The sequence below is a fragment of the Hevea brasiliensis genome, chromosome 2 (assembly GCF_030052815.1).
Source record: "Hevea brasiliensis isolate MT/VB/25A 57/8 chromosome 2, ASM3005281v1, whole genome shotgun sequence".
Taxonomy (NCBI): Eukaryota; Viridiplantae; Streptophyta; class Magnoliopsida; order Malpighiales; family Euphorbiaceae; genus Hevea; species Hevea brasiliensis.
The window spans coordinates 100,211,127-100,283,215 of NC_079494.1; the positions used below are offsets into that span (position 1 = coordinate 100,211,127).

The 72,089-nt window shown below is 31.0% G+C and overlaps 3 protein-coding genes across 11 annotated transcripts; 1 reads left to right on the plus strand and 2 right to left on the minus strand.

Moving 5' to 3' along the window:
* The first annotated feature begins 27,332 nt into the window (after positions 1–27,332).
* On the plus strand, positions 27,333–32,253 carry LOC110650593 (BTB/POZ and TAZ domain-containing protein 3). Of its 8 annotated transcripts, none has more exons than XM_021805631.2 (8): positions 27,333–27,497; positions 27,875–27,990; positions 28,505–28,858; positions 28,967–29,364; positions 29,700–29,830; positions 30,441–30,747; positions 31,551–31,864; positions 32,016–32,253. In XM_021805631.2, exons 4-8 carry the CDS (start codon positions 29,029–29,031, stop codon positions 32,119–32,121), a joined length of 1,194 nt encoding a protein of 397 aa, XP_021661323.2. In that variant the 5' UTR covers positions 27,333–27,497; positions 27,875–27,990; positions 28,505–28,858; positions 28,967–29,028; the 3' UTR covers positions 32,122–32,253. The 8 variants fall into 8 exon arrangements, with proteins under 8 accessions (XP_021661323.2, XP_021661322.2, XP_021661330.2 ...); XM_021805634.2 differs by lacking the exon at positions 28,505–28,858 and adding an exon at positions 27,689–27,739 and having other exon boundaries at positions 27,336–27,497; XM_058136375.1 differs by lacking the exon at positions 28,505–28,858 and adding an exon at positions 27,689–27,739 and having other exon boundaries at positions 27,336–27,497; positions 29,069–29,364.
* Positions 32,254–32,728: 475 nt separating this feature from the next.
* LOC110650595 (sm-like protein LSM36B) lies at positions 32,729–35,374 on the minus strand. 2 transcript variants are annotated; one of them, XM_021805639.2, is made up of 4 exons: positions 35,142–35,374; positions 34,374–34,499; positions 33,101–33,214; positions 32,729–33,005 (listed from the first exon to the last, which is right to left on the minus strand). In XM_021805639.2, exons 1-4 carry the CDS (start codon positions 35,335–35,337, stop codon positions 32,959–32,961), a joined length of 483 nt encoding a protein of 160 aa, XP_021661331.2. In that variant the 5' UTR covers positions 35,338–35,374; the 3' UTR covers positions 32,729–32,958. The 2 variants fall into 2 exon arrangements, with proteins under 2 accessions (XP_021661331.2, XP_057992371.1); XM_058136388.1 differs by having other exon boundaries at positions 34,374–34,519; positions 35,142–35,261.
* Positions 35,375–36,386: 1,012 nt separating this feature from the next.
* On the minus strand, positions 36,387–42,552 carry LOC110650596 (formin-like protein 2). The gene is made up of 4 exons (XM_021805640.2): positions 40,447–42,552; positions 40,118–40,320; positions 39,116–39,360; positions 36,387–37,477 (listed from the first exon to the last, which is right to left on the minus strand). Exons 1-4 carry the CDS (start codon positions 42,027–42,029, stop codon positions 36,659–36,661), a joined length of 2,850 nt encoding a protein of 949 aa, XP_021661332.2. The 5' UTR covers positions 42,030–42,552; the 3' UTR covers positions 36,387–36,658.
* Positions 42,553–72,089: the final 29,537 nt, after the last annotated feature.

A 72,089-nucleotide genomic window follows, 5' to 3' on the forward strand; every position in this document is an offset into this window, starting at 1 on the left:
CCTCAAGATAAATCCTGACCCTTCATGGGGAGCACCCGGTTCCTATAAATACCTGCATAAAAACTGTTCAAGAGAGGACGAAAAAAGGTGGTGACTATAGTGGAAGGACTCTGAAACTTAATTCAGTTCGTTACTCTGCTATTTTTAAGCTTTCATAAGAAAAACTTTAGAAACCAGTTTTCTGAAGTATTTTCTTGCAAAGGGATTTTTGAATACTGAAACTCTCCATTTTCAGTTCGTTCATTATCCTGTGACACTCTCACTTTCAGTTCTTTGTTATCTTTATTTCCACTCCCGTTGCTCAAGCTCAACTTCATTCAAACTCGGTTATTATTTTGACCGGACTGCATTTTAGCGAAGTATCCTTTATTTCAAGGTGAACCTTAGCCCTCAAGCTATCAGCCCGCAGTCCTATTACGTTTTGTGATTCCGTAGTTAGTTCAATAGATTCGGCTCCCTACAGGTGAGTGCTCATATCGCTGCTTTATCAAGTGCTCATTTTTATTTTACGTATTTCCTTTGTTTTTATGTTTGTAATTTTCACCATGTTTATATTGCATTAAAAAACGCGAAAAAGGTTATTCTCGAGTTTACTTCTTTGTTAATCAGTCCATTCTTTTTGTTAATCTTTGTTACTTCTAAATGCAAGTATTCTAATCCCGAGTAGCGTATAAGTAGTTGGATAAAATGTAGGTAACTGTATCTTAAGAGTTTCTTTAAAATAATAAAAGGTCTGAATAATAAGTCAGGAAAATAGTAAAGTTGAATCACTAGACTAACACAGAAGACGATTGAGTAAGATGTCATAAGGCGGAATAAAACCAAATCTCAGATAAGCAAATGGAACAGATCGGGTATCGCCTGTCAAAAGGTGCTGGTAAGGCAACCACATAGGAGGTCAGTAAAATTCAGTCTGGTATCCCCTGTCTAGTCACGAGGTACCAATGAGTTAAAAGAAGCCTTATTCAGATCCCCGGCACATTTGAATGCCAGAACCCTTAGCCTTAGGCTTTCACGATATGTAAGATTTCAAGAGGTCAGAAAAGTCCTTACCCGACTCCCATTCAAGTAAAAGAGATCGGAGGAGAGTTCTTATCCGATCCTCAATCCATAATTTTAATAAATATTTAAAAAAGATCGGAGGAGAGTTCTTATCCGATTCTCAATCCAAAAAAATTCTAATTTTAACTTAAAAGAGATCGGAGGAGGGTTCTTATCCGATTCTCAATCTAAAAAATTCCAATTTTAACCTAAAAGAGATCAGAGGAGAGTTCTTATCTGATCCTCAGTCCATAATTTTAACAAATATTTAAAAGAGATCGGAGGAGAGTTCTTATCCGATTCTCAATCCAAAAAATTCTAATTTTAACCTAAAAGAGATCGAAGGAGAGTTCTTATCCGATCTCCAATCGAAATTTTAATCTAAAAGAGATCGGAGGAGAGTTCTTATCCGATTCTCAAATCGAATTCTAACAAATATGCAAAATGACCCCTTAAACAAAACTGATACGCAACAGTAACTCACTAAGGGTCGACTCATTTATTTATGTATCTGGGTAACCCGAATTGGTGAAAAATCAAATATTTCCTTTTACCAAGAGGATTAACATCTCCGTTCGAACCTCCTAACTATCGATTCTAGTTTATAAAGAGCTTGAAGTTAAATCTGCTTACCCTCATTGAGGGACGAGGTGGGGTGCCTAACACCTTCTCCACCCGTTTACGGACGCCGAACCTAGAATCTCTGTTTTTAAAGTGGTTTCATTTTAATTTATTTTCATAAATGGTTTTCTTTAATTTCCCTCAAAATTAAAGTGGCGACTCCTCACTCTTTCCCACTTCGGTGAGTGTTCGTTCAGGCGACCGCAAAACCCCTTGCGACATATATAAAAGCACTAACATGACTTATCTTGTTTTAAGAATTTTTATGCAATCTTTTGTATTAATTAATTTAAAACTTAATGAGTGCTATTTTTTCATTTAGGCAATATATATATATATGGTCGGAAGTGGAGCAAAGCTCAACAGAGAACAAAGCCAACAGACACTGTGGATGCGAGACACCCGCAGCGTCATGGAGGGGCAGGGAAGGTTTTCTATATATATATATATATATATAACTGGTTGGTAAGGGTATATTTACTTAAAACATAGAGAGAGAGAGAGAGAGAGAGGGGGTAATTTTCCAAGAAAATTAAAAGACGTTTTGTATTCATGGTTCTGGCCCACGTGACAATCACAAATCTTCTGATCCAGATGCAAATTTAGCCCAAGCCTATGAAGATTGAAGCCTTTTGGGCCATGTAATCACAATTGGCAAAAGAAAAAAAATGGCCTCGATGGGAAAATGAAATGGCAGAGAAGACGCTGGCGGAAGCTCAAGAAAAGTTGTGATGAGAAAGTAGCTGCATTGTAATCACAATTGCGTAAATTTTGCATAAATTAAGTATTTTTAATGATTTTTCTAATGATTGCAATATTATATTTGTTGAAATTTATCTGTATTTTTAATAATAAAATAATGAGGATGAATTGTTCAAAATTGAGTAATTTATTATATGATTTTTAGTTTTGATTGCATCATAATTTAATTTTATATTTTAAAAATTAAATAATTTAACTTTTCACTTATATTTTTATCAAAATTAAAATTTTTTCCATTCAATATCACTATTATTTTAAGCATAAAAAAATAAATATACTTTTTATTCAATTAAAAAAAATTTGTTATTTGGTCACTAAATTTTTACCTATGTTATAACTTAATTCCTGTATTTTAGAAATTGAATAATTTAGTCTTTATATTTAATAATCACTGAAATTATTAGAATTTTTTTATTAACTTTTTTCTTATTAAATTTTTTTCTTGAAATCTTTTTATAGAATATAAAGAATTAATTTATTTGATAATAATTAATTTTAATTGAAGGAAAATATAAGGGAGAGACTAAATCGTTCAATTTCTAAAATTAGGGACTAAATCATAATATCGAACAAACTCCAAGAGTTAAATGATAAATTTTCCTTAATTAGATAAAAAATATATTTATTTTTTCACTTAAACTAATGATAATACTGAATAAAAAGATCTCTAATTTATATGAAAATGTAAATAAAATTAAATCATTCAATTTTCAAAATAAAGGAATCAAATTATAATATCGATCAAAATCTAAAAATCACATAATAAATTTCCCTTCAAAATTTTGTATGGCTACCATTAATTGTGAGTCATTTTCAATTCATTAAACAAATAAAAGTTTTAATTACGCACGTAAATCTCAATTTATACTTAAGTAATGAACATGAAATGGACTTATTTATATTAATATAGTGAGGTAGCCAGAAGTGTGCTGCCTTCCTCTCTTCTCTTTTACCTTTTTCTTTATTAAGAAAAATTTTTTTTGAGATTGTCGTTACCCGTTAATCATGTTTATAAGATATTTTATTTTATTTTATTTTTTCATTTTCTTTTATTTTTATAAATTTTTTATTTTTCTTTTTATTATCTTTTTTTAAATATATTAATTCGATACTATTAAAAAATAATTTAAAATTAAATTTAATAAATTTTAATTATAAAAATATTAAAATAATAAAATAATTTTTTTTAATTCTAAAAAGTGGTTTTAAGCCTTTAATCTCAACGTCGAATGAGCTCTACGTGATTCTCATTGAGTGGTTTACCTTCGTTGATGTGCTGGTTAATTGTTTTCCTTTGTCTTTTTTATTCTTTTCTCTGTTTTTTTTATTTATTTTGTAAAAAATGGGTGGATTATCATGTTATTCAGAAACTTTTGATGCAATTTCTTAAAGTTAATCTATTATATCAAATGATTTTAAACTTCTAAAACACTATAATACTAATTATAATAGGAATCTTCAATTTATAAAAAGGAAATTGACCAAAAAATATTAAATATTTACATTAATTCATATTTATATTCATAACTTTTAATATTGTATAAAATAGTCAAATTTTTAAGATTTGTTACCATTGTATCAAATGAAGTGAAATTGAATTTAAAAAGTTAATAGTAAATTATAAATTAACAAATAAAAGTTTTAGATACAATTGTAATTTAACATAAACATTTGGTATTTTTAATTCCTTGATTAAATTTTATTTTATATTTATTTTTAATTGAAACTTTATACTAAAAAATATTTTTATTAATTTCAATTAACGTAATTATCTTTTGAATCAAGTAAGATAAATTTATGCATCCGAATATAAAAATATAAAAATAAATTATACATTTTTACAAAGTAATTTTGAAAAGAATATATAATTAAAAAGAATATATCCTGCATAAATTGTAACATTTATTAAATAAAATGTGTATTTTATATATAGTTTACTATAATTAATATGTGTATTTTATTTAATGCATGCTATATTTCATGATAAATCGGACTTAAACTTTATAAATAACTCGCATATTTTATTTCTTTGTTTTAACAGATTTGTAATGTGAAGAACTTATATAAATTATATGAAATTTATATCTCTTAATACTATATATCATATATTTTGATCCATATGATAAATCGAATCTATATATAATTTTTTTTTTCAATTATTACTCACTAGTTCTTTGAAAAACTCATCAATGAGTTCAAATTCTAATTTAAGAGGGAAAAAACTCAATACAATAATATTCATAATTCTATACTTCTATTCAAGAGTAAAAAGAAACAAAAGGAAAAAAAAATCAATGCAAAAATTTTATGTATAAAACTAATTTATCATGAATTTTAGTATCCATTATATAAAATACATATGATAAAATAAATTATATATAAAATACACATTTTATTTAATGGATGCTATAATTTATGTGGGATATATTCTTTTTAATTATATATTCTTTTCAAAATTGCTTTGTGAAATTATAAAAGTTTATTTTTACACTTTATTTTCAAATATATAAATTTGTCTAACTTGATTTAAAAGATAATTATGTTAATTGAAATTAATAAAAATATTTTTTTAATATAAACTTTTAATTAAAAATAAATATAAAATATTTATTTATTTTTAAATATAAATTTTAACCAATATACTAAAAATGGTAAATTTATTTTAAATCACGATTATATCCAAAATTTTTATTTATTAATTAAATAAAATTTTAAGTACTACATCATAATTTACCATTAACTTTTCAAATTTAATATCACACCATTTGATACAATCATTATAAATCTTAAAGGTGTAATTATTTCATACAAAATTAAAAGTTATGAATATAAATGTGAATTGATATAAATATTTATTATTTTTTATTCAATTAGCCTATATAAAAATATACATTATTTTTGAAAAATTTTTATAACTAATTATAATTATAAGGTCGAGCAAGTTGCAATTACTAATGATATGATCTATTTTGAAATTATGATTAAATGTTGAAAAAAATTATAATATCACTAAGTTAATATTTATTAATTAATTTTTATTAATTTATATATATTAATAAATATATTTTAAAAATAAATATTCAGTTCAAATTGAATCAAATCCAAACCGTTAAAATTAAATTAACCATATTTACATATATTACGAATCAAAATGCTAAGAAAATTTAACTAAACTAAACCAGTGTAATTTTGTTCATCTCGAACAGATCGATTTGGGCTTTTAATTGGCTTTTTTGTTTGGATCTAATTTTTATCTTAATTTGTGTCCAATTTTAACTTTATTTCATGATTTTTTTACAGTGATTTGGACCTAATTTTCACCTAATAAGTTTGATTTCACTAAAAAAATTTTTATCCCAAAATCGAACTAAATTTAAATAACTGAAAAATTTTAAAAATTAAAATCAAACTTAATTAAATTATCAAATTAAATTAGTTTAATCAATTTATTCAATTTAAATCGAACAATGCTCACATTTAATGTGTTGCACGCCTCTCAATTACAAGAAAATATAATTCTATTTTTTTAATTTATTTATTATTTTTTACATTTATTATAATTTATTTTTATTTTTATTTTATTTCAAAAAATTTTATTTTCATCTAATAAAAATATAATTAAGATTTGTCACAATTGTATCAAATGGAATAAAATTGAATTTGAAAAGTTAATGATAAATTACAATATAGTGCCTAAAGTTTTATTTTATTAATAAATAAAAGTTTTAGATATAATTATGATTTAATATAAACATTTGATATTTTTAATCCCTTGATTAAATTTTATTTTATATTTATTTTTAATTGAAACTTTATATTAAAAAATAATTTTATTAATTTTAATTATTATAATTATCTTTTAAATCAAGTCAGATAAATCTATGCATCCCAATATAAACTGTAAAAAGAAATTATATATTTTTACAAAGTAATTTTGAAAAGGATATATAATTAAAAAATATATATCTTATATAAATTGTAGCATTTATTAAATAAATTGTGCATTTTATACATATTTTATTCTAATTAATATATGTATTTTGTTTAATGTATTCTACATTTCATGATAAATCGGATTTAAACTTTGTGAAGAATTCACATATTTTACTTATTTATTTTTACATATTTGTAATGTGAAGAACTTATATATATTATATGAAATTTATCTCTCTTAATATTATATATCATATATTTTGATCCATATGATAAATTGAGTCTATATAATTTTTTTTTAAAATTATTACTCACTAATTCTTTGAAAAACTCATCAATGAGTTTGAATTATAATTTAAGGGGGAAAAAAATCAATGCAATAATATTCATAGTTCTATACTTCTCTTCACGAGGAAAAAGAAAGAATAGAAGAAAAAATAAATGCAAAATATTTTGTATAAAACCGATTTATCATGAATTTTAGTATCCATTACATAAAATACATACGATAAAATAAATTAAATATAAAATACATATTTTATTTAATGGATGTTACAGTTTATGTGGTATATATTCCTTTTAATTATATATTCTTTTCAAAATTGCTTTGTAAAATTATAAAAAATTATTTTTACACTTTATATTCAAATTTATAAATTTGTCTAACTTGATTTAAAAGATAATTATGTTAATTGAAATTAATAAAAATATTTTTTTAATATAAAGTTTTAATTAAAAATAAATATAAAATATATATTTATTTTTAAATATAAAGTTTTAATTAAAAATAAATATAAAATATATATTTATTTTTAAATATAAAGTTTAACCAATGAACTAAAAATGTTAAACATTTATTTTAAATCATGATTAAATCCAAAATTTTTATTTGTTAATTAAATAAAACTTCAAGTACTATATTTTAATTTACCATTAACTTTTTAAATTCAATATCACTTTATTTGATACAATCATTATAAATTTTAAAGGTGTAATTATTTCATATAAAATTAGAAATTATTAATATAAATGTGAATTGACATAAATATTTAATATTTTTAATTCAATTAGCCTATATAAAAATATATATTGTTTTCAAAAAATTTTATAACTAGTTATAATTATAAGGTCGAGCAAATTGTAGTTACTAATGATATGATCTATTTTGAAATTATGATTAAAGGTTAATAAACGATTCTAATATTTAATATTTATTGATTAATTTTTATTAATTGATATATATATATATATATATATATATATATATATATATATATATATATATATTAATAAATATATTTTAGGGATGAATATTCAATTCAAACTTAATCAAATTCAAACTATTAAAATTAAATTAACCATATTTATATATATTATGAATCAAAATGCTAAGAAAATTTAACTAAACTAAATTAGTGTAATTTTATTCATCTCAAACCGATCGGTTTGGATTTTTAATTGGATTTTTTGTTTGGATCTAATTTTTATCTTATTTCATAAATTTTTATCTTAATTTGTGTCTGATTTTCACCTTATTTTATAATTTTTACAATGATTTGGACCTGATTTTCACTTAATAAGTTCAGTTTCACTGAAATTTTTTATCACAAAATCGAACTAAATTTAAATAACTGAAAAATTCTAAAAATTAAAATCAAACTTAATTAAATTATCAAATAAATGAAACTAAATTAACAAATTAAATCAGTTTAATCAATTTATTCGATTCGAATTGAACAGTGCTCACTTTTAATATGTTGCACCCTCTCCATTACAAGGAAAAACACTTCTATTTTTTTTAGTTTATTTATTATTTTTTACATTTATTATAATTTATTTTTATTTTTATTTTATCTCAAAAAAATTTTATTTTCATTCAATAAAAATATAACGAGCTAAATAATAATTAGTGAATTACATAACAAAAAAAAAAAGCTCTTTAATTTCTCGTGAATAGTATGATAATGGATAATAACCTGCCTTGTTCCCTCTTTCGAAATAGAAATTTGTTTTTCTATCAAAATTTGTATTCTCCCTAAATTTTTATACATATCTTTGTATTGGAAAGTTTCGACTTTGGAGACTTCATCAAAATCTGGCACTAATTAATTTGACACTCACAATACATCCATATAGTACATAACATTAATTTTTTTAATTAACTTTTAATTAATTAAAAATATATATACACACGTAAAATAAGAAAGACACATATTACTTAATAAAATTATAATATATTAATTATTATTACTCTATATTTAAAATTTAACTTAGCAAAATTTTTTTTATTAATTATAATCATATTAAAATTTAAAAATTTTAATTAAAAAATAAATAAATAATTTGAAACCAATTGTTTATAGTATTCTACACAAACTTGAAGTGAAGGCATCTAAAATGGACCCCATCAATGCAAGAGACCATGTCTTCCACGAGTCACGCCTTAGTTTTTCCATGCAAAAGTCTCCATTTTCTATTACTGAAACTCGTTAAAATGAATCTTATGCTTCTGCCTATTAAACCAAGACCTAACCCCATAATCCGTTATCTTCTCAAAAATTTATTTTCCTTCATTTTTCTCCCTCTTTCAACGACATTATGATAAAAACAGAGAGTTATTTTAAATTTTGTATATTATGATAAAATATTTAAATATTAAATTAAATTAAATATTAATAAATTTAAAAATAAATTATTAAAGGAGAAAATTTAATAATAATATATGGTAATAATATTAAAGTTAATAGAATTAAATAATATTGTTTTGGTACGAAAGAACTCCGTTGGCTCATCGTTTATAAAGACTGTAGAAGTAATTTGTGCGGGCAGCCGCCCCACACTTTCTATCTCCTTCTGTCAAGTCATCCACGTGTAACGTGTTGATTGCAGGGTCGTCTTTGGTTAGTAAACGGTCGTGTATAACGACGTGTGAAATGGACCCCACTTTGTTTCTCGTCTGAAACCTCCACCACCAACATCTGCCCACCTCGTCACGCACGCACCATCACTTCCTTTTTCTTTTCTTTTCCGTCTTTTTCCCGATGTTTATTTATCTTCTCATTACCATATCTCATCTCGTGAAGGAAAATTATTTTTAAGAAAAAAGGAAAAAAAAAATTTTGGACGGTCAAATTTTATATTTTTTTAATTTTTTATTATTAATTTTAGATTAAGGGCTTTTAACTTTTATTAAATTACATTAATGTTTTTCAATAATAATAAAATATATTATTTTTTAATATAATTAATTTTAATTAAAATTTAAATTTAAAACTTTTCATAATTTTTATAAATAAATTTAATATCATTAAACTAAATCTCATTGATTATTATGAAATTTACTATTAATTTCATATGAAATTAATTGAGAGTAGAAAAAGAATATGACTTAAGGGTTTAATAAAGAAAATAATTTAAAATAATAAAAAAATTAATGACTCAATAAATAAAATTTACAAAATTAAAAGACTTTAATTTTTTTTTTATATAACTGGCTTCAATTAAAATTTAAATTTAAGATTTTAACATTATAAATATGATTTCAATACTATTAATTTAATATTTATTAATATTTTAAATGATAAATTAAAATAAATTTATAAATACATTTTTTTTATTTTATAAGAAAACTTATTATAAGGTGCATATAATTGATTGAATTATCAAAGTATTTAGTTTAACTTATTAATCGATTAAATCTACTTATAAATAAAAATTATAAGTAAATTAATATTTGATTTAATTTATAAATTAAAAAAAATTATTAAGTATGGCACTACTTATTTATAATTTATTTACTTATTTTAAATTTATAATTTAATCAAATGAAAAATTATATTGTCATAGTAATTTTTTTAAAATATTAATATTTTTTCCATTTAAACAATCATAATACTCAATTGTATATCATTTTAGTGATTTTGATAAATTAAGTTTCTTTTAAATATTTTTTAATTAAATATTTAAATTATATAAAAGTTAATTTAAGTATTTTTACTAAATAATTAATTAATTATTTTTTAATTAACTTGTAAATTAAAAAATATATTTTAAATTAAAAATTTAAAAAAATAAATAATCAAGTCAAATAACAAATTTTATCAAAATTAAAAAAAAAAAAAGTTTGTATCATTATTTGTGAAGCTTGACGAAGCATGAAAAGATAGAATCATTTGTCATATATCCAAGAAAATATAAACATTCACCGACCCTCGCCGACCATAATTAAATCACTCCAAAAGCCTCGTAAGATTATAAGAAAAACAAACCTTTTTTTTTTAAGACAAATTATTGGAGAATTTTTATTATAATTATAGGATTTCTTATTTTATAAACATTTAAAATTGTTTTAATTGTAGATTTTGATCATGTTCGAGTTAATTGAAGATGAGAAAAACTAACTAAATTGGCATCATACGTCTATTCAAAATTTAAAAGAAAAGACGTAAAGAGTGAGATTGTAACATCCTAATTTTAGCTAGTTCGTACAGTCTACTGTTTTAGTGACCAATGTCGGTCTGGACAGCTCGAATGTTTGAAATTATAAATAGACTAGAGTGAGGAGTTATAAAGAAACTAAATAATGCTCATAAAAATCATGGAAAAATTTTTAGAAACTAAATACACTAAGGTTAAACGAGCCGAAACATCAGGGATGAGTAACCTGAAGGGGAAGTGACAGTGAAGGCCGTTAGCAATCCTAGACCCAGGGGAAAAATTATAAAATAATTATTGGGACTCTAGAGAATGGTCATTGAGGTTCTTTTGGCATTAGAATGCCAAGGAAATGCTTAGAAAAATTTTTCTATCGGTACATACAATTTTGGCTCGTTAAGCCAAACGGAGGGCATTTTGGTCATTTCGTCTTCAGAGATGATTTTTGGCCAACTTATCCAGTTAAATAAATAATTTATAAAACATAAAATATGAATAAATGTTGTTAAAAATTTAATTGAAATTAAATAGACAAGAAATAGAGAGAAAATGAAAGAAAATAGAATTATGATATCATCATGATGTCATTAAAATTCTCCCAACCAATCCAATGTTGACACATGGCATAAACTTATTTAAAAGAGACTAAATGGGCTGAAAAATGAAAAAAAATCAGAACTCTCTCCTTTCTTCTTCTCCTTGCCGTCACCCATTCCACCATAGCCACCATGAACAAGCTTTTCAAAGCTTGATTTCCCTAACTTTTACCCAACAAAACCCTAACCTAGCAACACAAAAAAGTGTTCTTACACCTTGGAGAGTCTTTTAGGAGTAAAAAGAAAAGAAAAAGAGGAACCCTAGCTGTAACACCCCTCACCCGACTACAGTGTAGCCGAGCAAAGTGTGCTACATTCGGTGCCGGAGCACCCTATCTTATCTTACTTTATTCCTTTCATATTTTGATCTCGATATATTTTAATATTGATTAATTTTTGACGGAGAAACCAGCGGAGTTTCCCCTATTTTATTACCAGTTGACGTATTTTACTATTTATCTGTTTGAAAGTTTCAATAATATTTTGCAAAAAAATCTCATCAATTATTTTCATAACCATCTCATAATTCACATCTCATTCATATATCTCAATTTCATATTCATTTCCATGCATTATCTATATATTTCAAATCTGTCTTCGAATCCATACAATCTCATTCATGCTCAAATCACATAAGTAAAATTTTCAAATTTCTTTAATTTACATAATTTCATAATTTACATGATATATAAATTAATTACATATGAAAAAGCTAATTTATTAGATTACATTACATTTCTATTAATTACCTGCTAATAATCTACATTATAATACAATATCTAGCATTTTATACTAAATACAAAATATGATCTATATGGGCCCTATCTACATGCATTGCTGAGGAGGTGACAACCTTGAATACTTGTGCACTTCACAGATCCGACTCCAAAAATCTTAGTCAAAGTATCTGCGCGAGGAAACAAATCCATCGCGCTAAGCATTGCTGCTTAGTGGTGCAATAATAGAACAAGAAAATAAAATATACAAATAAAGAAAGAACGAAGCATAATTTGAATATTTAAGAATCAATTTAATTCAATACAATGTGTCTAATATTAATTATCTTTTGTTCTCATTTGTTTCGCTTTGGAAGCTTTTAATTCCGAAATTCACAGTGATAATGTACAACATACAGAATTAATAAAAATACTCAGTTTATATTTATATGGTAATAGAAGGTACATTTAAAATATTTGGTTAAGTTATACCTATTTTTGCAACTCTTTTATCATTTTACTTAACAATTTTTATGTGGTTTGGATCATTTCATAATTGTAACTAATTCTTTTGAAGTCTTATTAACTCATTTGTTTGATTTCTAATATTTTTAATTACTAATAGTCTTAATTTATTTCAATAAATTACACTGCCCAAGTAACCTACGACAGGCTGACTAAACTGGATAACGGGTCGTTGGCACTGGACACCGCGGTGCCTCGGGCCGTCATACCATGGGACGCAGAACGTCAACCACGTATGCAGTCAGTATGGCTAAAAAGCCATGATAACACATAATCGGGCATAAAAGCCATGAATGATGGCATAAAGCCATGAATGATGGCATAAAGCCATGAATGCGGGCATAAAGCCATGAATACGGGCACAAAGCCATGAATACAGGCATAAAGCCTTTCGCAGTACTGCTAAAATAATACCCTATTGGCATGCCAAACTATCCAATCTGACACACATGTCTAGGCAATACAAGGGCACATAATATCATTAAATATTAATATATTGTGTTTTATGACTTCATTATTTCATGATAAATTTCAATTATAATTCATACATTCATTTGATCATTTATATGATCACAATTCACATTAATTATCCTTTTATACCATCGTACTTAAAATACTTCTCCTCTCTACAATAATGAGAACTAATGTCTCATTCATACATTAATATGGTTCATTTATTCATGTATTATGTTATTCATATTGATCACAATTCTAAACAATGGTTCACATGTACCATTGTATTCAAAACATTTTTCCTTTCTCATTTATACATTCAAGAATCTACTTATGTAATTACAAATTTTATATTTCAAGTTGAGTTACTAATATTTTATGAATTCCATTTGTGATGGGCATATAAGCCCTAACTATCTATTCACATCAATTAGGTGACTTATTTTTCATGTTTCAAGTAATCCATGAATATTTCATGGATTTCAAATTTATGGTCTTAATTTCTTTTTAACAATTTTGACTAGGATGCATAGCCCACATTTGTCATACAATTCTAAGCATTTAAGCTTAGAATTGGTTCTAAGTCTTCATCTTAATTTACTAATCATTTTGATTACTATTTACCTTACTAGTCAACCAAAATGTTGACTTTTTTATACTTAATGGATATATTAATTCTAATTACACCAAGATCCCACATTTTGAGTTTTACATTCGCTAGTATTAATTGCCAATTGCAATTTAAAGTCCCCTAGATGCATTTCTAATTTCAAATTTTGAATTTCAAGTTTTGGTGTCACTATTCACCTCATTGGTCAACAAAAATGTTGACTTTTGGATAGAAAATAGGTACATTGGTTTTAACACTCCCAATGCACCACATTTTACATTTAAAACTTGTTGGAATTGATTACCATTACCATTTCTAAGCTTAAAACAAGAGGGCAGAATTTTTAGTTTTTGAAGCCTAACTTTACTGTTCCATTAAGCACTGTTGCAGTGGGAATTTGAGGAAATGGTAAACATGAAAGTTGTTTCTTATTTTGTCTAGTTGAATTTCCTTTTTTGAATCACTCCATTTGGAGTTTTGTAGCCCCAGATATGGTCCAAAAACCATAGCTGGCCGGATTGGAAAAACTGCAGAATTACCAAATCTACAGTACCATGAACAGTGACTGTGACTGCCATTTGGGTTAGGTTTTGGTCATAATTTGGGGTAGGTTTCTTCATGAAAGTTGTTTGTCTAGGTCTTAACTTGTTGCTGTAAAAATTTCAGGTCAATTGACCATTTCTACAGTGAGTTATGGCCAAACTGTTCATTTGGTCATTCTGCAGAATTGGCTTGCAGGGTACCCGGATTGGGGCCAACTTTTGGTCCACTTGCTTTGGTCTTTTGTGCATGGTTTCTTCAGCAAAAATGTGCCATTATAAGTCTAGTTTCATGTCCAATTAGCCAAACACCAATTGAGCCTACACAGCCAAAGATATGATAGTCCAAACAGGCTGGACTCACAGCCTCCCTGCTGCTGTCACTAGGTAGCCTACCAAGACACTTTGTAACACTCTAATGCACTTCAAATTATGGTCAACTTACCTCAAATGGTCACTAATTGACCATTAGAATGTTCTTTAACAATTTCATGAGCAAACCCTAATTTTTGTTCAAGTCTCCAAGTTCTCAAAGTTCAATTTATACATTAAACTTACAATTTCAACTTAAATCATGTCCTTAAACATGAATTGAGTGAGAGAGAGAATAAATTGGGCACTAATCTCTTGTAGGGCAGAATTTTCTAAGCTTCAACTCCACTTTCTTTGCTTTTCTAGGCTGTCAAACACTTCCCCAAGTTGTATGGACAAGTTTTAATGAAAGGTGTCTAGGGTTTTATAGTGGAAATTTATGGGAAATGGAGGTAATGAAAGAAAATTTTCATGGAGGGAGGAAGAAGAGAGGGTCACATTTTGAGGAAGAAGAAGAAGAAGATGACCAGAATTTTTGGTCTTTCTTTGTCTCTTTTAAGTGATTTAAGAAAGCTTGTTGAATGGTGATTGGTTGGGAGAAAGTAAATGACATCATCATATGTCATAAATGGGCATTTTTCTCATTTTCTATTCTTTTCTTCTCTACTTATTTTCAATTTTATTTTTTAGCAATATTTATTCATATTTTGAATCATAATAATTATTTACTTAACTGGACAAGTCGGCCAAAAATCACCTCTGAAGGCGAAATGACCAAAATGCCCTCCGTTTGGCTTAACGGGTCAAAATTGTCTGTACCGATTGAAAAATTTTTCTAAATATTTTCTTGGCATTCTAATGCCATAGGAACCTCAATAACCCTTCTCTGGAGTCTCAAAAATTATTTTATGAATTTTTTCCCGGGTCTAGGGCTCCTAGTTGCGAGAACCGCAACTTACCTCTGGTTACCCATCGCTTGGGCACCGGCTCATTTGACTTAATTGTATTTTATTTCAAAAATTTTTACTAAATTTTTCTTATTAATATTTGAGTTAATTTTGGTTCCTCACTTTAGTTTAAATATTTTTCCGGACGTTCTAGTTATTCGGACCGACACCGGTCACCGGAACAGTAGAATGTACGGAGTTGCTACCGGGAGGGTGTTACACTAGCAAGTGGGAAATCTCACTCCATTAAAAGTTTGTGACCTAACCTTGGTTTTCACTTCAAATTCATGTTTAAGGACTATGAATGAGTGCAAATAACAAAGAAATTGATGAAATACCATTTGTATGCCATCCCTAAATTTCTGCAGCCTTGGTTGGGGCATGCTTGTGATGAATTTTATGGAGCTAACATGCTATTATGGCTGCCCTTAATATGCATCTTGTAAGTGGATTGAATAAATGCAATGATAATGCATGATTTGTAATGTTTGAGTTAGGGTTTGGGGTGAAAAATAAGACTTTAATCATGCGGTGATGAAAGTAGGTTTTAATGGTCAATTAGTGACCATTTGGTTCTGTTTAAATAAAAAATAAAGTGAATTGTATAGTGGGATTGGAGTTTAGTGTGGCTGCCCTTGGTGACCTGCAGGACTGGGCATGAGTCTAGCAGGTTTGGGCTGTAATAACTGGAGTTGTAGAGGTTCAATTGGTACAATGCTAATTGGGCATGAAAATAGACACATAATGGCACAACTTTTGTAAAGAAACCATGCCCAGAAAACCAAACCAAGTTAACCTAAAGATTACCCTAATCTGGGTGACCTGTATTCTACCTGGGCAAAATGACCAAAGGAACAATGTTCAGTCATTTGGTCATAACTCAGTGTAGAAAGGTCCAATTGACTTGAAATTTTACCAGCAATAAGCTGAGATATAGACCTATAACTTTCATGAAGAAATCTAACCCAAATTCTGACCATAACATATTCAAAAAGTGACCTGAAGTCACTGCTCCTAATATTATAGATTTGATCAGTCCAGAAATTCTAGAAAAATCATAATCCGGCTAGTTGTAGTTCTTGGGCCATAACTTGAGCTACAAAACTCCAAATGGAGTGATTCAAAAAAGGAAATGCAACTAGACAAAATAAGGAACAACTTTCATGTTGATCATTTTGCCAAATTCGCACTGCAAAAATAACTAATAGAACAGTAAAGACAAAGCATGAAAATTGAAAATTATGTCCAATTAATATTAAGTTTAGAAATGGTATTGGCAATCAATACCAACAATTTTAGAATGTAAAATGTGGTATGTTGGGAGTATTAAAACAATGTACCTATTGTCTATGTAAAAGTCAACATTTTGGTTGACTAATGAATTGAATAGTAACACTAAAAATTGAATTTCAAAGAATTACATAAATTAAAAGTGTTAAATGCCCTAGTAGGCCTAATGTGATTGGTTTGGATAGGTTGGTATGCCGATAGGGTTCTGTTAGCAGTATTGCATATGGCTTCATGCCATTCTGTGTTTCATGGCTTCCCATGCCATTCTGTGTTTTATGGCTTTCTATGCCATTCTGTGACATAATAGCCTTTGGCTATGTTATTTGAGTTGTTACACTCGGGTTTTAACCCTGATAATTATTACAGCTTATTAGCTGTTCTGTTGCACATCGGGAGACACAATGTGACCGATGGTGTGATGGTCTGAGGGACTTAGTACCCAGTGCCAGTTTACACATTTATCCAGTCTAGTCAACTAGTATGGGTTACTCGGGCAATGATAATAAACCTTACAAAATTTTAAATGAATAATACTGTAAATAATATCAGAAATTAAGTCTATCCAAAAATGAAATCATACATTCTGTATATTTATTTTATTTTATTTTATTTTATATTGTCACCACTAAGCAAAATTGCGTAGCGCGTCGCTTTTGCCATGCGCAGGTACTGGAGACCTAGCTGGGGAGCCCAACAGACATCAGACCAGGTGAACCTTCAGACCTGCATTCGGAGTCCAGAGTCACCTCACATCTGCAGTGCATATGGTAGGACATTAGGACTTTGGGTTAGCATTTTGTATTTTGTTTTTTGTATTAGTTTTGGATTGTAACTATAAACTCTTGAAATTATTTGATGGTGTAAATATATGAAATTTCATGTTATTAAAATTTTCTGTATAATGTATGTTGATAAATGAAATATTGAGAAATATTTATGAACGAGTTTCAAGTGATGAAGTGAACAGAAAAATTTCTGAAAATAGTGTTGTGATTTGAGATTGAGTTGAGATATGTGTGTATAATGGAGTTTGGATTTGAAAATTATTTTGGAAGTATTTTTAAAACAGGTTCAGAATAACTGTTTTTCCAAATTATAGCCGGCACTTTATCGGATTTTCTATAAAAATTGCGAAAAAATTCAGATTTATCAAAAATTATAAATAAATGAATTAAAATGGGTAAATTGTAATTGAAATATGAATTGGTGCTCCGGCACACTGAATGGCATATCTTGTTCGGCTACACTGTAGACGGGTAAGGGGTGTCACAGAGATCCATTTATATAGTTAGATTTTTGTTTTTACAATACAAAAGAAAGCAACTACACCAAAAACTAATTGTAATGTAAAAAGAAAATTTCTGACTCACTCATCCTCTATTAATAAATACTGTATTTTAGTAAATTAGGATAATTTTGATTTATTTTTCTTCACTTTTAATATATTGAGAATGAAAATATCTCAAATTTGAATCTTTTTATTTATTTATTATGAAATAATTTATTTTTTATAATAAAAATAAAAAAATAACCTCCTGCAGTGTAATCTATTGATTATTATCAATCCATTAATGTGCATTGAATCCAAATAATAATAATAATAATAATAATAATAATAATAATAATAATAATAATAATATAATTTGTGTTTCACTTTGGGTATTGTTGTCTTTTGCCTTGTACAATTCTTTCCCTCACTCTGTGCCTCCTTCCCTTTTCTCCTTTTGCAATAGCAATTTCTCAGGGTAAATTGTATTGACATTCTTCAATTTAAGTGATTATCTCGTTTAGAAAAAGCTTGAGAAATCAAGTGAATTCGTATTAAACGTGAAACAATAAGGATAAAAAAAGTCATTTTATATATAAAAATTAAGTCATTTTACTAAAATATTCTTTAGACTTTTTTTATAGGAGAATATAGAAATTTAAATTTTAAATTTTAAATTATGTATGTTATATTTATTATAGTTACAAATTTCAATACAAATTAAATGTTTCATTTACTTTCTCTCTCTCCTCTTTGATCAACGATTTTTTTTTAATTAGGCTTACACATTTAGAAAAAAAAATTATTTATGTAAATTAAAAAAAACTTAAAAATAAAATAAAAATAAAAATAGATAATATATTTTTATTTATTTATTTTTATTTTAATGTGTAAATTAATATTAAAAAATTACAACATATATTACTTTATTATAATTAAACAAATTATCAATCTGAATTTAAATTGATTAAATTAACTCAATTAAACTAACAATATTAACCGATTAAATTGATTCGATTAATGTATATATAATAATAATTAATTAATTAATATTATAATTTCAAATGAATTCAATTGACTTAATTAAAAAAAAGGTATTTCATATAAATAAATTATATATTTTTACTCAATTGAATCAATTAAAGGATTAATTCACTCAAATATATAATCAATATAATATGTCACATATTTAATTGATTCAATTGACTGAAATATATATTCAATTGAATCATTTAAATGATAATTGTTATAGTTGATCTAAATAAATATGAATAATGTGACATGTCGTATACTCAATTGATTCAATTAACTAAAACATGTATTCAATTGAATTATTTAAATAATAATTGTCACAATTGACTTAAAATATTTATGGTCAATTAATTTAATTAATTCAATTGACTCAAAATATATATGGTCAATTGACATAATGTGACATGTTATATAATCAATTGATTCAATTTACTCAATTAAGAGCTAATAATAATCGTCACAATTGATTCAAAATATATATGATCAGTTGATTCAATTGACTCAAATTATATATGATTAATTGACATAATGTGACATGTTACATAATCAATTGATTCAATTTACTCAATTAAGGGCTCAATTGATAAAAATATATGATCAATGTAACATATCACATACTCAATTGATTCAATTAACTAAAATATATGATCAATATGATATATCACATATTCAATTGATTCAATTAATAAAAATATACATTTTATTGAATCATTTAAATGATAATTATCATAATTAATCTAAAATATATATGATTAATGTGATATTGTACAAAATTAATTGATTCAATTTACTTAATTAAATGTTCAATTGGCTAAAGTATATGATCAATGTGATATATCATATACTCAAAATGATTCAATTGATTTAAATATATATTCAATTGAATCAGTTAAATGGCAATTTTCATATTCGGCTCAAATATATATGATCAATATAATATGTCACATACTCAAATTGATTCAATTGAGTCAAATATATATTCAATTAAATTATAATTTTTGCAATTAACTAAAATATATGATTAATGTGACATGCAATATTCTCAAATTAATTCAATTGACTCAAATATATATATTTAATTGAATCAATTAAATTATATTTTCACAATTGACTTAAATATATATGATTAATATGACATTGTATGTAATCGATTGACTCAATTAAAAGCTTAATGACTAAAATATATAATCAATATGATAAGCTAAATACTCAAATTGATTTAGTTGACTCAAATATATATTAAATTGAATCAATTAAATTATAATTTTTGCAATTTAATGTAACATATCATATGCTCAATTTATTTAATTGATTAAAGCATATATTTAATTGAATTTATACAGATTCATCATATTTACTCAAAACAAACAAGCATATTAATTTATCTGTCACTGTCTAATTCAATTTCGTATCATAGATCAAATTTAAATTAATTTTAAATTAAATAATAATTAATTAATTTAAATTAAATTAAAATCATTTTTGTTTAAAAATCAAATAATTAAATTTAATTAAAGTCATAAATTAAAATTAAAAGTGAGATGAATAATTTGATTTAATTAAAATTAATCCTAATATTAATTGGCCACTTTTTTTTTAACTAAACTAGCCAGATTAAAAGGCAAAAAATTTGACATATTATACCTTATACGTTTTATGTAAAATACATAATTTTTGTCAATTAATACAAAGTTGAGAAAAAAAATAAAAAGCCTTCAAACGATAAATATTAGCTAAGAGAAAATTATTTCATCACAAATATTGGCTAAAGGAAAAAGTACATATGGATTGTCCTCTTTACAGCTTTAATAAAGTAAAATTAAAATAAATTTTCAAAATTAAAATTTAAATATTAAGCATATGTTATTAAAATTCAAATAATTATATACGTTTTCTTCAATGTGTATAGAGAAAATAAGTATAGAGAAGAAGTTTAATTTTTTTTTTCTTGAAAATGAAAGCATAATTTATTATTATTTACTAAAAAAGATGATATAGTTAGAGGAAAAATATTAAAAGAGGAAAGAGTAAAGAGTAAAGAATGGATGAAAATTTTATCTCCAAAAATATAAAGGGTAAATAAGATATTTTATGTTACTGAAAATCCTTTGATTCAAATTAATTATGGATTCACTTGATCCCTCAATTATGATCTATCTTATTTAAGTTACTTAATTTTAATTTATTAAAATAATATTAAAAAAATTCTCAATTTTCTTTTATTTGTTTTAGAAAAATTCCTTTTAACTTATAATATCAGATTTTTAAATTTATTTATTTCTAGCTAATTAACACTGAATTAATATTTAATTAAAGTATATTTGTGAATTATTATTTATTATTTTATATAAAATAAAATATTGATAAAATATCATATATTAATAAAATATTATTTTAAAATTTAAAATCTATTATTATATTACTATTTTTTCACATTGTTATAAATAAAATTTAAATTATTAATAAATAACATATATAATTAATAATTTTATTAATAAATTTAGTTCAAATAAGATAATTTTATTAATAATAATTATTAATTAATTTAATTATAAAAATTAAAAAAGAAAAAGGATAAAAGGGTAATTTTATGGCTTTCTAGTTGTTTGAATACGGAAAATTCTTATCTATGACAAAAGCATTACGGTAAACTAATGGATAAATATTAAATATGGATGAGTAGAAGTGATAAACACATTGGATCAGGAAGATTTAGATGATTTTGAATTGTGGATGATTTGAATTTATTTTTTTTTTCTCAGATAAATCAAATCAAATTGTTTTCAATTGTGAGTTAATTTGAATTATTTATTGAGTTATTAAATAAAATAATTTTGCTTAACCTGAGTTTGTTCAATAATTAAAAGCACATTACTAACTTGACAAATATTAAATTTGAGTTTTCACTTCTTCAGGTTAGAAATTATTTTTATTAAAAAAAAATATTAAATTTTATTATTTTAATTTTATAAGTTAAGATTTAAATATATTAGGTTAAACTAAATGTATTAGCTTCAGGTTATATCACATAGATCATTAAATTGATTCTCAATTAAATCATTCGAATTTGAGTATTTTAAGTCTCAATCTAATTTTCTTTATACTTGCTTAAGCTTTCTATCGGACCTTTTTCTTTTTTAACACATAACAACGAAAATTTCATTGACGACTTTTGATGTAGCTGAGACCATGTCAGCAAAAGTAAAGCAAGGAAATAAAATCCCTCAAGTTTGTTGCACTTTCCCTTATCTTTATTTTATTATCATAAAATATTTCGACTTAAAATTTTCTATATTTTAATCTTATTATAACTCTAATTAATTTAATATATGACAGTATCACATTATAAAATAAAAAGATTTAATCTATTTGATATTACTATTAAAACTTTTATTCAAAAAAAAATATTTTCTTAAATATATTAATTACAAAGTATTAAAATTTAATTTAAAAACGAATATGACATGTTTTAGCATAAGCACTCCAAAATGATAAAATAATTTTTTTCAATAATATCTAAAACAGTTTTTTTTTCCTAAAGAATACTTTTTGGCCTTTGAAACTCAATGCCAAATATGTTTAAAAACTTTTTCGGGTGTAAAAAAATATGGGGTAAATATGTTGGATGGGTTTTCTAATTTTAAAGTTGAATTTTTTTTTAATGGAATTATTTTTTATACTAAATATAACTTATTTATGTATTTGGATATAAAATTACAGAATTTCAATTACTTTGGGTATTTTGAATGGTATGATAATTCAATGCCTAATCAAACAAGGAATAAAATTTTTGAATTTTTTAGTAGGATTAATAGATATGAGGTAAAAGTTATAGGAGAGAGACTAATATGAATTTCATATGTGACATTTTAGTTTCTTTTTCTTTTACAATGAGACACTGCGTCATATCAGATTAGTCGGAAAATATGATGAGATTCTGGTATAAGGGACTTTTGTGCAACTCTTTTTAGGGTTAAAGGACTTTTATGTAATGCATTTTAAGTTAAGAGAGTTTATAATAATAAAATGAAGATGAGTGATGAAATCAACTCCAAAATTAAGGGATAGCTAGGAAAAATTATTCAAAAAATATGAGGATAGTTTTTTTTTTAATTATTATTAATAAAATTTACATTTGTCCCTAAATTTTTTGAGATACTCAATAAGTCCATTTTTAATTTTGGCCCAACAAATTTATACCTTTTTATTTAAATAGACAATTTTTTATAAAAAAAAAATAATTTTTTTAGTAAAATATTAATTTTTTTATTTTTAAATATTAAATTATTTATTATTCTAATCAAAAGAAAAAGAAAAAGAAAAAGAAAGATATTAACACATGTAACTCAAATCCAAAACTTTCTCCAAAACAAAAATACAGAAATTCAAAAAGACAAGAACAAATAAAAATTTCAGAACACGGAAATTCAAATCCAGACAAAGATCAGACATAAAATAGTGAATCCAATAGACCAACGATGCAAATCACGCCGCTAAAGATGCTGCTAAAGGTAAAGAAGGCATGGATGGGAAGGCACGAACAAAGAAGTGATGATGCAACCAAAATTTGTGATCTCGACGAGCATGGTACCATTGTTGAGCTCAATGATTTGTGCGTTATGAGTTTCGTCTACCATGGATTGAGAAACACAGAGAGAGAGAGAGTCCATGTGTTATTAGCATGAACTTCTCTCTATGCTTACATTCTCATCGGTTATCTTCTTGAAAAGAATAGATGGATGAATAAGTCAATTACAACCCCTTTTAATAAGAGTTACTCTGGTTATTATACATACGGTTAGTTTCTAAATTGATACTAAAATTCAATTTATTGATGTGATTGTGAAGTTGTCCATTGAATATTTTTTATTTGGGATTTCAAAAAAAGAACAGAAGTTAATAATAATTGATTTTTTAATTTCTAGCGTTATTTAAAAAGAGAGGAAAAGTGTAAAAAATAAAATAAAGAAAAATATATAAATTAATAAATTTAAAATGTAAAATAAATAAAATCATCCTTGATTTTTATTAAAATAAATTTAATGACACTCTCAATTAGTCTAATTTATTTATCCATCTCATTTTCCAACTCTTTATTCTTCACACTTTCTCCCGTTGGGCTGTTCCCAAACAGGGTGTTATTGGAACTTGGATGCTTTGATTGAAAATACAATAAATTGTTATTTGATTTTAGAAATTGTGTAAAAATCAAAAATTCCTCTTCATCTTTTAAACTTGGCCATTTTATTTATCATTTAATGTTTTTCATGATAATCAAGAAAGTAATTAAATTATTTAAATTATAATAAAATATTATTTAATTTAACTAAATTATTATTTTATCTCACATAATTAGAGAAAAAAAAATAATAAAATGAATTTTAAAAAATTATAAAAATAGTTACTCATCCATCCCATTTCAATAGCCTTTTAAGATTTTTCATAAGGATTAAAGAAATTATTAGATAACATCATTTGTACATAAAAAAATATTAATAATAAATTAAAGTACCATTATAATATTATTAAAATGTAGAAAGTTATCGAGAAGAGAGAAATATATTAAAAATAATAATAAACAAGGATAAAGTTAAAAAGAAAAATGAATACTTTCTTGATTTTTTAAAATAATAAATAAAGAGGGATAAAATTTTTTTCTAAATCATCTATTATAATGGGACGAAGATGATATTATATCTAATACAAAAAAAAATAAATTTAGAAAAATTAATTAATATTTTTTAATCTTTTTAAAATGAATGACAAATAAAGTAGACGAAAATAATATCCATTACGGAGAGAGCGATCCATCACAATCTAATAATCTGAAGTACCATTGGTGGAAATTAATTTAATTTCCAAGAACTAGAATTTGGTGAATCACTCGCAATTGATGTTTTGGGTGTGATGGTGATTTGAGCTTGGAAGCTTAAATTATGTGATTTGTGAAGTTTTGTTTTATTTTCTTTTCTGCATAAAGGCAAATAATATTACGTGTTGAGCCTTATCCCCATTGTATGAGCAAGAGGCCACGACAATGCTCATGGATGGCAAGTTGAAAACCATGATATAAGCAATGCCCAACTTCTTCTACTATCACTACTTTAATTAATTATTTTAATAAATAATTCATAAATATATTCATTATAATGTATATTTCCTTTCTCTATAAAAATAAACTTATTTCTATTTTTACATAATTTTAAAAAAATTATAGTTAATATAATAAATTTTATTTAATTTTTTTAATATATTCTTTTTTTCATATTATTTCATTAAAAATTAAATAACTCAATGTTATTAAATTAAAGGATTGGATGATGCTATTATAAGTTTGAACTCATATGAGAATGAAATTAAGAACTGCTAGATTAAATATTTACATCTAAATTCATATACTCTTTATATATAATTTAATTAATTTTGTATATATTTTAATATAAATATTTAATCAAATAATTATTAAGCTCGTTTTTATAAGAATTTAAATTTATATTAAATGTATCTTAATAAATTTTATTTTACACTGCATATTGAATAGAGGCATATTAATAAACTATTATTTTACGTTTTTCTAATAGGTGCAAATATGTAACGATTAAAGTTTATTTAATGCACTTTATTTCTATAGAGAATCACAATTTTAATTATAAATTGTATGAAAATTTGTGTTAATTGAGTGCAAATGTGATTAATTATTAAAATAATATATTTTTAAAATCTATTTACAACGATAGTACGAAACTATTTATTAAAATGATGTTAGCTTGAAAAAATTGTCAATTAAAACAGCAATTTCAAGAGAATGCATTTGATAAAGAAATCGCAAATTGAAAAAGCAATTTCATGTATGTCGGATGTATCATTATCAAATACATTATTTAAATAGATTTAGTCAACTATATTATTTATATATTAAATTATTTAAATTATTTTATATTTATTTATAATTATATTATCATAAAATAATTTTATTGACTTACTATAAATATTTTTCTTATTAATACAATTGTGGAATCATTTTCAAATTTTTAGTTTCAAAACCCTTATCCTTTTTTCCAACCCCTTTTATTTTCTTGTACTGATCAACTTATAATCATCCACATGCAATAATGTGGATGCTTTGCTTGAATAAATTCCCTTCTCACCTAATTATCTAATTAGGAGTGGGATGATAAGATGAGTTTTATAAAATTATATAAATAATTATTATTTTTAACAAAGAAAAAGGCAAAGTTGGAAAAAATTAATTAATACTTCTTAATTTTCACAAAATAAAAAGTAATTATGAGCAAATAACTTTATAGATAAAATTGAATAGATGAAGCATAAAAAAAAAAAAGAAAGTAAGCATATTTTTGTGAGACAGAGAGAATATCTAATAATAAATTTATTATATAATTATATATATAATAATAATAATTAAATAAATTTTAATTATTATATTTGATATATTATAAAAATTAAATTATGACCTCTTGTTCTTCTACAAGCACATTACATGATTCTGTAAGTTGCAGATCAAATAATGGAAGCTCTGGTTTGTCATTGTTTTTTTTTTTTTTTTTTTTGCACATTTGCCTAATTGGCTTTTATTAAACATTTGATTCCACATTTTATTCTTCATTAGAACGTGAATAACTAGTGAGAGTAATTATATATGGCAATGACTAAATCAGAAATGTAATATTAAAAAATTTATAATTTTTGAATATGAATGTGAAATTATAAATAGAATCAAATGGCAATAAATAATTCATATAATCAATTTAGAATTAAGTAATTTTTAAATTATTAAAAATTATTAAATTATTAAATTAAATTAATAAGTAATTAAATTAATAAATTAATATTAAATTATTAAATAAATTAAAATAAAAAAAATTAAACTAAAAATTATTAAATTAATATTAAATTAAATTAATAAGTAATTTTTTAAAATAAGTTTATAAATATGTTATTATTTAAGAAAAACACTTATATATTTGGACAAATTAAAGGGCATTTAAATAATAAAATACCTCCATTTAATTTGTTTACAAATATCGTCATATTAAAACAATAAAAAAGTAAATTAACAGCAAAAGCAAGTAGCTTTTACTCAAGATGAGATATTAAAGGAGTTAAATTCCAACTCTTTACGAGTTACGACACGATAAATTGCCTTTTATGACAAGAAAATAGCAAATAATTAATAAAAATAAATAAAAAATAAAAACACTTGCTGTCCATTAAATAGCATGACGCTCATACCTCCATTCCCTCCTGTTTTAGCCTTGCGTCTTTATCGCTCTCTCTCTCCCTATCCTTCCAAACGCACTGTTGTTTTCTGCTTCAGCTCTCATCAGTCACCATTATCAACTCTTGATAACCGATAATCAGATTCCATTCACGTGTTCTTTACACATAAGTAATTCAGGTAACTTGGATTCTTCTCTCTTCTCCTTTCTTTTTTCTCTATAATTTTATCTGAATTTGATGTTTTGGCTTTTTATGAAATGGAATTTTGTTAGAGTTTATTGTCCATTTTGATTCAGTTTTCTTCAATTTTTCTTTTTCTGAAGTTCAAAATCTGACTTTCTTGTATGGAAATTCCGGTGATTTTTTTAGCTCTTGAATTTCTCTTTCCTGTTGAGGTGAAGTTTCCCGGGAAATAAACAGGTGCTGACTGGGAACGGTTTTCTCAGGAAACATGCAAGTTTGCGATTTCACAAAATTTCATTTCTAGAGAAATAGTTATCAATATTTCTTTTAGAAGGATTATTTGAGGGTGTTGACTGATGTGTTTTGTTTCAGGTTTCTTGGCAATATAGTTTCAGTGTGTGTACGTTTGTAGCATAGAAATCAGTAGAAGATCAGGCAAATCTTGAAATTTTTTTTTTTTGGGAGAAGATTTGCTGCTTTGTTTGAAGGTATGCTTCACCTTCACCGTTCTGTGATATATAATTTTTTTTTCTTTTTAACTTTTGAGAGTTGGGCGATGTAAAGTAAAATTTTGGATCCGGGTTTCCTCTTACTTTCATTTCATGCCTGGAAAGTGTCCTTTGCGATTGTTTAATCAGGGTTGCATGAAAAAGTTTAAATTTTGTTTTAATTACATTAATTTCATTATATAAGATTATGATATATTCTCGCTCAATTTGAACTGGAGTATGATATATTCCTTCTGCACTTTTTTTTATTTTCTTAGTAATTTTTGGAACATGTTTGGATTTTTTTATCATTTCTTTTGTAGTTTCGAGGCCCACAGCTTTTAAGGTTATGAATTTCTGTAATGAATAAAAAATAATTTAAAGTTTTGACGTTGAATGCCTTTCGTTGATGTTTTGGTTTGTATAATCTCACCTTATTTCTTTTATGTTTGTTTCACCTAATTTTGGTAATTTTAAGAGGAATTAAACTATGGTTTGTTGGACTTGCTTGCAGTCTTGTTGGAATTAATGAAGATCCCTCATAATAGATTTCAATGAAAATGGGAAAATATATATCTCGACTCAAAGCAAGGAATTTCTCTAATGTTTCACTCCAAGAAAGTTTGTGAATGATCTGCAAGTCATTGGGAGGGAGTTTTGCTACTGATTCTTTTCCTGTTTGATAATACTTTCACCTTTTCTTTTGTTTATTTTGTAGTTTGAGGTTCCTTCTAGGAAAACCTTTGCATATAGAGGGCGATGTTTAGAGTTTAGACATAACAAATGATCATGAGATGCAACTTAGACAATATATACACTTGGATTTGTTTCTGATAGATCTGCTGTGCCTGTGCATTAGTATTCTGTGGTAGATACTGAATGCCCTTTTCTTCCCTTTTTTTTTTGACTCATTTAATATGTTTTGCAGTTCACTTGCAACGAACTATTCATTTTCTGTTTCAATTTTTCCATGCAGATCTTCCTTTCAAGATTCTTTTTGTTGTTATTTATTTGATATAAAAGAAAGTTCATTAGACAATGGCTTCACCAGATCTTCATTCCTCCTGGCTATCTGCAGCTGGTGAATCTGTTAGTGGATGTTTCAATATAAATATGGAGGGAATGAATTCTTCCGATGTTTTACATGTGCTGGAATCTCCCGCCTCTTCTATGTCCTACCATAGTAGCATACCCAAACCACCTCCTTTTCCTGATAGAACATTTAGAACCAATCACAAAAGAATTTCAGGGTGTTCCTCTGTCCCAAAGGAGATATTAGATTCATGGGACAGGCTATTCAAGGAAGGATATGGTTCAGATGTCTATATTATTACAGATGGCAAATCATATATTCCAGCTCATTTCAATGTTTTGGTAAGTTAATTGAACTTGCCCTATGTATCTGCTAAAGTTGAAGTTTCCTAATTTTCGCCACAACCATAGTGAGCACTGCTTGAATGAAAGCCTTTCATTTTAAATAATGTAAGTGAAGGGGTAAATGATGCCTACATTCAAATAGGCTTCTGCCTTCTAAATTTGGATATTAATGGAAGTTTGGGGCTGTTTTTAGAAAATAAAATATATAAAACTCCTATTTTATTTGTGGTGTTCATCATATATAAATCTCTGAAGTTAATTTACCCAATAAATGATGAATTTAGGATGAGGGTTTTTCTAAAGGCTTATCAGCTTTAACTTTGGCTCTGCAGAGTATTGCATCACCAGTACTCCAGAATCTTCTTCAGCAATCAAAAGTTAAGAATGGAATTAGATATATCAAAATTCTCGGTGCACCTTTTGAAGCTGTTTATGCATTCATTCGGTTTTTGTACTCATCCCGGTATCTGCAAATATCTTTTTCCTTTTATTTATCGCAATTAAAAGTTAAAGTAACTGCTACTTTCATTAGTTTGAAATTGATACTACCACAGCATTTATGTATGTTTCTTGTTATGTTATATGAAGAATATAATTAAAGAATCAGCATAAGCTTGAGGGGCAATAATTTTATTTTAGCATGTCTATAGTACACAAGTACACAAGTTTGTTGACCTACCAAGCCTATCAATAGCTCATAACTATGTTTCCTCTACAATCATTTACTGCATGTAGAAGTTTCAGTCAGGAAATAGTTTAAGCAGCAAATATTTAGTTAGTTTGATCAAACAGACTGTAACTCTATGTACGTATTGCCATTGTTGTAATAATATGATGAATAAATTATTGAGCAGGCATTACTATGCTGGTATTATTTGATTAAAGGTACTTAGAAATGGAAATTTATTTTGTATACTGGCATGATATAGAAGATAAGCATTAAACTGCTGTCTTAGGAGAACAGGTTGGCCTAAGTTTTCTTTTGGGTTTTCTCTTTTCTTTTTCCCCTTGTGCTTGTGTACTATTTCTTATTTAAATTGCTAAAATATTTTTTGTTTGATAACCTAATGCAGCTTTGAGGAGGAAGAGATGAAGAAGTTTATTCTCCATTTGTTGGTTTTGTCACACTCGTATTCGGTCCCATCACTGAAAAGAATTTGCATACACTTTCTTGAGCAGGGTTGGTTGGCCAAAGAAAATGTGGTGGATGTGCTTCAGTTAGCAAGGATCTGTGATTCACCACGGCTGTCCTTTATTTGTGTTCGTATGGTAGTGAAGGACTTCAAATCTGTATCATCGACTGAAGGTTGGAAGGTTATGAAGCGAACTAATCCTGCCCTTGAACAAGAGCTTGTGGAGTCTGTCATTGAAGCAGATTCTGTAAGTTCCTAACTTTTGATTGGAGTAAACATATCAACCACATGGCAAGATATTAAAACTTAAAAGTTGGTTGAGATGACATGCTACATTCCTGCAGTGTGTGTTCCAGATGTTCTTAAAATAATTTCTGCACTCCCAAGCATGATATTTCGCTGTTGCTGTTGTCGTTGTTGTTTTTTTTTTGTTAAAACATATGTTCAGGTGGTAAGTTACTCGTCTGTGCATGTGTTTCATAATTTTATTTTTGTGTTTTTAGACATGAGTCAAGGAAGTTACCTTCATCTATGTAATTTATCATTTGGTTTTGGAATTCCTTAGATTCCAATTTATGAGGCACCTATGATGAATGCTTCTACATGAACTGGGTGAAAAAAGCTCCCCATTTTTGTCTTTAGCGATTGGAGTCCAGCAGAACATATTTCCTCAGTCTGAGTGTCTACTTTTCCACCTTTATGTTTTGAATTGCTAAAAGTTTTTGATCATGCTTATGACACCTCTTACAGAATAAATGTTCAAAAGGTTGGATTTATTAGCTCGCTATTCTTATTGATTATAGTTCTTTGAAGGAGAGCTTTCTTTAGTTGATATCTAAACGTTATGGATTTACTACCTTTAATCAGTTTCTGTTATCATTGAATTCTTGAGTCCATCTTTCTGCAATTTTCTTTGCTCTCAATCAACCTCTGTAGTTGCATGATTGCGGTAATATTTATTCTCTATACACACTTTAAATTGTCTGGAGTAACCATTCCTTTCATTCAACTATAGGAAGTGGGATTATAGTTTTTACTTGTTGCTGTCAGAGAAAACAGGAGAGATTGAGGAAACTGGAAGAGAAAAAGGTGTACTTGCAACTCTATGAGGCAATGGAGGCCCTCCTTCACATATGCAGGGACGGATGCAGGACAATAGGTCCGCGTGACAAAGTGCTGAAAGGAACCCAAATCACATGTAATTTTCCTGCTTGCAAAGGGCTTGAGAACTTAGTTCGTCATTTCTCCAATTGTAAGACTCGAGTTCCTGGTGGATGCGTTCACTGCAAGCGCATGTGGCAGCTTCTTGAACTGCATTCCCGCATGTGCAACGAGCCAGATTCGTGCAAGGTTCCACTTTGTAGGTAAGCATGAAACTAACTTGTGGGACTGCTTAGTATGGTTTCCCATAGATAAATGGATGTTAAAATTGGGTTAGCTTGGTAGAAAACAAGGGGAATAAATTTTTTCTGTTTTGAATGATCGCTTATTAATATAATATTTCCTTGTTAACAGGCATTTCAAGGAAAAAATGCAGCAGCAGACTAAGAAAGATGAAACTAGGTGGAAACTACTGGTTGGCAAGGTAGTAGCAGCAAAGGGCAAACTGGGGCCTTTCTAAGATCAGCATCTAGGTTTATCATGAGCCCTTGAATTTTATTACCTTGTTTCTTCAGCCATTACAATTGTAAGAAATAATGGCAACTGTAAAATGAAAAAATGGTTATAAAATGGATGGTTTTCTTGGTTAGAATTTAGTACCGAGATTGGTGTTAGCTCTTTTTTTTTTTTTATGTATAATAATATAGAAAGTGGTCAATCCAATTTGGTTTCGTCTGTTGAATTACAAATAGGCTGTTGCATGTTCAGCCATTTGGCTTTTGAATCAAAACTTGAAAAGGTACTCCGCTTTTGGTTGGACGAAATCTCCAGTTCTTGAGCTGAAATCAGCTGCCTCATTTATCCTACTCAAATATTACTCTATGCATCATTTACATTTCACAGGTTTTTGAAGAACTTTTTTTGTCATTTCAAATGAAGGAAAATCACTGCAAATAATGACAACCTGAGATCAAATAATGTCATAACCCTAAATATAATTTGAGCAAATCTTACCTCCCATATGATCACGAAGACTAGGTACCAAAAAGTAGATCAAAACTACAAGATCTAGATAGACATGGATCTGTGAATAAATGAAACAGAATCATTAATTTGCCAGACATTGATGATCCCTTAAAATGAGAAGACATGGGCATTGCTTATAAAAGCCTGCAACAGAGTTCATTCCAGAAGATACACTAAACTGACAACAGAAGTATCGCCATTTTGTTCAAATTGAATGTTACTTGATTCTCAAATCCAAGATTGGCATGATATAATCATTCAAAACAAAAAAAAAAAAGAAAAGAAAAGTCCAAACTCCAAATCTTCTCCATTCTTTTATGGCACTGCAATACTAAGCCCCATCTGCTAATGTCCTCTTTGATGTACTAATGTACAGAACTGCATTTAAAAAATAATAATAAAAAAAATCTGAGTCATATCCAAATTAGCTGAATGACACGACCTGCTAAATAAATAACAAATTTACTCCTTACCATTGTTTCCACGAATAAAAGCATCGCCATACTTGTTCTTCAATTGCCCATTAACATATTCTTCAGTTTGTTCCATTGCTATGTTCATATATCCATCTAAACATGCTAAAATACCTGCACAAGAGTATTCAAGTACCAAAAATCCAGTTAAAGACATGCTTCTGTAATATTGCCAAACAAATTGAGCATGCAAGCCAATCCAAATCCACCCACCTCAAAATAAATAAATAAAAATAAAAGAAAATTGCCTCCCTCCCACCACCTCACTTCCAACTGTTAGAGGTTAAAATGTGAGAGAATACAACAGAGGACACAACACATCAAAACCTTTGACTTGGGTAAAACAAAAGGAGAGGATAATTCTTGCAGAAGAAACTCAAGGGGCCAATGCCCAGTCAGAAGATCCAAGGTTAGAAATTGTCTGCTACCTTCTAATAGACATATACACATCTGGACTTAGCTGTCATTAGGTCCAGTGTTAGAAATCAATCAAATCATCTAATGCTTTGCAAAATGTCCAAAAAGAAGGTAATAAAGATAGCAATGGGTTTCTAATTTTATGTCATCTTAAATGTATTCCATAACATTCACCTTCACCCTTAAAATAGGTAAATAACAAAGGACCATTGTTTGTGTAGCTTGAGTTGGCTATCAGTTGATTGACAGATTATTGAGTATGGGATGCCTGCGATGGGCCATCTATGAACCATGCCATTTTGTTTTGTAGCCTAAATTGAATTCTGAGGCAATGAGATTTACTTTGGTAGAACCAATCAGAAAAGTAGGGATGAAAATTGTTGATAAAAATTAAGCATTCAATATTCTGGTAATAATATTTTTCTTTAGCTTTGTTAAATTTTTATTTAAAGTTGAATATCATTTCAATTAGAATACTTCCATTCTTTGTTTCTTGGGCAGTTACGCAACAAGCTGCATTGCAACCAAAAAGGGCACTAGAATTGCAAGTTATCAGAAATCGTCTGTTGGAACAAATTTGTTACCTATCTCCAATATCGTTGCATCAAGCTCCTCAAGACAGTTTTGAACCAAAGCTAAATATTGATCAGAGCAGATAATTTCCAAGATCATCATATTGTCTGTGTGACTCGCCCATAGTGTGAGTTTAAATTTCCACAGGATAGCCTATTTTAAACTTTAAAAGCTATATACATGACCAATAATATCTAACCTTAAAGGGAAAAGCACCTCTGTATAAAAATAAAAATTGAATAAAATATGTAAAAAAAAAGGACTAATAGCATTGAAAGAGAACCTCGATAATCAACACCAGAATTCAGTTTGACAACAACTGGTCGCCCACGAATTGATTTCAAGAAGTCTGCAGGGGTTTTTGTGGTTGTCGACCCCTTCTCTCCCCCTCCGCTCATCTTTATTTTATCTACAACGAAGATAAGCTTACTGTAAGGAATGGAAACAGCAGCAAGTATATTACCTAGAGACAAATAATACAACATAACTAAAATTCAGCAGTGTGACACACTTTGTCAACCCCATTTTGCAAAAAGTGAGTAATATGTTAGGTTCTAAATACATGAACATATCATCCAAACATTCTTTAACAAGTTAAACTCTGTTTATCCTAAAGGGTAAAACAGCACAACAGAAGGTTTCTGAAACGCCAAATCAGACGGTGTCTGAGCAGTTGTCTCGCTTCTGGTATCAGATGAACCAATGAGTAAACGATAATCAAGAACTCATGCTATAAAACCAACAAATAAAAATAAGAACTTGCTCAAGCAATAACCGGTTAAAGAATAGCCCTAAGCAGCATATGGGAATACCATTACAGCTAATTAAACATTAGATATTATGCTAAATGGGTTTGTGCCATTTCACATTTTCATTGCTGTGAATATCCAAACTAACCTTAAGCAAACTACCAGGAAACTAGAGCTGATCGTCTTAGACAAAAAGCCAAGCTACGCTCTAATTCCATAAAAAGAAATCCAACAAACAAAGATCGCAGCTCAAAAATTAAAATCTAAATTATAGATCACAAATGGGTTTCCTTCTAGCTTACCTTCCGATTTTAGGGTTTCGATTTTGGATGCAGAGGAGATAGCGAGAGCGAGGGGAAACTCAACAGGCAGAAGCCGAAGTCCGAGTTTATATATGGCTTTGATTTTGGAAACAAAGGAACACACAAGACAAGTGTGGTAATTTTTCTCAAGCCAATGAATTTTAATTTTAAATATATAAAAGAAAAAAAAAACCATAAGATTTTTGGGTGAATTAGTCACTCATTTCCCAATTTATTATCAAAATAACTCAATGCTCTTGCATTTTTATTTTTCTAAATATAATTTAAAAATTTTTTTATTAATTTTAAAATATATAATTTTAAATTTTTTAATTAAATAAAATATTAAAAAAATATAAAAAATTAAAAAGAATATTTATAGAAGTTTAAAAATTTAAATAAACATTAATTTAAATACCTAAACTATTTTGATATTATTAAAATTTATTATTATTATTATAAAAATTTATCACACATTATCATTTTCATAGCCTCGCTTTAATTTAAAATTAATTTTATGAAATTTTATTACATCAATTTTGATATTTTTTAGTTATTAACTGTTAATACTTAAAGAAAAAAAAAAAAGCAAAGGTATATACGGCATTGGTGTTAAAATTATTATTGAAATAATTATTTTCTTAAATATATTAATTATAAAATATTAAAAAATAATAAAAAATTAAATTTAATTATTTTTAATAATAAAAATATTAAAATAATAAAATAACTTTTTTTAATATATAAAATAATAATTTTATTTAGAAAAATAGTTTTCATCTTTTAAATTTAATGCCAAACAAACTATAGAAATACCAAGGGTTATAGGGGGTGTTCTAATATATTTTTTAAAGGAAATAAAAATAAATGAAAAGATTAAAGAGTCTAACAAAATCAAATTTTATGGATATTTTAATGAATTTTTTAAAAATATAAAAACTGATCTGTCAATAATGACAACACTAAAGGACTAAATCATAAAACACCCTAATTTATAATCACAACAAGGAGCAGAGAACGCTTGAACGTGGAAGAGTCAAAACTTCCAGTAAACCACCTATTCTTAGGACAATTTCAGGCTGATGTGTATTATAATCAGCATAAAATATAATTTCATATTAAAATTCAAAGATAGTTCCAAGCAGAGTGAACAAGCTCAGCAGTGATTGAACTTGGCACTAAAAACAGCCACATTTAATGCTAATGCCATTGGACAAGATGACTTAGAGTTCAGCTCCTAAAAGATTTATAGGAACAGCAAGACATCAATTCAGCTTCTAACAAATTTACATGATAGATTCAACTATTCCAGCATTGCTACTTTATCCTTGTTATGTCCTGACATAATCCGTTGGTATATTACACAAAGTAAACAAATCCAAAATCTCGAGAGCCAAAATATTTAGATTAAAAAATTAAAAAGAGGACACTTTAAATCATATCTTGAATGTGCCACTGATTTTCTGATAGGGAGAGATTCAGCAGATTTTCAGTCTCACCTAAGGTAGAGATCAACACTAGGAAAATGATAAACTTTCATCATCCAATGTGCCATAATGCTGTCTTCCATTGAATCCAGGAAAAACTGGTGGAAGGTTTGGATTTATCTGCATTGGACGGACTGAACTGTATATAGTTCGCTCATTGATCTTCCCAACTTCTTTGCATACCTGATCAAGAATGGAAAGAAAATCCCTCACCACCATAAATATCCGAAATGGATGAGCTTCTTCCTTGGCTGAGTTCCCATGGAAATACTCTGTTATTTCCTTCACCAAGGAGAGAGTATGTTTCTCTTGTGCTTGAATCCTAACAATCTCTTCCTCTGCCTTCTTCAGGAATCCATTAATTGATTCTGAGAACTTCCTGCTACTCTCCTTCAACACAATTTCCTCATTTAGTTTCAAAACCTCCCTTACTTTTGCAATTCCCATGGCCAGTTTTGCAACTTCACTGCTAAGCACATCTGAATCCATTGCTGCAGCTTTCTTTACATTGGTGAGCTCTCCACTCAATCCAGAAACAACGGGCAGGCCAAGCTTTCTAAATTCAACATCATCCTGGAAAGTGGATTGTTGAGTTTTCTCAGCTGTTTGATTCTCATTTACACCGGAAATGCGAGAACCTTCAGATCTGATAATTTCCTGAACAACAAAATGCAGGAGAGTAGTTTTCCCATCAGTCCCCTTGACATCAACCAGCTTAAGGAGCGTGTCAAGCTTGAAGGCCTGGGCATCGCCGCGGTTTGTACCAACATTCATGCGGTTCCCAGTCCTGAGCACTGCTTCTAGAAGCTTCAGGAACATTTTGCTGTTTCTCAATTCTTCACAAGCTACCTGAGGAAAAAGGAAGAAATGGGTGCAGCAGCTGGAGGATTTTCAAAAATTTGCAAAAATATATCAAGCAGATTAGCTAATAAACCATAAAGAAAGATATATTAGCCAGGTGAAAAAGATGATGCGTTCAGGACAGAACCAGAAAATTTTTCTTGAGGGTGCCAATATTATACATAAAATTAATTTGAAAAATGATTAATTGTACTCATTGTTTATATATTTTGAAGGATAAATATCATACATTCATAAATGACATAATAGAGTGTAGTTAAGCTAAAAAAAAATTTTTAAGCGTGTCAATGTCATAAAAACTTATCAAATATACAATGAGGAATAAAAGTTCTAGCATTTCACTTTTCACATTACCTATATCATGATAAAATAATAAAATTTTAGGAGGCCAATAACTAAAACAAAATTATTTTTTTTCATATATATATATATATATATATATATATAAGGGAATTTTAGAAGGGTTGGGAGGCCATGGCCCCCACTTGTCCCCCCTCCCTTCACCTCTGGATGTGGTGCATGATCTTAACTTGTATCTAGAACATGAAATGTTATCAGCAACTAGTATGAAAATAATGAAATCAATCCTAGCCAGTCTAAATGTGGAAGCCAGCCAACCGTCAGTACCCTAATTTAATAACTAAATAATATCGATATAACTTGCTACTGTTTGAAAAAAAAAATAAAAAATCTATTCACCTTTAACTTTTGGGTCAATGGCTGTAAAATGAGACAAAGGTAGCACTCCCTTACCCTCAAATCAACCCAAAAACCACCACCACCCCTTCCCAGAAAAAAAAATTAAGGAGGTCCTTGAGTGAAACAATTTTGTAATAGGCATCTAGAATAGTATCAGGACTTCACCAGTTAAGCTAGTTGGCACCTACACTGCATCCTAAAATCTCCCATGTCCAATTGAGAAGCTTTTAGACAGAAAGAGTACAAGCATGACCTTCTAGTCCATTTCTTCCAATTTAGTAATGCAGAAGCATCGTGCTTCATCTATTCCCTACAATAGTAGACCTCATTTCATTGAGCTACTTGCAGCTCCAGATGAAATTTTAAGAATAAGAAAATGAAGAAAGTAATGCAGTAGCAATTAGAGTAAATGAGGACCAAGCAGTTTAGAGTAAGCAGGCTATAACTAGCACAAGTGAAACTCTATTAAAACATATCGAGTGGCATATGCACAAGCATCATATTTTGCATAGAGATCAAAATCATTGATTAGATGGGTTGCACCAAAACTTCCCTAGGGCCAGAATTTGGCATATGAATCAATAGCAGAAAAGGGCGAAGGAAATGAGACAGCATTGGGGTAACTAGGATCATAAGCTTTCTTAGCATCAAAACTGGTAACTAGGATCGAATCTAATCCTATCTCACGGTTAATTTGACTTGTTTTGAGCTTTCTTTGCATTTAGCCAGTTCCCCTTCAATCACCATCCATTATAGAAAACAAACTTCGCATTGATGTTAGTAAAAAAATGAGGTTCAGCCATGATTCAACAGAACCTTATAGTGGGTACATGTTAATTTATACACATGCTTTGTTGGAAGTGTGTAACCCCACAAGGCTTCAGCCTGCATAACCAGACAAAAAGCCAAAAGCAAATTGACATTTACCTCCAGGGTTCCAAAAGAGCTTTTGAGGTATTCAACTTCTGAATCAAAATTAGCAATATAAAGCATTGCATCGACCCTCTTAAATGCATAAGGAATATCAAGCACTGCTTTTAGAAACTTCTCTGCAGGACCAAGCTTAAATGGTGACTCATCCTTGAACTCCTTTAGTTTGCGCTCTTCTTCTTTAGTTGGTGCCATCTTTAATAAACTGTCCAATAGATCTGTTCCCAATGTATCTGAGTTGCCTGTCAATCAGATAAGTATTAATAATTTTGGAGATGACCTGAGTTATAGAGAGAGAGGTATATCAAACATATTAAACATTGTTTGAACTTTAGAGATTTGGGAGACGAATTGCTTTACAAAAGATAACACCTCATAGCTTTATAAAATATTAAAAACAAGGGCGTTAAGCTGGAAAGAGTTTGACCTTTCAGTGTTAAATGGAAACTATTATAAATGGCAAAGATAATATTCATCCACTAGGGAAAGGCTTCACATTTCTACCAATCAAGACCATTATCAGAATTCCACTTTTCAGAACAATCTTCACTCATCAATTGAAAATCGAAATGCTCCCTTTATTCAGCCAATATCTTCATAAAATCAACCAAAAAAAAAAAAAAACTCCTTTCTTTTTCCCCTCAAATGATCAAGAATGAAGGGTTAATTTCTTTGTTCTCGATTCCTGCTAATGCATTATGCATGCAATGACATAAGGCCTGTATAGTATTATTATAAATAATCTAACCAGTATAACCAAATAATCATATATCTAAAGCACTTAACACCATCAAAAACATTAAGTCTTCAAATCTCAGAAGTTTTGCCTTCTGAATGTTTGATACTAACATTTTACATAGATAAGTTATTTTCCAGGAAAGTCTCAGAGCCTAATACGGTGAACAATCTACATATTCAAAAGTCATATTGACTTCACCAAAGCAGGCACCATTGCATATAAAATATTGAAAAGAAAGCTAAGCACAGGTCGGCCATTACCTTCCAAAAGGGCCTCACACACTTCATCAATGGTGACATTTAGTGCCCTCAACAATATTGCAATATTCTGAGACTTCTTGGGATCAAGCACCCGATTTTCCTGGTTCTGCAATGGAAGGGACTGCCGCCTTGCATTATTATCTTTGGCATTCAAATTCGAATTGTTTACAGTAAACAGAGTCTCAATCATTTCCTCATTTAACCTGCAATCAAACCAACATATATAAAATTGGAAAAGCATGCATAAATTAATTTTTTTAAAATAAAAAGCAGAAAGAAACTCCATCTCAAAACATGAAAAAGCAAAAAGGGGGGTATTAGTATCTTACTGAAAAGAACTGGATTTCATCTGATCCCACACCATAGCCCGATCAGAGCTCGCTCTAACTTTATCCCAATGTAAAGGCTTCAATTTTGGTTTCAGGGTTTCCTCATTCCTCTCAACGCTTGCACTGCTCTGAGATTGCTCATTAGCTAAAATTGGCTTTGCACTTTGAATAAAAAGGGGCCTCGAAGAAGTAACAAGAGCCGAAGGCCCAGAACTCCCCATATTCACATCCCGAGCAGGCGTTACCCCCACCGGGATCTCCCAAAACCGCGGGGGAGGAGGGGGTGGAGGAGGTGGCGGCAGTTTTGTTGTTAGAAACTGCTTAGTAACACTCTCGATTCTAGTGGGGGAGAGATTATTCTGCCCAAGAAAACCTGAATTTCGCTCCGGAGAGTTCTGGGTATTCCCTGAATCTCTCCCTGAAAAGGACGGTGAAGAAGATAAAGAAATGGACAATGGTGATCGCTTTACGGACTGAATTGGAGCAGGGAAGCTGATAATAGTTTCCGGCGATTTAGATTTTGAGCTTGTAGGACTTAAATTCGACACTGGAGAGAGACTAGTAGGTATGGAATTTGGTGGAGAACAAGAATGTGAATACGGATACGATGCAGTTCTTGAATTGAAACTTCTAGACCCAAAATGTGCTCCCTGCATACCTTGAAGCTCTCTTCTAGAACTCGACCCCATACGAACCGGACTCTCTTGAATAGTCTCTTTTCGCCCAGATGACCCTCTAGGCGAAAAGAACTCCTCTTCCTCTGTATCCGTATCAGCTTCATTATCCTTGTAAGAGCTAAACAGTACCTCTCCACTTCTATAGCTAGGTGTATAGTTATGTTTGGGTAATGGTGGCAGTGGTTTCAGCTCTGGAGAACCCAGTTTCTGATATGGGGAGGATGATACGCCAATCTTGACTCCAGTATGGCTCGAATTCGTAACCTTCTGATGATCATCGATCCCGCTTCGAGAGTTTACTAATGTACCCAGGTAGAGGAACTCTGAGCTGGTGTTGGGAACGCCTGGCCTAGGTGGAAGCTTAGGGGGCTTGGGAGAACCGTCGGAAGGGATAGTGTTTGGTGGGAAAAGACGAAGGCTGTCGGATCGTGACTTATTCTCGGAGGTGTTGACATAGTGGTGGTGCTGGCGGCGGGAGTAGAGGAAGAAAGCAGATAGTGCTGCTACTATAGCACCAAAAAGGAGCGAAACAGAAATGGAGATGGAGATGATGATGTGGCGATGGGAGGTGGGGGAGGGAGGGTGGGGAAAGAGGAAGGAGGAAATGTTAGCCGGGAAAGTGGCTAGAGTAGAAACAGGAGGAGGAGGAGGAGGAGGGGAAGGTAAAGAAGGGAAGAAAGGTTTTTGTGGCGTGTGGGGAGTGGCGGAGAAAGGATATTTTGGTTGGGTTTGAGGCAGAGGTTGAACTTGGGGAGAAAAAGAAGGAGGTTGGATTGGAGGGACGGTGGTAGTAAGAGGGAAAAAGGGTTGGTGGAGGAGGTGACGGTGGAGAGAAGTGGAGGAGGTGGTAACAGTGGTGGTGAAGAGAAGCGAGAAGAGGAGCAGAGTGCTGGTGGAAGTGGCCATTACGTGTTTTTGAAGGTAGTAGAGAGGCGCGCGCACAATCCCTCCCGTCTTCTCTCTGTCTCACACCAAGCTTGGTGTCTCAAATCTATCGAGAAATAGAGATAAGAAAATGATTAAATGTGCAGTTTTATTGGTAGGACTGTGACAGGGAGAGAGAGAGAGAGAGAGAGGCAGTTCTATTGATGGAAGCTTTCAGTGGGAGTAAATGGAGTAGATAAATAGAGAGAAGCAAAAGAAGAAAGCTTTGTTCATTGCCAGTAAACAAAGCTTTCATATCTGATGCTCTATGTTTAGAACTTCTGTTCTACACAGAGAGTTGACAAGAACCATAGACGAAACTGTTGGAGAAAAAACTGCGATTCAACGTGAGCAATGCTTGAAGTCTTTTGAGGGATTGCTGCAGAAAAGATCACAGACACGCAGAGAGAGAGAGCAAACTAGAAAATGTGAGGTCTAGGAGAACGTGTTAAAGCAGAGAGAGAGAGAGCCAAGACATGGTGGGGAATGGAAGGCACCTCAGAGGCGAAGAGAATGGTTGTTCAGATCATAATTATTAAACCCGGTTTGAAAATTCACTAGACTGAAAAACCAAATCAACGAACCACTGATTTAATCAATGAATCAATAATTTAACAAATAAATTATTAACAAACAATTAAATATATAATAATTAAATATCACATTTATTAATATAATTAAATAAGTTTAATCAACTAAATTTTATTTTTAGATTAATATTTCAATTTTTATCAAATTATATTTATATAAATTTTAATAATACTTTTAAATTTTATATGAAAAATGAAAAATATTTAAATTTTAAATATTTTATTATTTTTAAAATTTATAATTAATGATAAAATAAAAATAATTTTATACATGAATAATTATCTTTTTAATATTTATATTTATGAAATATTAATTATATATTAAAAATAAAAAAAGCATATTATTTTATAAAAATTCTTATATTGTTATAAATAAAAAGAAAATAGATAAATAATATCTAATTTATTGATTAAATATAAATTTTTAAATATTAAAATATTAATATTATTAATATTTTTTAAAAAGTTTCAATTTAAAAAAAAATTAATTAATCCAGTTAATAATTTTCAGTAGTCATTAATTTAACCATTGAATCATTTAAATGTTTTTCGATTAATTTTTTATCTGATTTAATAAAAAAAAATCATCTTAATTTTATATTTGGATTATCCATTCATCGGTTTGATCCGAGTTTTATAGCAATGGTTCAGAGGAAACTAAGAGTGAACAGCAGCACCCATTAGGCCATTAAAGCACCGTCTTCATTTCCAACAAACCCAAAAACACTTTGCTTCATCATCATCCATATTGAAGAAGATGATAATAACCCACTGTAATGGATAAGTTTCAAGAGTATAATTAAAAAGGAGCGAAAAACACAGGAGATCTTGTGGAAGATGGACAAGGAGATAAAGTTCAAATGTCTGACACAATTAAATTGTTCAGTATTGGGATTTGCTTGCTTCCTTTTTTTTTTTTTTCACTTTCTTGTGGGGATGAACTAAAATGATTTGGTTAATTTTTATCATTAATTTTTAGATCAATTATTAGATATAATACAAACATAAAAATAATAATTTTTTCTTTCATAAAAAATAATTTTTTTATAATATAAAAAATAAATTTCATATAATTATAAAAAATAATATATATACAGCAATCATAGTTAATAATTTTTTTAATTTTAATATTTATTTATTTTTATCCAATAAAAATTTTCTAAATTTAAATTTTGTTATTTAAAAATTCCTACCGCTTGCTTCTTATGGTTGCTCCGACTAGAATGCACGAAATTTTAGTAGAAATAGGCGTTAACAGGTCCATTAACCCCTCTAAGGGATTTTTTTTTTCAATATTCATGTAATTTTTTTTTTTATATTCTCATGCTGTCCCTTAGTTCAATGTAAGTATTTATTTTAATATTTAGGTTCAAATGTCATGATTACTAGATAATATTTCAGCCCATTAAATCATTATTTTAAAAATAGATTTGGTTTTCTCTATTTTTTTTGGGTGAGCTTCTTATAAAATAAAGGTCTGTCTTGTAACATCCTACTATTTCGATAATCAATATCGGTCCAAGCAGTTAGAATGTTTGAAATTATAAATAGATTAAAGTGAGAAGTTATAAATAAATCAAATAATACTCATAAAAATCAAGGAAAATTTTTAGAAACCAAATACATTAAGGTTAAACGAGTCGAAACCCCAATGATGAGTAACCCAAAGGGAAAGTGACGGTGAAAGCCGTTAGCAACCCTAAATCCGGGGAAAACTTCATAAAATAATTTTTGGGACCTCAGGGAAGGATTATTGGGGTTTCCATGATAATAGAATGTTAAGAAAATACAAGGAAAATTTAATCAATCGGTACAGATAATTTTGGTCTGTTAAGTTAAATGGAGGGCATTTTGATCATTTCGCCTTCCGAGGTGATTTTTGACCGACTTATTCAGTTAAGCAAATAATTATTATAACACAAAATGTGAATAAATATTGTTAAAAATTTAATTGAAATTAAATTGACAAGAAAAGGATAGAAAATGAGAGAAATGAGAATTATGACATCATTATGATGTCATTATTATTCTCCACCCAATCAAATATTGACACATGGCATTAATTTAGTTAAAAGGACTTAATGGACAGAAAAAGGAAAAAAAAAAAATTAGATGGTCTCCTTTCTTCTCTTGGCCAAAACCCTTCCCTCACCCCAAACCTCCATGGGAGCTTAGGAAAGCTTAAGATAACCCATTAAACCTCCTTGAAACTCATCTTTGTCTTCACAAAAAATTATTTATACACTTTGGGCAAGCTAAAGACAGCAAAAGGAAGAAGAAAGGAGGAGCTTTGATAAGTTTGAATTTCACTCCATTAGAGGTTAGTGACTAAACTTGAGTTTTCTTTTCTAATTCATGTTAAGGGAGTGATTTGAATGCAAAATTTATAAGGAAATGGAATAAATATTATGTGTATGCCATTCCACATTTTTTGCAGCCTTGGATGTGGTAAGGTTTTGAGGATTTCATAGAACTAGAAATGGTAGTATGGCTGCCTTAACATTAGTTTCTTAAGTGAAATGATGAAATGCAAGTTAAATACATGATTTGAGATGTTAGGGTTAGGGTTTGGGTATGAAATGGAGACTTTGAGCATGTAATGGTGAAAGTAAGTTTTAATGGTCAATTAGTGACCATTTGGTTTTGTGTAAACAAGAAATGAAATGGTTTGTGTAGTGGGAATTGAGGTTAGTGTGGCTGCCCTTGGTGACCTACAGGACTAGGCATGAGTCCAGCAGGTTTGAGCAGCAATAACTGGAGTTGTAGAGGTTCAATTGGTGCAAGGCCAATTGGACATGAAACTAGACATATAATGGCACAACTTTGGTGAAGAAACCATGCCCATAAAACCAAACCAAGTTGACCGAAAGATTGCCCTAATCTGGGTGACCTGCATTCTGCCTGGGCAAAATGACCAAATGAACAGTGTTTATTCATTTAGTCATAACTCAGTGTAGAAAGGTCCAATTGACCTGAAATTTTACCAGCAACAAGCTGAGATATAGACGACCTACAACTTGCATGAAGAAATCTAACCCAAATTATGACCATAACATAATCAAAAAGTGACCTGCGATCCGCTCAAAATATCGTAGATGTGGTCACCGTAAAACTGAAAAATTTGTGATCCGGCCAGTTGTGGTTTTTGGGCCATAACTTGAGCTACAAAACTTCAAATGGAGTGATTCGAAATAAAAAATTGTAACTAGACAAAATAAGGAATAACTTTCATGTTGACCACTTTGCCAAATTCCCACTGCAAAAATGACTAATGGAACAGTAAATACAAAACTTGAAATCTGAAAATTTTAAACAATTAACATTAAGCTTAGAAATGGTATTGACAACCAATACCAACAATTTTAGAATGCAAAATGTGGTATATTAGGAGTATTAAAATCAATGTACCTATTGTCTATGTAAAAGTCAACATTTTTGTTGACTAATGAATTGAATAGTAACACCTAAACTTGAATTTCAAGAATTATATAATTTAAGAGTGTAACATGCCCTAGTACACCTAGCAAGATTGGTTTGGATAGGTTGGCATGCCAATAGGGTTCTATTAGCAGTACTGCATATGGCTTCATGTCATTCTGTGTTTTATGGCCTCATGTGCCATTCTGTGACATAATAGCCTTTGGCTATGTTGATTGAGTTATTATACTCGGGTTTTATCCCTGATAATTATTACAGCTTATTAGCTATTCTATTGCACACTGGGAGACACAATGTGACTGATGGTGTGATGGTCTAAGGTACTTAGTACCCAGTGCTAGTTTACCCGGTTATCCAGTCCAGTCGACTAATAGGGATTACTCGGGCAATAATAATAAATCTTACCAAATTTTAATCGAATAATACTGTAATAAATATCAGAAATTAAGTCTACTAAAAAAATGTAAACATACATTATGCATATTTACTTTATTTTAGTTATTTTATTTTATATTGTCACCACTAAGCAGAATTGCTTAGCGCGTCGCTTTTGCCACGAGCAGGTACTGGAGACATAGCTGGGGAGCCCAGCAGACATCGATCGGTGAACTTTGAGTCACATCTTGAGTCCAGAGTCACCTCACATCTGATGTGCACTTGGTAGGACATTAGGACTTTGGGTAGCATTTTGTATTTTGCATTTTGTATTAGTTTTGGATTGTAACTATAAACTCTTGAAATTATTTGATAATATAAATATATGAAATTTCATGTTATTGAAATTTTCTGTATATTATGTTGAAAAATGAAATGTTGAAAAATATATATGAATGTGATTTGAATGGTGATGTGAACAAAAATATTGAAAATAGTGTGTAAATTTGGAGATTGAGTTGAGATGTGTGTATATTGGAGTTCTGGATTTGAAAACTATATTGGAAGTGTTTTTTAAACAGGTTCAGAAGAATTGTTTTTCCAATTTACAGCCGGCACTCTGCCGGATTTTCATTAAAATTTGTGAAAAATTCAGATCAATCAAAAATTGTAAATAAATAAGTAAAAAGGGTAAATTGAATTAAAATATGATTTGGTGCTCCGACACACTGTGTGGCATATCTTACTCGACTACACTGTAGACGGGTAAAGGGTGTCACATGTCTCCTTGTCGAGTCTCTCATCGGATGTCTCCTCCCTTTTCTGGGAGGAATAGCTCTCATTTCCTTGCTCAGAGTGGGTCTCTCTCTCTATTTCCAGTAGGGTTGTATATAGCTTTTTCGGGTGATTTTGTTGCATGAAGATTTGTGCTTGAACAGTGAGGGTCCTGCTTTGGTTGTTGGTAGTTTAGGTTACAACGGAGGCTCTATCCTTGTGTAGCTGTGGTTTTGTCATTGGGTAACCACTCTGCTCTAAGGTCTATGTATATTGGGTTTGAAATTAGACACTGACGTTTCCCTTGCTTATTGATGGTGGAAGAGGCGCTTCTGTGATAAGAAGGCATCTTGTCGAGTTCTTTGTTGGCTTGAAATTCCCGAGTGGGCTGCCAAGAGCACTGCCTCCTCCTTCCTCCACCGATTATATGATGTTTCGATGGTGATGCTTTCTCTTGGTTTAGGTCAATTCCTTGAAGTTTCTAAGATGACAGTGGTGAGTGTTTTCTCCTCTGATCTTCAGTTGGATGTTTAAGCTTTTTAACGCCTGTTGTGGGAGATCCTCTATCTTTTCTACCATGATTGGCTCTAAACATCTTCTTAGATGATAGATAATGAGAGATAGGGGCGGCGATATGCACGATCTGCACTTTCTCTTGGTCGGGTTAAGGTTTTTGGATCATAGACTCGTTACAATTTAGGGTTTCACTTTGTAATGGGCCAACTTTGATAGGTCTTTTTGGCTGATAATGTATTGGACCTTGTTGTAATTGGGCCCCAGGCCTTTTTAAATAAATGAACTAATATCTACCTTTTGAAAAAAAAAATTATTATCTTTTAAGCTCATTAAATAATTATATCTATATACTCTTAGAGTGTGTTTGATACGGAGTGAATAGAATGGGTTAACTATTACAAGAGTAACACCTAATGGTTTAATAATTACAAATGCAACAATTAATATTGTTAACCATGTTAGGTATTATCCATGAAAAAAGAGTAATAGCTAAGCTAGTATATTTAAATGTGTTTAATATACCTATGTAAATGAAGGGTATAAATTAAATTTGCAATGTTGATTAAGCATATATTAATAAAAAATATTTTTTATTATACTAATTATTTATAATAATATGTTTATTAAAATAATAATATTTAGTTGTAATAGTTACAAGAGCAACACCTCTTACGAAACTTCATGGCTCAAGTCATTACCCCATCCCCTAGGCTAACAAATTTGAGTGTAAGTGAGATAAATGGTTTTTCCCCCCAAAGATAGAAGCAATATTCATTAGACGAAAATTCAATACAAGGCTAAAGCCTAGAACAGAAGGGCTAAATAAAAAAGCCTGCTTAGTAAGCACAATCCAAAACCCACTATACTAAAAATGGCCCATGGCTCTGAACAAAAGATCCTCACAAGTGTTCTAACTACGTTTTGGAGAACCCATAGAGAACTTATAGCAGCAAGGAGGAGTGCCTCTAATCTCTGGTGTATAGGAACGAGGAAGAAATTTGCCAAGATGCACAAAGGCCATTTTAGGTTGAAGCCGAATCAAATGTTACCCCAAGAAAGACTTCCTCATAAATAACAAGGTGAAAACAAGCCAGGATTTAGTAGAAAGGAGAGCACAGAAACCATGGGGTTGCAGGGGAGTAAGAAGAGGTTTGGTAGAGCTCCAGGCACTTTCAATTTCATCTAGCCTTAAAAGACTGGTGAACCCACTAGTGATGTTGACTTGTCTTGAGAATACCAGCCTTAGAGGACTACCCTCTATCCACTTACCATTGATCATAAACAGAAAATGAAGAAGAAAACCAAAACTAAACATCCCAACCATAGCAACTTCATAATGCCTATATAGGTCAATAATAAACCCCACATGTAAGGATAGATTTGCAAAAGTAAACCAAACCAAAAGTATATCTAAATCCCAACCCAGAAAAAAGGGAGGGCTAAACCCACATTTTTGGCGGGGTTAAAAGTTGAAATTGACATACCAAATATGGTTAATAAAAGGTAACACATTATTAGAGTAACTATTTAACTCTCGTTACTCTCAAAGCAAACACACCTTAAATTTAAAAGCTAAGTTAATAAAAGGAAGAAGAATAGTTTTTTTTTTTTTCTTTTTTTTTTTCTCTACATAAACTATCCAACATCCATATTACTCAAAACACAAAGATGTTGTCAAAACATTCTTTCATTTCAAGGAGCAAAGCTTGAGTCTTTGCTTAAGTATAAACTTGAATTAGAACTAATAGACAATCTCTAAAATTTCTTGAATCATTGCTATAGAGTCCAAACAATTTAAGAATAGCACAACAAGCGTTACCATAGCAACTTCAACGAAATAAACAGAAAAAGAATACACCAATGCTCCATCATCATCAATAACCAGGGCCAAAATTAAGGCCCAACATGCAAATAAAATAAAACAAAATATTATATTTTTATTTGAGCTAACCCAACCAGATAACCTTCAGAAATTAAAACTAGGGAAGCCCAGCTCAGCCCTGATACTCATCATGTATAAACTATTTAATATCATAAAAAACTTTTCATTTATTTAATACCATAAGTACATAACCCAATGTCACAGCAGAGTTGTAGTTATTAAACAAATAAATAAATAAATAGACACAATAAACTATTAAACTGAGAAGCACAATCTGAGAAGGAAAATACAAGTTAGACTCAAGGAAATAAACTTGCTCCTCCTGCAACTTGGAAAAAATATTTGAACAGGAATAAGCGTTCAACATAGAGAATTTAGATATTGATTATAAGTGCAATTTCTATAACTATCTATAACTAGTGCAATTCTACCATGAAATGCACATCCAATACATAAAAGAAATAATTCATCCAATATTCATACGAGAAGTTAATTTGGAACTACTCACACGCCTAGTGTATTATATTAATATATATATATATATATATATATATATATATATATATGGGAGCTGATCCCTTATACAACTCTCTTAATCCAATACCTGCCAGTGAGGTTAACTCAAGCCAGACTTTCACTTAATAATCTAAGTGCGGGGGTCAGTAAGATCAACTCAAAGCCGTATTTACCCCGACTTATCCATATATAAGGATCGGGTCCCAGCGAGCCAAGCTCCAGCCATGACTACCATACTACCCATATCCATATTGTAACATCCCTAATTTTCAAATAATTATTTTATATGTAAATATTTTATTCTAACCCTGGCATTGTGGACTTCACATAGGTACTTTCGTTTCGTGAAAATTTGATCATCTCCTGAATCTACAATTTCAAGCCGAGTAGTTAAGCTGCTGGAACCATTTCGGTACCGGGTCAAAGTTATAGGCTACCCCACCATTTGCAGATGCCCCAAACATGTTTCAAGTATTAGAATTGGCATAGATAAATCCGAATCCAAAGTTTCTTCAGTTATTTAGTGTCGAGTTTAGAATAAAAATTCATAAAATATTCGAGGGTTATTAGAAAATTATAATTCTTTTTGTAATAGCTTTATAATATTATTGAGGACCGTGAGACAAAGTTTTAGAATTTTTAGAGCTTATTTGAGTATTTTTGCAGAATATCCATTTTAAGGGCTAAAACGTACTCTTTCAAGTTTGTGACCATTGCCTGGTTTGGAGGGCCTAGGAGGGGACATATGATATTGACGAGATATGGGTTGAGATGTGTGATTCTAGATATGTTATTTGAATCATTGTATAGATTGGGTAGTTCCTAGGTATAGGGAAAATTCTATCGAAATTTCAGCAAGATCTTAGAAACTATTTTGATTTTATGGTTTAAATCAATTATTTAGTTTTGTCAATCTTTTGATAGAAGTCAGTGTGTATGTTTAGGTGACCGATACCTGCCGTCTTCTCCTTTCAGCCGGACTAGCTATAGTCCAGTCGACTAATCCATGAGTAAATATTTATTTTATTTACAATTTCAATATTATTATATTTCTGGCATGCTCATGCATCACTATTATTTATATTTATGTAATTAAATATTAAGCATACCCTGCTTTGCATTTATACTTGATGATATTATTTTGGTTGCTGTATTTTGATAATCTGGAGGTGTATGTGTGAGTTGGTGTGTATGTGGAGTATATGGACATAGGTAGGATGGGTAGACGCGGCTAGAGTGCAACACCCCTATTTGTATAGCCTGGTATATTTCACTGTTCTGGTGACCGGTGTCGGTCCGGATAATTAAGGGGATTAGAACCATACTTAAGACAACTAGAGAAACCATAAACACAAATAATTAGTAATATTCAATTAGTTAAGTATAAATAAGAAAAACAGAAAATAAGAAGTTAAACGAGCCGAGAGTCACAGCGATGGGTGACCTCCTTGGGAACGACTGCGAAGTCAATTTAAACTCAAATTTCGAACCGTAAAATGTGACGTTGCGGTCCTTAGGACCATTATGAACACAGTGGAAAAGAGAAAATCACAAAAAAGAACTGTTAAGCCAGTCAAATAATTAGGTCAGGGAGCCGGAAGAAATATGGAATTATTTACAAACCGGGATGAACCGGCGAGGGGCAATTTGGTCAATTGACCCCGAGAGCTGACTCCTGACCAAACTGTCAAATAAAATCGGAGAAAAGAAAATTTCCGAATCGAGAATTAAATTAAAGAACTAATAGAAAAAAAAAAAAGAGAGGAAAAATCAAAAAGTAAAAAGGTGATGACATCATGCATGACATCATGCATGATGCCATAAGTGTTAATTAATAAATTAATTAATTTGATTTTTTTTTTGTGGTCTTCCATAAGATAAAGATAAAAGAAAAGAAAAGAAAAAAAAAATTTAAAAACCTCATTTTCTTCTTCCTTTGTGCCGCCCCATTTCCTCCATAAACCTCCATGAATTTCCTCCATTTAAGCTTACACTTAAGCTTAATTTTCTCCACTTAATCTTCATAACTCCCCTAAAAACCTTACTAGAGCTTGCAATCTCAACTTAAGAACAAGAAAGAAAGAAGAAAGAAGGAGAACAATTGAAGATTTGGTTTTTAAGTTGAGGTTAGTATGTTAACTTGTCATTTTTCCATTTTAAATGCCTAATTGGTCGTTGAAATGAGCTTGGAACTAATGAAATGAAAATAAATATGGGGGGGGAGGACCAAACTGAAATTTTAGCCTATTGAAGGGGAGTATGATTTTGTATGGTTTGATGTGTTTAGAATGAATTAAAGGTGTTAGTAAACTTACATGAGTATGGTAGTAAGATGGAAATGCATAAATGTGATTAATTGTAGCAATTAAGTGAGTTAGGGTTTTGGGACTTAGGGTTTGTGAACCAAAAATGCAAGAAATGAGTAAATGGCATGTTTGACCTATTGTGAAGTGAAAAATGGTCAATTGTGACCAAATGAGTTGTGTTTGAATTGTTGGAAGTGAAGCCAAATTCGGAGGTTGAGCAGCATGACCAAGTCAATTTTGAAGGACCAAAACTGAAATTTTACAAGTCCAATTGATATGGTACCAATTGGGGATAAAAATAGACATAAAATGACACAATTTTCATTCAGGAACCATGCCCAAAAAGTGACCAAAACTTAGTGAACCAATTGACCAAAGTTGAATAAGAGCGATGCACATCAGATAAACCGACCAAATGAACAATATTTGTTCATTTGGTCATAACTCGAGCTAGTCAGGTGAAATTGACCTGAAATTTTACCAGTGATTAGATGAGATATAGACCTAAAACTTTCATGAAGAACACAATTCCAAATTCTGCCAGCAACCAAGCCATTTGGCCACCCCAAGTTGGTGACCGAAATCTGCCAGCACCAAACTTTGCCCAGAAAATCTGGGTTATTTTCCATCCGGCAGCCCTGATTCAAAGAGCCATAACTTAAGCTACAAAACTCCAATTGGGGTGATTTAAAAAGGAGAATAAACTTAAGACATTAAGGAACATTTTCTATGAAGAAAGTTTTGCCAAATTCCAACAGTAGATTGACCAATGGAACAGTGCATCTTAGAGCACCAAAACTGAAAATTTGACAATTTGGCCAAAAGGATTTAAGCTTTGAGAAAATGACCAAAACCAATAAATTTAATGACCAAAATGTGGTATGTGGGTGAAGTTGGAGTTCCCATACCTATTAAGCCTTAAAAAGTCAACAATTTGACTTGAATAATGTAGTGAATAGTAACCCGAAACACAAAAACTTCGAGAACGTCGAAATTAGTACATTAAAGCTAGGTAAAAATGAAGTGAAATTTATTTTTGAATTTATGCTAAGTTATGGTACTGAAACACTATGAAATTGTGTATTTCAGCTGAAAAAGACTTGGAAACTCGAAGAGACTGAGTCAAGGCCTAAAGGCGACTCACGTCAGGTTTGTGCACAATAATAATTGTTTAAATATTTTAATCTCAAAAATTTGACTTCTTTGATTAATTATGTACTGTGTTGCCATTTTATAATCGTAAATGTGACTTTGGAAATTGATCAGATTTCTCATAAATTGTTTGAATAAATTGTTTTGAATTAATTTTATGTTCACACTTAGCATGACAGTATCACATTATTCCTCCTCTATTTATGGGGTTGAGATCGTTTATTTTCCTCCCTCTCTGGCTTGCCAGTTGAGGTTGAGATCGGATGAGTACTCATTAGCTAGCTAGCCACCTCCCTCATTGATTTCGATTAATGGGGTTGAGATTGCTTTGTCGTGGTGTACAACACGGCATTGATCAGAAATTTTGTGTCATGGCTTAAGTTGTGTATAACTTTGGCAACACTGTGTTTATGAAATTGTTTGACTAAATTGTGTTATTATGAGCTTTGTTAATTTGAGAAATATTTAAATTGTGTTTCACCAATGAATGATTTATGTATTGCATTTTAAATTTTTATTGTGCACCACTGAGTATTTTTATACTCAGCGATAGCTTATTTTGCTGTCGCAGATAAGAGCAAGGAGAAAGCAGCAGAGTGAGCTGCTATCGAATTGTGGACCACATCGATCATTTTATACGGGTATTATTTTATACTCTTGTAGATAATTTTGATGTAAATATAGAAATGTTGTATGTATCAATGTAAGTTGAGCAGTTGTAAATAAATTTTAATAATATTATTTTAGATTTTCTTCTATAAATTTAATATTATACATGTGAATTTCATGCTTTATGCCTTGTGAATGAGGTATTAAATATTTTGAGATAATGAATTTTGATTTGGATTGTGAAATTACCTTGAAGTGAGTTGAATTGTGTTGATTGAGATTTATTGGAGGTTGGGTGTTGTGGAAAATTTTTGGGAGTGTTTTTTTTTAGGTATTTGAAGAATTGTTTTCTCCAATTACAAATGGAACTCTGTCAAAATTTTTATAAAATTTGCGGCAAAATTTAAATGGACAAAAATTTTTACTAGTATTTAAACTTTGAATAAATGGTTTTTAATTTCTACCAAAATGCTCACCACTTCCAAAATGTAAGTAAATTATTTTAAAATCCCTTGTATGGTACTTAATGAGTTATCGGTAGGTGAAGTTCGGTAGTTCATTAAGTATTCTATGGGATCATGTTATGCCTTACAGTGGGGTAAGGTGTGACATGTTTTAGTGGTATCAGAGCATGGTTTTTCAATAAATTTTGACTATGTGTATGAACATTTTATTGATAAGTACAACTACTCAAGTGTCTTTAATTGATACATATGACATATTTACATCATGAATATGCACTAACGGAGGTCAACCTCCTTGTGTTTAATCTCAGGAAGTAGAAAATTTTGGGAAAATGGAATGGAAGGAGGAGATCATTTCGAAGAACAATCTGTTGAGGCTGAGGTTCAAGAGGAAGCCCCTGCACTCCAGAACGTGAGTGGGTCAGCCACTCCAGCTTCTGCTCCAGCACCGCAGTTTCCTGCTCAATTTGTACAGCAGATAGCTGCGTTCTTCCAGCAAATGGTGGGTAATATGCCACCCCAAGCTCAGATGCCAGTACCTGTAGCACAACCACAGCCCTCAGCTCGGCAATGTGAAAAATTGATGAAATTTGGGGCCACCGAGTTTAAAGGCACTGTGGATCCACTTGAGGCAGAACAGTGGTTGAAAAGAATGGAACGAGTTTTCAGAAAACTGCAGTGTACGGAAGAGATGAAGTTCGAGTATTCTGTTTCCTTGTTACAAGGGGATGCATATGAATGGTGGAAGACCATCCCCCACAGCCTGGTTGAGCCACCTGTGCTGACATGGACAGACTTCCTGAGGGAATTCAGGCAGAAATGGGTTCCCGATGCATATGTGGATATGAAGTTGCAAGAATTTTTTAGTTTGAAACAAGGAGACCGAACCATAGCAGAGTATGAGAGAGACTTCTCAAGGCTAAGCCACTATGCTGGAAGCTTAGTCTCCGCCCCCCAGAGACAGATGTAAAAGGTTTGAGTCCGGGCTAAGGCCGAATCTGAGGATGCAAGTCGTGAGTTTTCGACATCAGAATTTTGCTGAATTGATCTCACAGGCCCTGGAACTGGAAAGAATAGAATCAGAAGGGGCAGTGAAGAAGGGTACACAAGAGAAAACTGAAAAGACTACGGGACAAACATCTGAGAGTTGCTCTGGAAAGAGAAAACAGTTTGGGGGATCCAGTTCCTGTAGATCTGGCAGAGGCAGATTTTCTGGCCAACGACCACCCCGGTCTGGTCAGCAGACCCAGCAGACACCCCGAGGAGCTCTATCAGTCCGGCAGTGTGAAACTTGTGGTAAAACTCATGGCGGGGTTTGTTTCAAGGCCACCGGTGCATGTTTTAACTGTGGAGGGAGCGGACATTTCGCTAAAGATTGCACCAGTCCGCGTCAGTCTGGATCTTTTGCTACATCAGAAGGATTAGCCCAAGTCTCTGCACCTAGAGGGTCACAGTCAGCTGTTAGAGGTAGAGGCAGAGGTAGGGGTCCTGGTAGCACTCCTGGAAGTCAAAGCACTGTTAACCACCAAGATCGATGGCGCACTCCAGAGTGTATACCATGCGTCAGAGGGAGGAAGCTGAAACATCAGATGTAGTAGCTGATATTTTCTCCATCCTTGACTAAGATGTGTATGTGTTATTTGATCCTAGCTCCACACATTCATATGTTAGTGCTAGTGTTGTCACACCTTACCCCTCTGTATGGTATAACATGATCCCGTAGAATACCAAATGAACTACCGAACTTCACCTACCGATACCTCATTAGGTACCCTACAAGGGATTTTAAAATAATTTTCTTATCTTTGACAAGTGGTGAGTATTTTCTAGTAAGTACTTAAAACATTGTAATTAAGTTGAAAGCTAGTTGGAAATTTTGGCCCATTTTATTTTTCCGCAAATTTTATAAAAATTTTGACGGAGTTTCCTCTGTATTTTGAGAAAACAGTTCTTCAAATACCTGGAAAAAGCACTTCTAAAAGTTTTTCTTAACCACTACTTCGGTTTCACAATCAAACTCAATTAATTTGATCAATTCCACAATCGTTTCAATCAATTTCTCAAGTTCAAAATTCAATAATCCTCAAGGTACAGTCAATCAATTTTATACATTGATATTTCTTTAAGGATAAACAATTTATATATACATCATACAAAAATTTACATTAAGAAAATCCAAACTAAAGTTTATTACAAATTTTATACAAATTCTGTACAAGCTGCTCAAAACCCATCTTCACATGTCCATACATTTCTGTGCATTACATACATCAAAATAAATATTTACGATCAGGGTATAAATTATACCCGATAGCTTCAAAGCAGAACGATCCTCAATCCTCGTACTTACTCGCTCTTCTAGTCTCAGATCTGCGATAAAGAATAAGCTATTGCTGAGTACTAGGACTCAGTGGTGTACAACATACTGAAATAATCTTTATGCAAAACTTAAATCACATTTATTCAAAAATTTGGCTAAACATGAGCATTAAACACAAAACATAAATCATGAGATTTTAATACAAACCAAGTTCATTTCAAAGTATCAAAACACGTTTCATAAATCCCACAGTTAGATCATGCCATTCGAAACAAATAGAATCTCAATAGCCAGAGGCTAAAGAGAAATCACATCACAAGGCTAGCTAGCTCAAATATATGGATATCCATTCACATCCTCTTCTACTGGCACACCTCAACACTTCTCCAGAGAAGGAATCAAAATTCGAAACTAATTACCTCCACTAGTCGTGCTAGTGAGGTGTTCAAATATATGGTCATGACACTGTGGTTTCAAAACTTATCTTAACAATTTGTTAAACATTGTCATTTCAAATATACACAATAACTTCCAACAATTTAAGTCAAAACATCATAACTAATGTCACAAATAAATTCTCAATAATTCAAAGCAAATGTAAAACACATATTTCATTCACTTTATCAACACATTTTAAAGCATAGTGATGTTGTGCACAAACCTCAAATGAGTCGTCCCTTAGCCTCGACTCGGTTCCTCGGGTTCCTTTCCGATATTCTTTTCAAATGAAACACACAATTTTACAATGTTTCAGTACTAGAACTTAAAATAAATCCAAAATAAATTTAGCTTCACAATTACCTAGTTCTAACGTGCTAAATTCGACGTTCTTTAAATTTTGTGTTTCGGGTTACTATTCACTACACTATTCAAGTCAAATAGTTGACTTTCTAAGGCTTAATAGGTATGGGAACTCCAACTTCACCCACATACCACATTTTGGTCATTAAACTTGTTGGTTTTGGTCATATTCTCAAAGCTTAGGTCATTTTGGCAAAATTGCAAATTTTCGGTTTTGGTGCTCCGAAGTTGCATTGTTTCATTGGTCGATCTACTGTTCGAATTTGACAAAACTTCCTTCATAGAAAATGTTCCTTATTGTCTTAAGTGTATTCTCATTTTTTGATCACCTCAATCGGAGTTTTGTAGCTCAAGTTATGGCCAAAATAAAATTACTGTTCACGCAATCGCTCATGCCTTGAGATTTTGGGTTCTGGCAGATTTTGATCCAACTTTGGTCAGTAATTTGATTAAGTCAAGTTCATAATTTGGTCTAACTTTCTTCATATGAAATGTTCTACTATGTCTTAGGTTTCCATCGGTTCAAGAATCGCCTAAATCAGAGTTTTGTAGAGAGAGTTATAACCCTTCAAACATTACTGCTCAATGGAAATTCTGCAGAGTTGCAGGTTTGGTAACTCAATTTTGCTCAATAATTTGAATGGGTTAATGGCATAATTTGGGGTGGTGTTCTTCATGACAGTTTTAGATCTATATCTTATCTAATTGCTGGTAAAATTTCAGGTCAATTTGACCTTCCTAGCTCGAGTTATGACCAAATGAACAGTTACTGTTCATTTGGTCAGTTTGGTGCAGTGGCAGCCTGCTCTCATTTCACTTTGGTCAATTTATTCACCCAGTTTTGGTCAGTTTTTGGGCATGGTTCCTCAATGAAAGTTGTGCTCTTTTATGTCTATTTTCATCTCCAATTGGTGTCATATCAATTGGACTTGTAAAATTTGAGTTTTGGTCCTTCAAAGTGGGTTTGGTCATGCTGCCAGCAGCATGACTATTTGACCTACGAATTTGACTTTCCTTCTCACAATTTCCACACATCTCTTTTGGTCATTATTGACCATTTTTCATCTCACCATAGACCAAAGTCATCATTTACCAATTTCTTAAATTTTCTCCCAAAACCCTAAGGGTTAAGAACCCTAATTCCTCAATTTCCTCAATTCATGAATTCTAAGTGTGTAAGTCTCACTTACTTACTCAATCAAGCATGAGTACCTCTTTAATTCTAACAATTTCTATCAAACCCTAATTAATTTCATGCTGACAAACTTTCATAAAGCTTCATACATGAGTGATTTCTTGAGTTTCTATGTAATTTGCTACTTATTCAAGCTCACTTCTATGCATTTTACTCAAATTAAGTTAGAAAAAGGGACTTACTTGTTGAGAAGAATTTGTAATTCCAAATCTTCACTTCTTTTTGATCCTTCTTATTTCAAATCTCTCTATCAAAGCCAAAGAGCAAGACCTTACTTTGGTGATTATGAAATTTGTGAAGAAATAATAGGGTTTAAGAAGCTTAAATGACCATTAATGGAGGAAATTGAAAAGAAAAAAGAAAGAGAAAGGAATGGGAGTCGGCTGAATTTTTTTAGGGAAGAAGAAATTACTTTTTCTTCTAATTTTTTAAGTATTTTAAGTGAAATTTTATGTATTTGACTTGGTCAAAAAAGTTGGGAAATTAAAATTGATTTTTGACATCACAATGATGTCATCCACATGATGCAATAAACCTTTTTCTTTTCTTTTTCAATTTTCTTAAATTTTTCATTAGTTCTTTAATCTAATCCTTGCTTCAAAAATTTTTATTTCTCCGATTTTATTGGACAGTTAGGTCAGGAGTCAGCTCTCGGGGTCAATTGACCAAATTGCAAATAATTCATCCGGGTTTGCAAATAATTTCATATTTCTTTCGGTTCCCTGACCTAATTATTTGACTGACTTAACAGTTCTTTTTTGTGATTTTCTCTTTTCCACTGTGTCCATAAGGGTCCTAAGGACCGTAACATCACTTTTTACGGTTCGAAATTTGGGTTTAAAATGACTTCGCAGTCGTTCCCGAGGAGGTCACTCATCGTTGTGACTCTCGGCTCGTTTAACCTCTTATGTTCTGTTTTTCTTATTTATAGTTAACTAATTAAACATTACTAATTATTTGTGTTTATGGCTTCTCTAATTGACTTAAGTGTGGTTCTAATCCCAATAATTGTTTGGACCGACACCAGTCACCGGAACAGTGAAATCTACCAGGCTATGCAAACGGGGGTGTTACAAGTGTGATGTGTTCTACTGCTATTCAGTGTGTACCAATGGATTATGATGTGCTAGTAACTAGTCTATTAGGCCAGGAGGTCAGGGTAAATAGACTATATAGAGACTGTCCTTTGGTGATCCAAGGACACACTTTTCTGTCTGATTTAATTGAAATGCCCTTCAGAGATTATGACATTATCTTGGGCATGGATTGGTTAGCCAGGCATCACGCCATGATTGACTGTAGATTGAAAACAGTCACTTTTGGTCTTCCTCAGTATGGTGATGTAGTAATACATGGGGAGAGGCAGTTATTGCCTTCAAACATCATTTCAGCTGCACTGGCCAGAAAAATGATTAGAAAAGGGTGTGAGGCGTACTTGGCACATGTGATAGACACCCAAGTGGGGAGTCCAAAGACCGAGGACATTCCTATCAGATGTGACTTTCCGGATGTATTTCCTGATGAATTGCCAGGATTACCTCCAGAAAGAGAAGTGCAGTTTGAAATTGATGTTATGCCTGGTGTGGACCGAATCTCCATAACGCCATACAGAATGGCACCAGCAGAACTAAAAGAATTGAAAGTACAGTTGCAAGAGTTGCTTGACAAGGGCTTTATTCACCCTAGTGTGTCACCTTGGGGAGCGCCGGTGTTGTTTGTAAAGAAGAAGGATGGCACTCTCCGGTTATGCATTGACTATCGGCAGTTGAATAAGGTGACAATAAAGAACAGATACCCATTGCCCCGCATTGATGACTTATTTTATCAGTTAAGGGGTGCAGCTATGTTCTCCAAAATTGAACTGAGATCAGGTTATTATCAGCTGAAAGTACAAGAGCAGAGTATTCCTAAAACTGCCTTCAGAACCCGCTATGGCCATTATGAGTTCTTGGTCATGCCATTCGGGTTAACTAATGCTCCGGCTGCTTTTATGGATCTGATGAACAATATCTTCAAACCATACCTCAATCAGTTTGTTGTGGTATTTATTGACGATATATTGGTCTATTCGAGGAATGCAGAAGAGCATGATAGACATCTGCGGATTGTACTACAGACTTTGAGGGAGAAACAGCTACACGTCAAATTGTCGAAATGTGAATTTTGGCTGAAGGAGATATCATTTTTGGGGCACATAGTATCAGCAGAGGGTATTAAGGTAGATCCTAGCAAGATTGAAGCCGTCCTTAATTGGAAGCCACTCAGAAATGTCACAGAGATTCGTAGTTTTCTGGGGTTAGTTGGATACTACCGTCGATTTGTGAAGGGATTCTCCATGTTGGCATCTCCATTGACCAAGCTACTTAGAAAGGATGTGAAATTTCAGTGGACGGACAAATGCCAGCAAAGTTTTGATGAATTGAAGAGATGTTTGACAGAGGCTCCAGTCCTGACTTTACCTACACTGGGTAAAGAATATACAATTTACAGCGATGCTTCTCACAATGGGTTAGGTTGTGTGTTGATGCAAGATCGAAATGTCATTGCCTATGCATCACGTCAGCTGAAACCGCATGAGAGAAATTATCCGACACATGACTTGGAGCTTGCAGCCATAGTGTTTGCTCTTAAGATCTGGAGGCACTATTTGTATGGGGAGAAATGTTACATCTACACAGATCATAAGAGTTTGAAGTATTTGGGCACCCAGAAAGAGTTGCATTTGAGATAGAGGAGATGGTTAGAGTTGATAAAAGACTATGATTGTCTAATAGACTATCAGCCAGGGAAAGCTAATGTTGTGGATGACGCCCTAAGTCGCAAGACTATGGCAAGTCTATAGGTTACTCCTTTGTCTTTGGTACATGAGTTGAGATCATTATATGCCAGTTTAGAGATTAATGATGAGGGGCAAACAGCAGTTGCATGGCATGTACAGCCAGTGTTGATTGATCAGATCAGAATGGCTGCTCAGAATGATGAAAAGTATCAGAAGCTGTTGGAAGAAGTTCGTCAGGGCAAGAAACCAGAGTTCTCAATCAGAGATGATGGTCTATTGCTACACCAGGGTAGAATATGTGTTCCTAATGATGTTGATTTGAAGCAGATCATTTTGAAGGAAGCACGTGAATCTCCTTTTACTATGCACCCTGGTGGTACAAAAATGTACAGAGGGCTAAAGGAGCATTACTGGTGGATGGGTTTAAAAAGAGATGTGGCAGAGTTTGTATCCAAATGCCTAACTTGTTAGCAAGTAAAGGCAGAGCATCAAGTACCAACTGGGTTATTACATCCACTGTCAGTGCCAGAATGGAAATGGGAAAGAATAACTATGGATTTTGTAATGGGACTTCCGAGGACACAGAAGAGTCATGATGCAGTATGGGTCATTGTCAACAGACTAACTAAGTCTACTCATTTTCTGCCAGTCCGAATGGACTACAGTCTAGACAGATTGGCCAGGTTGTACATTGATGAGATTATGAGACTTCATGGAGTGCCAGTATCCATTGTATCAGACAGAGATCCTAGGTTCACTTCTAGATTCTGGGGTAGTCTTCAGAGAGCCCTAGGAGCTAGATTGAACTTCAGTACTGCATTCCACCCATAGACAGATGGCCAGTCTGAGAGGGTAATTCAGATCTTGGAGGACATGCTACGGGCTTGTGTGATTGAGTTTGAGGGTAGTTGGGATACACACTTGCCTTTGATTGAGTTTGCCTACAACAACAACTACCAATCAAGCATTGGGATGCCTCCATATGAAGCTTTGTATGGCAGAAAATGTAGAACCCCATTGTGTTGGGATGACGTGGGTGAAAGAAAAATGATTGGACCCGAAATTGTTCAACAGACTGAAGAGAAAATCAGGGTGATCAGAGATCAACTTAAAGCTGCATCAGACCGTCAGAAGTCCTATATTGATTTGAAAAGAAGGGATATTGAGTATGCAGTGGGTGAGAAAGTTTTCCTCAAGGTTTCTCCTTGGAAGAGGATTATGAGATTCGGCAGGAAGGGGAAACTAAGTCCTCGTTTTATCGGGCCATATGAGGTATTTGGAAAGAGTGGGTCCTTTGGCTTATCGTTTGGCATTACCTCCAGAGTTGGAGAAGATACATAACGTCTTCCATGTGTCCATGTTAAGGAGGTATCGATCAGACCCATCTCATGTACTACCAGTAGAAGAAATTGAAGTAAATCCAGACCTCACATATGAAGAAGAACCCATAAAGATTCTGGCTTATGAGGTGAAGCAGCTACGGAACAAGCAGATACCATTGGTAAAAGTGCTGTGAAACCATCATTCGGGCCAAGAAGCTACTTGGGAACGAGAGGAGGACATGAGGAGACAACACCCACAGCTGTTCAGAGATTAATGCCAGGTAAAATTTCGAGACGAAATTTATTTAAGGGGGGGAGAATTGTAACACCCCTATTTGTATAGCCTGGTATATTTCACTGTTCCGGTGACCGGTGTCGGTCCGGATAATTAAGGGGATTAGAACCATACTTAAGACAACTAGAGAAACTATAAACACAAATAATTAGTAATATTCAATTAGTTAAGTATAAATAAGAAAAACAGAACATAAGAAGTTAAACGAGCCGAGAGTCACAGCGATGGGTGACCTCCTCGGGAACGACTGCGAAGTCGATTTAAACTCAAATTTTGAACCGTAAAATGTGACACTGCTGTCCTTAGTACCATTATGAACACAGTGAAAAAGAGAAAATCACGAAAAAGAACTGTTAAGCCAGTCAAATAATTAGGTTAGGGAGCCGAAAGAAATATGGAATTATTTGCACACCGGGATAAACCGGCGATGGGCAATTTGGTCAATTGACCCCGAGAGCTGACTCCTGAGCTAACTGTTAAATAAAATCGGAGAAAAGAAAATTTTCGAATCGAGAATTAAATTAAAGAACTAATAGAAAAAAAAAATAAAAAAAGAGAGGAAAAATCAAAAAGTAAAAAGGTGATGACATCATGCATGACATCATGCATGATGCCATAAGTGTTAATTAATAAATTAATTAATTTGATTTTTTTTTTGTGGTCTTCCATAAGATAAAGATAAAAGAAAAGAAAAGAAAAAAAAAATTTAAAAACCTCATTTTCTTCTTCCTTTGTGCCGCCCCATTTCCTCCATAAACCTCCATGAATTTCCTCCATTTAAGCTTACACTTAAGCTTAATTTTCTCCACTTAATCTTCATAACTCTCCTAAAAACCTTACTAGAGCTTGCAATCTCAACTTAAGAACAAGAAAGAAAGAAGAAAGAAGGAGAACAATTGAAGATTTGGTGTTTAAGTTGAGGTTAGTATGTTAACTTGTCATTTTTTCATTTTAAATGCCTAATTGGTTGTTGAAATGAGCTTGAAACTAATGAAATGAAAATAAATATGGGGGGGGAGGACCAAACTGAAATTTTAGCCTATTGAAGGGGAGTATGATTTTGTATGGTTTGATGTGTTTAGAATGAATTAAAGGTGTTAGTAAACTTACATGAGTATGGTAGTAAGATGGAAATGCATAAATGTGATTAATTGTAGCAATTAAGTGAGTTAGGATTTTGGGACTTAGGGTTTGTGAACCAAAAATGCAAGAAATGAGTAAATGGCATGTTTGACCTATTGTGAAGTGAAAAATGGTCAATTGTGATCAAATGAGTTGTGTTTGAAATGTTGGAAGTGAAGCCAAATTCGGAGGTTGAATAAGTCAATTTTGAAGGACCAAAATTGAAATTTTACAAGTCCAATTGATATGGTACCAATTGGGGATAAAAATAGACATAAAATGACACAATTTTCATTCAGGAACCATGCCCAAAAAGTGACCAAAACTTAGTGAATGACCTGTTCCCTCCCTCACAGGTCTACTTATGTTCATTTTGTATAATTTATGTAATCAAGGGAAGTTTTTGAACTTCGCATGTGTAGGAGTTATTTAATTTAATTTGGGCTGTAAAAGATTATGCCTCTTTTTTTTTGAAAATTTGTAAACTTCTTATGATGCATGTGATGTTGAATGGACTGGGTATATGGCTTGGTTTGAGGGAGCTGAGCTCCCATTTGATCTTATTGTGATTTGTGGATGATTGTGAGGGTGAGCTGAGCTCCCCAATAGATTGGATTTTTGTGTTTACAGGTTGATTGATCCAAAAACTCTCCGTTGTATGGTCCATATTATGGCCAAACTCTGTTTGGTTATTTCCTTGAAATTGGGCCAAATATGGTTTTATCTTTGGGTTGAAAGATAATTGGGTTTACTACGAGTTTCGAGAGCCTTATGCTGACCTAAGTCTTAGTGCCGGTCAGGCCCGCAATTTCGGGTCGTGACACATATCCACACCGTACTCATGCCAACATACGCACATAACTCTAAATTATCCTCAGGGCTGCAATCACAAATAAATAATAATAATTAAATATACAACAATCAAAATGCCCCTAATATATTAACTATTCACGTGCATAATAAATTATTTATAGAATACATGAGCATGCCAGATATATAATTAATATTGAAATTATAAAAATAATTAATAACCAACTCATAGATTGATCGACTTGACTGCAGCTAGTTCGGCTAGAAAGAGAAGATAGTCGTCATCGACCACCTAAACATATACACTAACCTCTATTAAAAGACTGACAAAATTAAGTAATTAATTCAAGCTATAGAATCAAAATAAATATTAAGATCTTGCCGAAATTTCGACAGAGTCTTTCCTAACTGAACCTAATCCTCTTACAAGAAAAACACAACACACAGGGCTTCAAACCCACAATAATAATTATAATTCTCATCCGGAGCCTAGAAGAAACCTAATATAGGTCCAATTCTCCAAACTCTAGCTTGGGTCCTTCACTCCTCTACTGTCCAAATATTTATTTTTAGCACTTTAAAAATTATAAAAATATTCTTGAAGGTCCCCTACATCGTTCTTATATTAATTAAAATTATTTTATTTAAGTTTACTAAGCCAAGAATATTTTACAGATTTATCAGCTAGCTTAACTAAGGTAAAAAATTACACAACTTAAGTTCAAGACTACCTTTGCAAATTATGCTACTTAAAACAAATCCAGGACGTCTGAAAATGTTGGGATCGGCTGTAATATTGACTGTGTTTCGGGATAAGCCGCCAGGTAGCCAGATCAAGATGAAAACTCAGTCCTAGACGCTGGCGAGCTAACATCGATCTGATTGCACCTAAACGAAGCCCAGAAATTATTAAAAATTATCACATAATTATTTTTAATTTATGAGATTTGAAAAAGCTCGAAAATCTCACAGAACGATATGGACCGTCTGATGATCGCCTTTTTCAAATGGTGTCTGATCGGAGCGGGGTCAATCCTATCTCGAAGGTCTCAATGCGCTGAGTCCATCAGTGGTCTCGGATCGTCGATCTAACAGTCAGATCACCAAAAATCTGATTGGAAAGCTAGAAAAAAAAACTCATTTTCTCTCTCCTCATTTTACGTGAATCTAGTGGCTTTCGGTGGTGAGGCTGGTCAAAAAATGAAGCTAGGCTTGTGGGGAGTTGGGTGCCACTTTTATCGCTAGCGTTGGCCATTGAAATCAACTGAAAAATAGCCTGGAATTTCTCTCTCTCTCTCTCTCTCTCTCTCTCTCTCTCTCTCTCTCTCTCCATGGCTGTTGGTACTTTTTCGCCGGCTTCCATGGCTGCTAGAGGTCGGCGGGCGTGTGTTGGGACAGTTGGGGAATCTCGCTGGCGCTGCTGGTTAACCGGAGAAGAAGAAATTGGGGAGAGAGAGTTGGGCAGTGAAGAGGGACGAAGAGAGGGCCTGGGGCTCTATTCTGTTTTTGAAATTTCTTCTTAATTTTTTTTTTTTAACTTTTATTGATCCCTAAAATTTTTAGATATATACAATTAGATCCAAAATTCTTTCATTATATTTAAATTAAATAACACTTTAATAATAATAATAATCTAAAGAAATTTAATTATTATTATTATTATTATTTTAATTTAATCTTAAATATCTTTAATTGATTTTTGATAATGACAATATTACAAATAACAATTTAAAATAATAATAGTAATAATAATACATGTAAAAACAACATTCATAAAGTAAAAATATCATTATTATGAAAATACTAATTTAATACAATGAATAAAATAGTAATAAATTAATAGTCTAATTTTTTTAAATATTTTCTATATATATATATATATATATATATATATATATATATATATATATATATATATATATATATATATACAGGTTGTTACAAATAATAATACGAAAATAATCCAAAGACACATTGTTTTTGCACAATTAGAAATTGTAATGCATGGCAGACTTTTGATTAATCATTATAGGAAACATGCATAATCACAATACATGGGAACTAAGGCCAGGATGAAGCATAAAGAGAGGAAAAAATTTTACAAGATTTTTACCCCCTCACTTAAATTTTTAGCTCTGCCATTGCTCATTGTATCTCTTTTTGATAACATGATGCTTAGCACCAAAATTGTAAATCCCTTTTTGTTTGCAGTAGGTCTTGTATCTGTTGATTAGTCATTTCTTCTCTAATCTAAGTTAACCAATGATATCATAAGTTAGCAAAGAGAACAATAGAGTAAATGTTGATATTCACACTTCATGATTTAGATGTAATCTAGAGAGACGTTTCTTTAGCTGCAAGAATTATGGGATAAGAATCAAGTGGGTTTTTTCAAATTTTTGGGATTTTTGTTACAGATAACAAGTTAGGCATTTATTTATTATCTTTTTTAGAGGTTTAGTTTTGATGATCTCTTTTGTAGAGTGTGAATTATTATTGCAACACCCCTAATTGCATAGCCTGGTATATTTCACTGTTCCAGTGACCGGTGTCGGTCCGGACAATTAAGGGGATTAGAACCACACTTAAGACAACTAGATAAGCCTTAAACCCAAATAATTAGTAATTGTCAATTAGTTAAGTATAAATAAGAAAAACAGAACAGAAGAAGTTAAACGAGCCGAGAGTCACAGCGATGGGTGACCTTCTCGGGAATGACTGCGAAGTCATTTTAAACTCAAATTTCGAACCGTAAAAAGTGACGCTGCAGTCCTTAGGACCCTTATAAACACAATGGAAAAGAGAAAATCATGAAAAAGAACTGTTAAGCCAATCAAATAATTAGGTCAGGGAGCCGGAAGAAATATGAAATTAATTACAAACCGGGATGAACCGGCGGGGGACAATTTGGTCAATTGACCCCGATAGCTGACTCCTGACCTAACTGTCAAATAAAATCGGAGAAAAGAAAACTTCGGGATCTAGAATTAAATTAAAGAACTAATAGAAAAAAATAAAAAAAAAGGAGAAAATAAAAAAGTTAAAAAGTTGTAGGGATATGACATCATGCATGACATCATGCATGATGCCATAAATCCCATAATTTATAAATTAATTAAAATGAATTATGGTCTTTCATAAGACAAAAAAAAAAGGAAAGGAAAAGAAAAAAAAATCAATTGGTCTTCTCTCCCAAAGTTGCCGCCTCCCATCCTTCTTCCTCCCTCACCATTGCAAATCTCATTTAAAGCTTGCTTCAAGCTTTGAAACCATCATTAAATCCCAAATCCTCCTATACTTGCTTCACAAAAGCTTGATTTAATCACTTGAGAGGAAGATTGGTCATCAAAGAATTGAAGAAATTGAGAGGAAGTGAAAGTTCAAAGACACCTAACAAGGTTAGTAATACAAACTTCAAATTTTTAGTTTAATTAGTGTATGTATGGCATCAAGAACTTGTAAATAAACTTAAAATGAAAAAAAATATGTGTGAGGGACTAAATTGAAATTCGGCCAGTAGGGAGGGGAGAGTGATTTGCATGATTTGAATGGTTTGAATAGGTTTAAGAACTTTAGTTAGTTGAATGGTTAGGATTAAAAGCTTTGAAGGTAGCTAAATGCATGAGGTTAGTGAATTACGGTTTGGACATTAGGGTTTAGAGACCAAAAATGTGAAAAACTTGTAAATGGTGTCTTTGACCTAATGTGAAATGAAAAATGGTCATTTGTAACCAAATGAGGTGTGTTAGAATTATTGGAATTAAAAGCCAATTCGGATTGGATAAGGTCATGTGCTGGCAGTATGACCAAAATCTCCTTTAAGTGACCAAAAATGAAATTTTACAAGTCTAATGGATATGGGACCAATTGGGGATGAAAATAGGCACTAAATGACACAATTTTCATTTAGGAAGCATGCCCAAAAAGTTACTAAAACCTAGTGAACAAATTGACCAAAGTTGAGAAATCACAGTCTGCCTCTGCACAAACTGACCAAATGAATAGTATTTGTTCATTTGGTCATAACTCGAGCTAGGTAGGTCAAAGTGACCTGAAATTTTACCAGTGGTTAGATGAGATATAGACTTAAAACTTTCATGAAGAACACAAACCCAAATTATGCCATTAACCAAATCAAATTACTGAGCAAATTTGGGTCACTGAATCTGCAGGACTGCAAAATTGCCATATGAGCAGTAAAGTTTCAATGGCTATAACTCTCTCTAGAAAACTCTGATTTAAGCGATTCTTGAACCGATGGAAACATAAGACATAATATAACATTTCATATGAAGAAAATTAGACCAAATTATGGACTTAACTTGATCAAATTGCTGAACGAAGTTAAATCAACAAATCTGCAGAACCAAATTCTGTAGCATGAACAGTAACTGTATTTTGGCTATAACTTGAGCTACAAAACTCCAATTGGGGTGATTCAAAAAGGATAATAAACTTAAGACAATAGGGAACATTTTCTATGAAGAAAGTTTTGCCAAATTCCAACAGTAAACTGACCAATGAACAGTATAACTAGGGACACCAAAACTAAAAATTTGGCAATTTTGCCTAAAAGACCTAAGTTTTGAGAAAAAAACCAAAACCAACAAGTTTGGTGACCAAAATGTGGTATGTGGTTGAAATTGGGGTTCCCATACCTATTAAGCCTTAGAAAATCAACAATTTGACTTGAATAGTATAGTGAATAGTAAACCGAAACACAAAATTTCAAGAACGTCGAGTTTAGTACGTTAGAGCTAGGTAAAAATGAGGCTAAATTTATTTTGGATTTATGTTAAGTTTTAGTACTGAAACATTATAAAATTGTGTGTTTCAGTTAAAAAGAATTCTGGGAAGGAACTCGAGGAACCGAGTCGAGGCCAAGAGGCGACTCGCTTGAGGTTTGTGCACAACGTATAACTTTTGTAAATTATTTCTGCATATTGTTTTGAATAATTTGAATCAGTGAATTATGACAATTTTTATGATGTTTCGATTTAAATTGTGGAAAGTTAGTTGTGTATATTTGAAATGATAATGTTTAGCAAATTGTTAAGATAAGTTTTGAAACCACAATGTCATGATCATATATTTGAACACCTCACTAGCATGACTAGTGGGGGTAATTAGTTTCGAATTTTGATTCTTTCTCTGGAGAAGTGTTGAGGTGTGCCAGTAAAAGATGATGTAAATGGATATCCATATATTTGAACTAGCTAGCCTTGTGATGTGATTTCTCTTTAGCCTCTGGCTATTGAGATTCTATTTGTTTCGAATGGCATGATCTAACTGTGGGTTTTATGAAATGTGATTTGATACTTCAAAACGAAATTGTTTGGGATTAAAATCTCATAATGCATGATTTGTATTTAATTCTCATGTTCAGTTAAATTTTCGAATAAATGTGATTTAAGTCCTGCATAAAGATTATTTTAGTATGTTGTGCACCACTGAGTCCTAGTACTCAGCGATAGCTTCTATTGCTATCGCAGATACAGAGACTAGAGGAGCAGCAGACTGAGCTGCTGAGGTGTGAGAAGCTATCCGTTTGAAGTCACCGGGTATAATTTATACCCTAATCGTAAATATTTTTTTTGATGTATGTATTGCATATAAATGTATGGACATGTAAATGGGTCTTGAGCAGCTTGTACAAAATTCGTATGAAGTCTGTAATAAAGTTTTGTTTGTAATTCTTTTGATGTAAATTTTGTAAGGATGTATATAAATTGTTTTGTCTCTAATGAAATATGAGTAAAATGTATTGCTAGTATTTTGAGGACTATTAAATTTTGAACTTGAGAAATTGATTGAAATGATTGTGGAGTTGTTGAAATAGATTGAGTTTGATTGTGAAATTGAAGTAGTTGTTGAGAAAGATTTTTAGAAGTGCTTTTTACAGGTATTTGAAGAACTGGTTCCTCAAAATACAGACAGAACTCTGTCAAAATTTTTATAAAATTTGTGGAAAACTAAAATGGACCAAAAATATTAACTAGTTTTAATTTTAACTAAATGTTTTAAATACCTATTAGAAAATGCTCACCACTTGTCAAAAGTAATAAAATTGTTTAAAATCCCTTGTAGGGTACTTAATAAGTTATCGGTAGGTGAAGTTCGATAGTTCATTAGGTATTCTACGGGATCATGTTATGCCTTACAGAGGGGTAAGATGTGACAATTATAGATTTTTTCAGTGGTATGATGAACTTTTCTCAAATTGAGCTAACCAAATTATTTGTGAGGATGATTGATAGTTATGAATGTGAAAATGAGCTGCTAGAGGGAGAGAAAGAAACTTAAACTTGTTGCTTTGTGTTTGTGTATATTGTTGTTGAGAGATTTGCAATAGCAAATTAAAATGGGTGATAAAGTTTTTTAGTATAGTTGGTGAATTGTGTAAGAATAATGAATATTTATGGTGACAATTGTAGATTTTTGGGCATTAGTATTGGCATGTAGAAAAGGCTAATTATAGAAATTTAGGGCCAATTTATAATGGTTTCGGTTTCATCAATTCCGATTTCAGTCCAAACTAGGGTAGATTCTAATTCTATTTTTGACTAATTTTGATTCTAAATTAATGAATTGATTAGTTAAATTGGCTAAATTTTATTTTTTTAGTAAAATTTATACATTTAAACCAAAATTATTATGTATTTTATTACAAAGCAATAAAGAACATACATATATGTGTAGACCTAGCCACAAGCTAATTCCATTCCAATTTTGGGTTGAAATCACTAGTTCAGCTCGATTTCGATTTGAAATGGTTT

What these genes read in the sequence shown, in the direction of transcription:
- LOC110650593 (XM_021805631.2), top strand. Translation starts at nt 29,029, where the DNA reads ATGGCTTCACCAGATCTTCATTCCTCCTGGCTATCTGCAGCTGGTGAA. An exon ending in CGGTTTTTGTACTCATCCCG is followed by an intron (nt 29,831 to 30,440) that starts GTATCTGCAAAT and finishes AACCTAATGCAG; the next exon opens with CTTTGAGGAGGAAGAGATGA. An exon ending in CTGTCATTGAAGCAGATTCT is followed by an intron (nt 30,748 to 31,550) that starts GTAAGTTCCTAA and finishes TGTTGCTGTCAG; the next exon opens with AGAAAACAGGAGAGATTGAG.
- LOC110650595 (XM_021805639.2), bottom strand. Translation starts at nt 35,337, where the DNA reads ATGGTTTTTTTTTTCTTTTATATATTTAAAATTAAAATTCATTGGCTT. An exon ending in CGAAACCCTAAAATCGGAAG is followed by an intron (nt 34,500 to 35,141) that starts GTAAGCTAGAAG and finishes TCTTCGTTGTAG; the next exon opens with ATAAAATAAAGATGAGCGGA. An exon ending in TTCTGGTGTTGATTATCGAG is followed by an intron (nt 33,215 to 34,373) that starts GTTCTCTTTCAA and finishes ACTCTTGTGCAG; the next exon opens with GTATTTTAGCATGTTTAGAT.
- LOC110650596 (XM_021805640.2), bottom strand. Translation starts at nt 42,029, where the DNA reads ATGGCCACTTCCACCAGCACTCTGCTCCTCTTCTCGCTTCTCTTCACC. An exon ending in ATGAAATCCAGTTCTTTTCA is followed by an intron (nt 40,321 to 40,446) that starts GTAAGATACTAA and finishes GTTTGATTGCAG; the next exon opens with GTTAAATGAGGAAATGATTG. An exon ending in GCTCTTTTGGAACCCTGGAG is followed by an intron (nt 37,478 to 39,115) that starts GTAAATGTCAAT and finishes CTTTTTCCTCAG; the next exon opens with GTAGCTTGTGAAGAATTGAG.